Source organism: Camellia sinensis, chromosome 13, assembly GCF_055761805.1.
Source record: "Camellia sinensis isolate YWXY chromosome 13, ASM5576180v1, whole genome shotgun sequence".
In the NCBI taxonomy this organism is placed as follows: Eukaryota; Viridiplantae; Streptophyta; class Magnoliopsida; order Ericales; family Theaceae; genus Camellia; species Camellia sinensis.
The window spans coordinates 26577596-26638543 of record NC_138973.1 but is presented as its reverse complement, the minus strand read 5'-3'; the positions used below and the strand labels follow the sequence as shown (position 1 = coordinate 26638543).

The window sequence follows — 60948 nt, the reverse complement described above, 5'->3', positions numbered from 1 at the left end:
AAAGAGGAAGGGTAAGTAGACCTCTTAATAATAGCTAATTACCTTTTTACAAAGAGTTAAGTTTTTAATCAAATTATTCATATATGAAGGTTTTTTTCATTAACAATTTTAAAAGGAATTTCAGCATTATTTAAAAAATCCCAAGAAATGTGTCTCTTTAATTGTAAGAAACTGTAGAGAGGTGTGACTATAATACTTTCAAACAAAAAATTGATCTTCCCTTTTATTTATTTTTTAAAAAAGGGGTATATGGATTACTTTCTATTTGAAACGGATATGCTTCAATTGATTGGTTTCATTTTTTCACAAAATGAATAATAGTTCAATTTATATAGTATTACTTGATTATTAAACAAACAAAAAAAAATTCCAATCAAACAAACTTTCTCCCTTGAATTGTGTATTATTGACTACTTAAACCGTTTGATGTTGACAAGATTATAAGCACATGCTCGAAGTTTGGTTTAGATGTTAAATATACAGTTGACTAATGCTAGTAATAAAGAGTTTCAATTAGTGCTACAATTAAAATGATGTTACATCTTTTAATTTTGTCCTTTCAATTCCATTTTTAATGACGTGGCCCACCTCATGTATTACATCAGAATAGGCCACATTATTAAAAGTGAAATTTAGAGAGATAAAATTAAAAAAATGTAACACCACTCAATCTAATTAAAGCAGCCCTAAACTTGACAGCTTAAATGGTTACATTTGTCATATTATAATCACAAGGGCCCCATGTGGCTGTTGTATTATTATTATTATTAGATTCCATTTTTTTTTATCTTAGATTCCAATTGGTTGTTGTGTTTGATACTTATGCAACTGTTCATATTTAATTCTTAGATGCTTTGGTCAACATGAATTTGCTCCCAATCTGTTGTGTTGTGTTTGAATCCCAATTCTTAATTCTTGGATGCTTTGGTCAACATGAATTTGCTCCCAATCTCTTGTGTTGTGTTTGAATCCCCGATTCTTAGATTCTGAGAGAAATTTAAAGAGAACAATTAACAATTTTTGTTTAAAAAAAAATATTCTTTTATTTTATTTTTTATAAATTTAAAATTCAAATACAATATTATTAAAGCAAGAAAGAAAGCTATTATAACCATCCTAGTTTAACCAATAAGGCTAGTACATCGATCAGAACCCTTATATTTTATTTGTTTGGAGTTTCTCTTTTTCAATTTTTTTTTTAATATTATGTATTGTGCTTAATTTTTATTATGATTATAGTCCATTAAATTTCGTTGTAATGTCATATATCAATAAATAAAAATAGAGAGAGAGAGGGGGGGTGTATACTACCTTTGTTGGTTTATTTATTTATTAGGTTTCTTGTGTTCGGAAAGATCCGATCCAGCGTAATATGGGGTCCAGGGAGGACCAAAGAAGCAGAAATTTGTAATTAATAAAGTTTGGTACACCAACCACAATTCTTAAAAATAAGAATTACCAAAACTCTTGTTGGCATATGCTATAGTACATATCATTACAACATATATATATATACATATATATATATATATATATAGATCCGTAAAAAAAGATGATTTGTGGTGTTATTACCGCATATGTGGGTTTTAGTTTCGGAATAATCAATTGCCGGTCAGATTTAATTCAATATATAGGAAGAGATCTATTATTGAGACATCAATAGAACTCAGCCACATATCGAATAATTAATTGTCAGTCAGATTTAATCCAATCTATAAGAAGGGACTCACTACTGAAACACCAATAGAATGCAGTTATTAACTCAACTCATAAAAAGGGACCCATCACCGAGACATAGAACTCAACTACCCATCACAAAAGAACCTAAAACCCATAAAAAGAGACTCACTATTGAGACACCAATAGAACTCAACTACACGTTAGATTTAATCCAACCCAAAAGAAGGAATCTACCACCAAGATACTAATAGAATTCGGCTACACGCCACAAAACATTTAGGATTAATCGAAATACAGTATGAGATTTAAAAAAAAAAATCCACTGAAAAATCTTACAGAATTCAAACCTGAATCACTTCTCCACTAAGCCATCTAGTGATATCATTACAACATATATGGCTCCGTTTGGGAAGAAAAAAATCAGGCTTTTTTGGCTAAAATAGCCACAAAAAATAAAATAGGCTATTTTAGCCACAAAAAACAAAAACATCAAATTCAACTCATAATCATTACAATCCTCTCTCACAAAAAAAGCTAAAAAAGTCAAAAAATCAAAAAATTCTTCCCAAACCAAGCTAAAATAACTAAAAAATTAAAAAATCAATCCACTTTCCAAACGGAGACATATTCACTTACCATAAATTATACAATCTGTGATTAAAAACACCACTATGACATGATGGTCAAAATTTTCAATCTCAAGATATATAAAATTATTTCTTGAGACAACGACTAGGCACACACCGTTGTAACACGATGCCATCACAAATTTCAATCATATACATGATGCAATATTGTTATTCTATTTGTGTTATCAAAATAAGTTAGCCTCCGTTTGGCAAGGGCTTTTTCAGGTTTTTTTGGCTATTTTAGCCACAAAAAACAAAATAGGCTATTTTAGTCATAACAAACAAAACATCACATCCAACCCATAATCATTACATTCTTCTCTCACAAAAAAAGTCAAAAAAGCCAAAAAGCCAAAAAGTCTTTCCCAAACCAAGCTTTTTAGCCCAGGCTAAAATAGCCAAAAAAGCCAAAAAACCAAAAAGCCAACCCACTTCCCAAACGGAGGCTTAATATATTTATCTTGGACTTCGTAAATTAACCATTGAGGAATTAGATCTGAAGGATTCGGTTTGCCAAGATATTCATTAGAAGGTTAAAAATATATGACTAGAAAAATCTCAATCATCAGTATAAAAATGAAAAAAATTTAACTATTCCCTTTTTTATTTTATTATATATTATTGTTTAACTTCTCTCTTTAATAACGATCCCAACAATGATTCATCCCACTAAAAACATCATCACTAATAGCACTAATGCATTAAAAAAGTAAAAAAAAAAAAAAAAACACACAACTCCAAGACCAAAACATCACATCATTAATAGCGGGACCCACTGCCACCTAATTAGTGGAAACACCACTAATTAGTGCTCCCAAGTATTTTTTTTTTTTTTTTTTTTGACAAATTAAAGAGAGATTTTATTCACCAAAAATGTTTTAGAGCTCTAACATGCCTCTAAACAAGTGGTTCACACTTATGATGGTTGTGTGTGTCTTTATTTTGTTTTTTTATTTTGACTACCACATAATTAGAGTTCCATAATTATTAGCACTCACTATCATTATTGATACGACATGTTACAAAATGTGACTATGCAGATTCCACTTTCTAGTTATAGCAAATATTTTTTTTGCCTAATTAGAATTAGAAAAATATTTGAGGGTCATAATTTTTGTGACTCAAATGGCTCGAAATTGTTAAAACGACATCGTTTTAACAATTTTAAAATTATTTTATACTCAAAACGATATTATTTTGACAATTTCAAATCATTTAAATCACAAAAATTATGACCCTTTATGTTAGAATTATAGCAAAGAATTTGGAACAGTCAAAGAGTGGACCGTCCTTTTGTAATATAAACTCATGATCCTACGGTAATAAAAAAATTCTTTTTTTCTAAAATAATAGACAGAGAGAGTACAATGATTCGGCCCAAGTTTGGGAAGATTAAAAAAGTGCATTTTTTGTCTTTTTAGACTAAAAAATTGAGGTTGAAAATATGGATGTTTGGGTTAACTTTTTGACTTTTTATTAAAAATTGTGTAATAAAAAATTGTAAAAATTGATTTGTAGGGAAAAATTTGAATTGGGAGTTGTGCAGCCGTAATTGTTGACTTTTGGTGAATAGTGTTAACTTTTTAACTTTTTGAATAACTTTTTGACTTTTTAACTTTTTTTAAAGTCCCCAAACTTGGCCTCAATGTAGCAAAGATCCGAGAATCCTCCGATTTCTGATCAATGGGCCCCACTAGTTTCACATGCTAAATGAAAATACATCATCCATCCAATTTAGGAGTATTTTTTTTGAACACCGTTTAGGAGTATTTTGGAAAGTGTCTTTTTGACCTTTTTTTTTTTTCTTTTTTTTCTTTTTTTTCTTTTGATTTATTTTTGTTTTTATTGAATTTTTTAAAAACATTTTAATTTTTTAGATTCAATTTGACAAAGATGAACCAAAAAATTATAATTTTAAAAAAAAAAATCTTAAAAAATTCAAAAAAGATAAAAATATATATATATATATTTTTTTTTTTTTTTGCTTTTTTTCGTCTTTAGTAATTTTTTAATGATTTTTTTTAAAAAAAATACTTTTTAGATTCGTATCGGCAAGATGGATATAAAAAAAAATTTGATATAATTTTGAAAAAAATTACTAAAGACAAACAAATTTGAAAAAGTAGTTTTTTTTTAGTCAAAATAGGCTTTAGTCTCATCTGAATTGTTCAAATTTGTGGTTGCTTGACAAGTCATTTGGAATATCATTAGCTTAGATGTCAGTTGACATATCAGTTGACAAAGGTGATAGCCTTAATTGACAAGGGTGATGCTAATCATCCGGACGCGTCATTCGAACGAAATCGAACTCCCTCTATTTCTTTGAACCAAGTATTTTTCATGAAAAAAATTATTCATCATAAACTTTTATTTTAAAAATCATTTTAAATATGAAATATATACATCTAAAATTAATGGATTACGAATTACACTCAAAATAAAAATAGTATGTAAATATACTTGGAACAATTGCAATTTTTTTTAAGTTTTAACTTTATAATAAAATAAATTCTGAATTTTTAATTTTATCAATTTAAACATTAATCTTTGGGTAAATTACAAATACATCCCCTGAGGTTTACTTAAAGTACAAATTGCCTCATGTAGTTTAGAAAATTACAAATACATCATTGTTAGTATTTTTTTATTTAACAGAATTAACTAAAAAAATAAAATTCATAACTGTTCTCCTATACAATAATAAAATTACCTAAATTATTAATTGAAACATATTTATCATATCATTAAAAACTATTAATTGGCTTGATGATTTATTAATAAAATGGGTGATTTGGTATGAAATTAGAAACCTCAGGCGATGGAATGTAATTTTCAAAACTGCAGAGGGCGATTTGTATTTTAATCAAATCTCAGTGATGTATTTGTAATTTACCTTTAATTTTTTGATTTGTTTTCAATATAAAGCATTCGTTTATTTTTGTTAAGTAAAATCGATAAAAAAATATTATTTTTAGTCGTTAAATTCAATAAAATATTTAACATATGTATTTTTTTTTATCTCTTCTATTTAATGAGAATAAAAAAATAATTTAAATTAAAAATAAATTAAAATTTATTTTGTTACCATACTCAAATCTATTTTTTATTTTTTATAATTTCTTCAAAAACTTATTTACAGTCTATTCAAAAAATCACATAACTTTTTCACTTATAAAAAGTAAAAAAAAAAATTCACTCAACTATCTACGCATATCAAAATTTTAAAATTGTATAAATTAAAAAAAAAATAAAAAATGGGCAAGTAGTCATTAAAAATAAATTCACAATCAACTGTTACTCAAGTGTTAATCATTTTTTCTACAACAAAAATCACAATCAAAATCAGATCCAAGTGAGTCTCATTCATTCCTTCAAACCCTAACCCTAGATTTCTCACACACATCTACATTGTACGCTCATCTCTAATTATATGCATTGTGTAACTGTATATATATTTTTTTATTTATTTCTATATACAACAATCTACAGATAAAGTTTTTCTTTTTTTTTTGAACCTTGAAGTTTGTGAGGTGAGAGCTAGCGATAACCCAAATGTGTAAGAGAATCTGCCAACAATGAAGAATCTCTCGACAACAATTCCAAAATCTTCCAATTTTTTGGATCTTATTTGGAATTAAATTTTGAAATTGAATCGAAACCCAGTTTGATCCATTGAAATTCAATCCAATCTTGATTCAATGCCTTCCATACATTTATTTTCCTTTTCAATTTCATAGATTATTTCAGAGATTTGCTGCGTATACATACAAAAATGTCGTTTTTTACTCACTATAACGATTGGCTTGCAGGTCTCCAAGAGAAAGACCATGATATCCACGTAAGCTCATCCTGTCTCTTTTCACATTGGTGCGCAGTCTAGCTTAACCTACGCACTCTTCACCCTCCAACCCACCCCCACCAGATCTTGAAATTGATTGATTCATAATAGTTTATTTATATATATATATACATACATGTATGAAGAAAGTATATTATTATTATCACCAACCCACCACAGCCACTAGCTAAAGCAATAAGAAAAGTATAGACTTTTCAAATCTTGGGTCATTGTTTGGGTGGTTGGTTCATTGGGGGAATTGGGTTGGGGTGGTGGTTTTTTGAGTTCAACATTTGGGTTGAATTCAAAAACTTGTGATTTGTTTCTTTTGAAATTTTTTTGATTCATGGATCGTGCTCGGCGGCTCGCAAACCGGGCAATTCTCAGACGCCTGGTTTCTGAGTCTAAGCAGTACCGCCCAAATGAATCTCTGACGAGCTCTTCATCATCGCCGGTAATGTATTCGCCTTCGAGGTATGTTTCTTCATTGTCTGCCTATGTGTTTCATGGAAAAAGTAGTAGATCAGATTTGTTACTAGGGAGGAATGTGTCATACAATGTTGGGTCTCAGTTTCGATCAATATCGGTTGAAGCTTTGAAACCAAGTGATACTTTTCCCCGCCGCCATAACTCTGCAACCCCTGAAGAACAAACCAAAATGGCTGAGGTTTGTGGATTCAATAGTCTTGATTCGCTTATAGATGCGACGGTGCCTAAGTCGATTCGTTTAGATAAAATGAAGTTTTCTAAGTTTGATGAAGGTTTAACTGAGAGCCAAATGATTGAGCACATGAAAAATTTAGCTTCTAAGAATAAGGTTTACAAGTCTTTCATTGGGATGGGTTACTATAACACCTTTGTTCCACCTGTGATTTTGAGGAACATTATGGAAAATCCTGGTTGGTATACCCAGTACACTCCGTACCAGGCTGAGATTGCGCAGGGTCGTCTTGAGTCCCTGCTCAATTATCAGACCATGATTTCGGATCTTACTGGTCTCCCCATGTCAAATGCTTCCTTACTTGATGAAGGAACTGCTGCAGCTGAGGCAATGGCTATGTGTAATAATATTCTAAAGGGAAAGAAGAAAACTTTCATTATTGCCAGTAACTGTCACCCGCAGACAATTGATGTGTGTAAGACTAGAGCCGATGGTTTTGATCTTAAAGTAGTTGTTGCTGATCTCAAAGACCTTGATTACACATCAGGCGATGTTTGTGGGGTACTGGTACAGTATCCGGGAACAGAGGGTGAAGTTTTGGACTATGGGGAGTTCGTAAAGAATGCACATGCAAAAGGGGTTAAGGTTGTCATGGCAACTGATTTGTTGGCGTTGACAATGTTAAAGCCTCCTGGTGAATTTGGTGTAGATATTGTTGTTGGCTCGGCTCAAAGGTTTGGGGTTCCTTTGGGGTATGGTGGTCCTCATGCAGCCTTCCTTGCCACTTCCCAAGAGTACAAAAGGATGATGCCAGGAAGAATTATCGGTGTGAGTGTTGATTCTTCAGGAAAACCTGCTCTGCGCATGGCAATGCAGACGAGGGAACAACATATCCGGAGGGACAAGGCTACCAGCAACATCTGCACTGCTCAGGTAGGATATCGTTACCCATCTTTTCTATGTTATGTTTTTATTTATAAGTTCTGTAAATTGGCCCGTTCAAATTTGAACCTGGTTGAATTTATCTGGATGCTGCTTGTATGTAGAAAAAAGGGTCTGAGGATCTCCCTCTATTGAAAAGGAAAAAGTAGAGTAAAATATACATTCTGGGTGCACATCTCACTTTGGAACATCCACTCCTTTTAGGGTATTGTTTGCTTGGATTTGATTGAATGATTTTTGCCTTGTTATGTAGGCACTCCTTGCAAACATGGCTGCAATGTATGCTGTTTACCATGGTCCAGAGGGCCTTAAAACCATTGCCCAAAGGGTACATGGTCTTGCAGGGACATTTGCTGCTGGGCTGAAGAAACTCGGGGCAGTAGAGGTTCAGGGCCTTCCCTTCTTTGACACTGTGAAGGTTAAATGTGTTGACTCTAAGGCAATTGCAGATGATGCTTGCAAGAACCAGATGAATTTGCGGATAGTGGACCAGAATACTGTAAGTATGATTTAAAAGTGGTTAGTTTGATTGTAATTGAAGATGCTATGAGATTATTGAAGTGTCATTATCTTTCAGGTCACTGTTGCTTTTGACGAAACAACCACCTTAGAGGATGTGGACAAGCTATTTAAAATTTTTGCCTGTGGCAAGCCTGTAAGTATTGTTTATTTTGTCTCCAAACTGAATACTGGTAATAATTTAATTTTTTACCGCATCACTAAAAAACCTGTGTGTTAATTATCAGGTGACATTTACTGCTGCGTCTCTTGCACCAGAGGTTCGGAACATGATCCCTTCGGGCCTTGTAAGGCAGAGCCCGTATCTGACTCACCCAATCTTCAACTCGTATGACCATCTTTCTACTGAATTTGCCATCATCTTATAGTTTAAAACCAATCTGACTTTCATTTTTTTTTTTTCAGATACCATACGGAGCATGAGCTGCTTAGATACCTTCATAAACTACAATCAAAAGATCTTTCACTATGTCATAGCATGATTCCCCTGGGTTCGTGTACAATGAAGTTGAATGCAACAACAGAGATGATGCCTGTGACATGGCCTGGCTTTAGTGATATGCACCCTTTTGCGCCTAGTGAGCAGGCTGAAGGGTATCAGGTAATGGAAATGCTTTTTCTTTTTCTTTTCCTTCTTTTCTACTTTGAATTTCCAACTGTAATTTTCATGTATAAATAAGCAAAAACCAGCATTACAATACATAACTATGGCATTCTGTTTATCAGGAGATGTTCAAAGATTTAGGTGAACTATTGTGTACTATCACTGGATTTGACTCATTCTCTTTGCAACCCAATGCTGGTGCTGCTGGGGAGTACGCTGGTCTCATGGTCATCCGCGCATATCATAAGGTATGATGACATAAATTGCATCGATAGACTTCTTTTTATTTCCTGGGAACAATGGATTCGAGTCATAACAGAATGCTTGTGATATTTATTTGCGACGGTCACCTCTAGGCAGACCTCCAAAAGAACACCTTGCGATTTGATGTTTTGATGCTAGAATTTTATGATACCAAGTGCTCATGCACTCATCACAATTTCATTCTCACCTGAACTTGACCTGGGTACTTTATATGCTTCTGGAAACAAATAAGATGCCCGGTCAATCATACATGTTAATAAAAAAGAGGCTATTTTTCAGGGCATTAAGGAAATTTCAACATCTTCCGAGGCTGTATGCTATATCAATGATTTTTTAAGTAGAAGTTGCTTGGATGATGTAATAAGCTTCTTGTTGAAATGACTCTGCTAATCACCAGTTAATTGACACTGTAGGCAAGAGGAGACCATCACCGCAATGTTTGCATTATACCTGTCTCTGCACATGGGACAAATCCTGCTAGTGCTGCTATGTGCGGAATGAAAATTGTTGCTGTAGGAACTGATGCCAAGGGAAACATCAACATTGAAGAGTTAAGGAAGGCAGCTGAAGCAAATAGGGCAAATCTATCTGCCCTTATGGTATTGCAGTTCACATTGGGGAACAGTAATTTTATTTTATCACTTTTATCTATTGATTATTTTTTATAATTTTAAACTTCAGGTTACATATCCTTCAACACATGGTGTTTACGAAGAAGGCATTGATGAGATATGCAAGATAATACATGACAACGGAGGTCAAGTTTACATGGATGGTGCCAATATGAATGCACAGGTTTGTCTATCCTTCTTGTCTTCCTACAGACTTTGTCTCTTTTGATATGTCCATTATAGTTCTCAACAATCTAATTGGTAAAATTATGTGATTGTTTGTGGCAGGTTCGTTTACTCTTTTGTCATTTTCAATTCTTGCTATTTTTCCAGAGTGGGTTGGCATAGGTGGTTAGAATAGTAAACATGTAAAACTAAAGTGTGCTATGAGCACAGTATGACCTCAACTGAAAAATACTAGCAGTCCTAATAACCATGAGCACCTCTGCCAATTTTATTAGATTAGTAGAACTGTCAAGTCGGAATTTTTCAAATTGGTGGATTTTTTTTTTATTTTTTATTTTTAAATGGATTGGTTCAAAATTTTCTTCCAGATACCTTAAGAGATATCCAAAAGTTTCAGAAACATTTTTTAAGAGAACGCATCATGTTCACAAAAGTCTATCTTTGGAAGATAAAATTTCAGACGTCCCATCTGTTTTCAGTATTGGACTTACTTCCCTGCTAATGGGTTTTCTTTAGCCCTAGCAGTTAATAGGACTGGCTGTGGAAAAATAAAACTCTACATCATGACATAGGAGGAGTTAGTAGAATGACATTATTGTTCGTGTAATTGCTTGTGGCGCTTGACTTATACATCCTCTTGTTTCTTCTCTCTGTTTTAGGTGCCTATGTTGAGGATGCAATGTCTGCTTATTTATTTTTTTATTTTTTATTTTTTTATCTCTCCAATTTTTTAGTATTAATCAAGAGACACTTTATATTTTGATCCTGGCTGTGAATCTAGATTTCTTTTCCCTTTTTCATTCTTTTGGAAAATATGTTTAGAATTTTATGTCCATACTTGAAGAGAAATGATTTGCTTGGCAAATGAGACTTCATTTCAGTTTTTCATCTTTTCCGTTTTTAACAATTAATGGTTGTTTTCTTCTACTGGTGCTGGTGACATACTCATTTCATTCCTTTTCCATTTGTACAATGCATGGTTGTTTTACTTTCATGAGTAGAGCAGGCTGCACACAGTTTTTAATAATTCTATGTACTTACAGGTTGGTTTGACCAGCCCGGGTTTTATTGGTGCTGATGTTTGTCATCTCAATCTCCACAAAACATTCTGTATTCCACATGGTGGAGGCGGTCCTGGCATGGGTCCTATTGGTGTGAAGAAACATTTGGCACCTTTTCTGCCATCACATCCTGTGGTATGTGCTTATTCAATGCCAATTATTTTTAAAAATTATCCCTTTCTAACAGCTTAAGTTTTTCGATTAGTTTTGAACCTCACTGCCTACTCGATTATTATAGTATTTTGCCTTCTTATGGAGGAGAACTGGCCACACCTGAGAGGGGGCATGTGTTGAGGAAATAAACAATAAATTTACCCCTCTTTAGCAGATTAAAATTTTAGATGAGATGGTGGTTAACAATTTATCAATATCAAAACTTTGATTTTGCCACCGCCAGTTGAGGAATTGTGATACAGGCATATGTCATTGCCACTTTTTTTTATTATTATTTACTTTTCCTCCTAGATAGATGAGATGGTGGTTAACAATTTGTCAATATCAAACTTCTGCAACTGCCAGTTGAGGAATTGTGATACGGGCATATGTCATTGCCACATTTTTTTCCTATTTACTTTTCCTCCTAGGAAGAAGAAAAAGCCACTGCAGAATCATTCTAATGGAGAATTTTCCTTCTATTTGACCAGAGACTTACAAGATCGGTTGTCTGCTTTTAAGTTTGTCTTACAACTTGTACTGTATAAACGCTTAAAAGGTAGAGTTAAATGGAAATCATACCATTAGCACCATTGCTAATTTCTTCTGTTGGTGGTGATTGTTAAGCAACTAAAGTCAGTTCAATGAGTTTTTGAAGATTTGATTGGGTTTTGTAGGTGCTCATGCAATACATTCTGTTGCATTCTGAATCTTATTCATATTCAACTACTGCATATCTTTGTTGTCCATTTAATGATTCATTTGTTATCATAAACTGAAGGTATCTACAGGAGGTATACCATCCCCCGACAAGATGCAGCCACTTGGCACCATATCTGCTGCGCCTTGGGGCTCTGCACTTATTTTGCCAATATCTTACACCTACATTGCCATGATGGGGTCCAAGGGGCTCACAGAGGCATCAAAGATAGCTATCTTGAATGCAAACTACATGGCAAAACGATTGGAGGTCCCCCTCTTCTTCCTTGATTGTCTATTGCATTTTAGGCTTTTGAACACAGCAGCCATGAAAATTTATGAGAGTAAATTCATAGATTATTTTGTTTAATTGCCTACAAGAATTAATTTATTTAGCTTTGGGTTAGCAGAACCATTACCCAGTTCTTTTCCGTGGTGTCAATGGAACAGTCGCCCATGAATTCATCGTTGATTTGAGGGGCTTCAAGGTAGCTTTTACTATCATTCACCTTAAATACCCTTATTTTTGGTTCATTGGAATGATCATTCATCTTTGTGTCCATTCTCATGTTTGGTTCACTAAAAAAGTTTAGAAAAGTGCATGCAAATGGAATCATCGTTCATCATTGCAAGGGAATGGTCATTCCATAAGGATTTCATTCCAATCCCCTTTTATTCCAGTGAATCAAACACTACCTTATTTTTTATTCATGTGATTGATTCCAAGCCACTGTCCTCGTAGAATACTGCCGGAATAGAGGCTGAAGATGTTGCTAAACGTCTTATGGACTATGGATTTCATGGACCAACAATGTCATGGCCCGTTCCAGGCACACTGATGATTGAACCTACTGAAAGTGAGAGCAAGGTAAGCTCTAGAAAGGAGAAATTTCTCTTGCCCTGTCCTTTTTCGAGTTTCTCGAGTCCTGAAAGCGCTTTGTTTTGTCATACAGGCAGAGATGGACAGGTTTTGTGATTCTCTAATTTCCATCAGAGAAGAAATTGCACATATTGAGAAAGGAAAAGCTGATATTAACAACAATGTCCTCAAGGTAAATGGGGTTGTTTCTATGACTTTTTGATAACTATGAAATTTGACAATTGTGTTCTCTCAAAATTTTTTATGTCTTATGTTATGCATCTCTATGCTTGCAACTATGTTTTGAATTCACATAAATAAAAAAATAAAAATCAGAAAATTAACTAAAACGTGTAAGTGCAGGGAGCTCCTCATCCACCATCACTGCTGATGGCAGATACATGGTCAAAACCATACTCTCGGGAATATGCTGCCTTCCCTGCTTCTTGGCTCCGCTCAGCCAAGTTCTGGCCTACCACAGGTGTGTATCTCTCCAGATCTGGTCACCCATTTTCTTCCGAAAGTAACCTACTGTCAGGTTCTCTTTTAATATTTTTGTCTTATCATCTCTTGCTTTGCATCTTCTGCATGCCTGTATGAAGATGTAAAATGAGGAATTCCTCTGTACATATTTTAAGACTGTTTGGATTTAGGATTTGAATATAGACTTGTGGTGGAAAAAAATAAAGTAGGGAAATATGAATGAAATATAAGCTAAATTTGTTTTCCATTTTCTCACTTTTTTCTTTTTCTTTTCAAATCCCTACCCAAATCTATAATCCAAACACAGTTTCAAGAGAAAAAAAGAAACAGTTGAATCCAGTAATTCAAACAGCATTTGTGAAGATTGTAAAATCACAAACTATTTGTGAACAACAAATTCTCATTTTATTCTAATATGTGTTACTTTACCCACTCGAGTTAATTCATTTTCTGACATTGTTCTAAAATAGTTGCACTCAATTTATTTCTTGATTGTTGTGTTTTGAATGCTGCCTCATGTGTTTGTATCTGAACTTTGTGATGATGTGGCTGTGACAATCAGGACGTGTCGACAATGTGTATGGCGATCGCAACCTCATCTGCACCCTTCTCCCCGCATCCCAGGTTGCTGAAGAACAAGCCGCTGCTACTGCTTAAGCTTCGCTGTCACAACATGCAGAACATGAGGTTCCTTTATGGTCACGAAAAACTTTTTATTTTTCAGCCTCTTGTATATATATAAAAAAAAAAAAAAAAAAAAAAAAAAAAAAAAAAAAACGTCCATATTGATATGCTTCTTTATGATAGCTGACTTTCATCGTACGAAATTTTGATGATCAGCTGTTTCAATAACAATTGTTGCTAATTGCATCTCAAATGTTGTAATTATCAATGATTTTTCCTCTTTAGCTGTATTTGATTTTTACTAGCCGTCATAATCCTTGTCAAAGGAAGATGTTACATTCAGTTATTTTTCTAATCAAAATTCAAGTTATATGAAGGAAAAGAGTGCTCTATTGGATCTTTGGAAATTTCTGTGATTTAGGTTTTTTAACTTTTTACATATGCTGCGCCTGCCCGGGGCCCTAGGGAGCTGAGATAGGGTCGGATCTCAAACCTAGTCCGGGCTCAGACGGGTTTTTGTTGAGCCCTTGAGGCATGCTATATCTTTTTGAATTTTAAATTTTTTAAAATTTTAAAATTTGAATGAGATCGAGTTAGCTAAGGCTCTACCACAAAAACAGGTGACACGATAAGATTGGGCCGGGCTTCAAACCCTTCAGCCCAAGGCCTACCGGAGATGGCTGGCCCAATCCGAAATAAGAGTTGGTATGACAAATGGTTGGCCAATTTTGATTGAGTCCATGGATGTAAATTTTTAATGTTAATTGAGATTTTCAGACCGTATATAATGTATGTGATAGACATTGACCTAGTAATTTTATATTTACATTTTTCAGTTTATATTTATAATAATTTTTACAAATATAAGTAAAACTTATTTTATATTTATTTTATTTCTAAAGAATGTAAATAATTTACAGTATTACATCATATGTGTAGTAGACAATCAGATTTGAGTTGGCAATCAAACATTTTGAGTCATTGCCAGCCCAGAGTTTAATTGTGTCGTATGCATTCAAAATTTTGACCATCGAGTTGTGTTATTTAAAGGTTTTTTTTTTTTTTTTTAAATTTAATTTTTGGCAAATAGTAAGAGAAGCTTTAGCAATCAATGAAAATCAATCGTTACTAGATTACCCTATTGCAATTATATTAGAACGGTAATGTGTGTAATAATGAAAATTTTGAAATTTAAAATGGGATTTATTACAATAATATGATAAATGATATATTTATTAGTTAAAAATATTTGTAAAATTTATTTGTTTGTATATCATTACTAAAAAAAATTAACAGTTAATTGAGGATATGAAATGAAGTCATGCTTTGAGTCTAAAGCTACATGTGTGAATTAGTATATCAATTAGTGTATTAACGGATGATGTGATATAATTTTAGAGATTTTGAGTCTTTATAATTTGTATATAATAGGTGAAGTTCACAGTTTTGAAGTGATAATAGCATAACATATGTTGATATATTAATTAGTATACCAATTAGTGTGCGTAGTATTATGGCATACTTAAAAGACGTTGAGATTTTGTTATTAAAATTCATTTATGTCACTGAAATTTGTTTCATATACTTTAAAATTCCCAGCACTTAATACATAAGGCGCTGTTTGGGAAGTGCCTAAAGAGGCCATTATAGCCTAAAAAAATTTTTTAGCCAAAAAGCCACTTTTGCAAGCTTTTTCAAAAAAAAAAAAAAAAAAAAAAAGGACTGCACAGTTGGCAGTGGGCAGCCTAAAATGTTCCATCAATGAACATTTTACGATTTTACCCCTTCATAGTAATTTAAAAAAATATTTTTTTAGGGACAAATTTGTCATTTTAATTTCAAACATCATTTCAACACATTTTTTAATACAACAACTCAAATAAAATCAATCTCATCTTGCCAAACACAAAAACTAAAATAGCCTACTAAAATAGCCAAAAAGCCAAATAGCCTACTAAAATAGCCACTTCTCAAACGAGGCCTTAGTTTTAGATTCGTTCTCTTCAAATTTCACAAAACCCTTTAACTTAGTAGTCATGTAGCATTATTTTATAATGTGAGGTTATGGGTTAAAATCTTACAGAGTTAAGTTCAATATCCTTCGCGTTGTCATCATTCCCTTACTAACAACTAGCAAATGCTTAATACGTTATGAAAACTAGATTTTAAACTTAGTGATCATGTACTATTACTTTATAGTGTGAGGTTATCATGGATTAAAATCTTACAAAGTTGGGTTTACTATTCTGTGTTGTCATCATTTCCTTACTAACAACTAACAAATGCTTAATACGATATGAAAACTAGATTTTAAGTGCTTTTATGCTGATCAATTTTTTATCCCAAGTTTATTTACGTGTGATTGAGTTGTATGTGTAAGAGAGTGCTATAGACTTATCTAATATTGTCCTTTTAAACCACCCCATTAACAATTAATATGAAATTTACCATCAACATTATTAAAAATAAATTTAAGAGTGTTATTTTAAATAGTGGTTTGGATGGAAATGTTAGCAGTGGTCATTAATAGAGCTGAGTGTTTGGTGGCTAGGAAATCTAAACAAAAGATGTAGTGGAATCTCCGGCCTAATAACTGTAGCCTAATCTCTGGCCTATTATAGAGATGAGGGAGGGAGCTCACTAATCAACTAATTTAGGCAGATCAACTATGTGGAAAGACAATTTGTTGGTGGAGGCGTCTATAGTACTTTTTTTTTTCCTTCCCAATATTGAATTTGAAAATCCTTCAAATTTAACAATTATAATTATACATTTGAAAGGTGTCATCACTTGAACCATGTAAAATCAGCAAGGAAGCCCACTTTTTTTTGTTAATTAAATTTTTTTGACATCCCTGAAATACCATATTCTTACCCACCACTTGGCACCTTAGGGAGGAGAGTTACAATAATGTTATTAATGGTCAAACTCTCCCAAATCAGGTTATTTTTCAGGAAAATTTTCAATTGTGTGAAAGAGATTCTTGAATCTATCTCCATTCTCCAGGTCTAGAGGATGCAAGTAAACCTTAATTTGATTAACTTGCGTGCTTTCACCAATCAAGACCTTAAACCTTACCGATTATTTTGTAAAAAAGTATGCAAGACCAATAGGTATAAGATGACTTATTAGATAGTCTAGATAATTAAACTTGTTATAAGGGATGAGTTTGTTCATAGATCGAGTCAATTTGAATTTGTTGTTAGATCGTCACTCAACCTTATCATTGTTACTACTTGACTAATTTTTTGTTAAATTAATCAATTTGACCGAGTCATCTAATTTTTTTAATAACCCTAATATTGAGGAGAAGATCTCCACTACTAACATTTGAAAGCAAAGCTTAAAAGTATACACATGAATGATGTTATTGAAAAGACAAGTTGCACTTATGCTATGTTTGTTCCTACTTGATTACACAATATAAATTCATGTTTTCTATTTCAAGGGTGGGTAATTGGTCTTTTTCGTATAGACTTAAAAAATATAGAAGTAATAATAAAAAAAAGACTTTGCTTGGAAACTTGACCTATGTAAGGCTAATTGAAGCAATTAAAACCTAATGCAGAAAAGTAAATACATAGTTTGAAGTGTTTAATTTCTAGGGCAACAAAGTGAAACCTAATTTATAAAGTAGAAAAATGACCTAGTAGTTTAATTTCTACACAATCAAATTCACCAGCAACCAACTACCTATTAAAAAGTTTTTTCATAAATTACCAATAATGTTATTGGCTAAATTTGAATTGTTTAGTTGTCCATACCAACAAAGAAAAAACTATAAATTTGCCGTTTTAGTGACAATCACTTATTACGCAACTAATTCGTTTGAGATGTGATTTTTTAGCTTTTTGACCTTTTGGTTATTTTAGTTAAAAAGTCTCGTTTGGGATAGACTTTTTGATATTTTTGACTTTTGTGAAAGAAAAAATAAAATGATTATGGATTAAATATGATGTTTTGTCTTAGTAGGTTAAAACGTCTATTTTGTCTTTTTTGTGGCTTTTTTATGCCAAACGAGCTCTAAATTATCAAGATTAATGTGACCAGTGACTAGGATTGTTTTGAGAAGATGGCAAAAAGTTACTTTTTTGACTTTTTTTAAAAAAAAAATGTAAAAATTGTGAAAGATAATATGATCCAAAATGGATTAAAAGTTGAAAGATAACTTTTAACTCCCAAAATAGCCCTAAACTTATGCTAAAAAACATAAAAGAAGTAATCATAAAGTTACACACTTTCTTTGACTAGTGTGAAACTTTGTTAAGTATTTTTGTACGAATTTTCACTTGTTTAAAAAGAAAATTTAAGTGAATTAATGATTGAAATCGGCTAAAAGAATGTTTAAATTCAATATAAATAAATTTATATGTAAATAGTCATTTGTCGGAATAGTTGTGCATTAAAGAGTGACAATCTAATTAACAACTAATTGAATTTTGAACCATTTAATTAGAGATATCAACACAAATATACGTATGATATGCTCATTTGATGACTAGACATCTATCTAACAATCAATCGAATTTTGAGCCATTTGATTAGAGATATCAACACAAACATATGTGTGATATACTCATTTGATGATTAGATATCTATCTAAAGTTTTAGATTAGTCATTTTAAATATGTGGCAAGTCTAATTATTTCTCTCCTAATATCCTTTTTTCTTGTTCACAAGAAAATTTAATTAATTATTGAGGTTGACTAAATTTATGTGTGTTTAAATTTGATACATACAATTTTGCAAGCAATTAGCCACCATTTGAAAGAGTTACATTAATAAGTTATCAATTTTCAACCACATGATTAGAGATATCCAAAATAAATAAATAAATACAGTAGACATGATAAGTTGGTCTCATGATCATTATTAGTTGTAGTAAAATTTCAAGAATTTTTTTTAGACATAGTAAAATTACTCATATGGTTTTTATAAAATATTTAGAGATTATGATGTTTCATTTTTTAAATTATGTCACAAATTATAAGTATTTTTATTATTAAAAAAAAATCTAGGAATCAAAAAAAGGGAAAAAATTTACACTAATCTTTATAGTATCTCATAAATTTTTTGGAAACAAAAAAATAGATGCCATATAAGTTTTTTGTTTACACTTTTTAAAGCTTTTTTATAAACAAAATTATAAACATAAACATTATCAAACAAATTTATAGTGTCAAGACACTTGACATGATTGATTAATTAGAGAAATGAGTTTCAAGAAAAATAAAATTAATATTTATTAATCATGTTATTCTTGTCACATCCAAATTAACACATTTATGAAAAAGCCAAATTTAATATCAAAATACTTGACACAATTAATTAGATTATATTAAATTAGTATTAAAACACTTTTATACATATAACACACTCAAAATGTTGAGTACAAACATTTCCATGGTGATCAATGGATTAAGATTAAAATAAATAAATTCAGCACACCGATTTCTATGGTTCTAATAACTTGATTAAATTATTAAAAAATGAGATAAATAAAAGTAAATAAAGAAAATTTGATTTCTTTTATATTTCACATTTTAGAGAGATTGGGAGATTAAAAAAAAAAATTGAGATAATTAGTAATTTTATATAATACTAAAGTAGTCCATCTAAATACTAAACAAAATGTTATTTTACGAATATAATTCGCAAGAATTTATTTTATTTCCTTTTATACAATCTATCCAAATACAGTTAAACATAAATAACTATTATGTTCTTCCTTTTATATAATCTATCTAAATACAGTTAAACATAAATAACTATTATGTTCTTTTATCTCAAACTTAACCAAACAAAAAAAGAAAAAGAAAAAGAAATTGAAATTGCAAGATGATGCACCCCAACCCACACTAGCCCAACACATTTCACGTTGACTCACACTATAAAACAAGGGTAAGATTTCTCTCAATTGTTAGATTTCTCTCAAATTGAGGGACTCGTGGAATTTACTGTGGTCCTATTTTAATAATTTAAATTATTTATTTTATAAAAAATTTTTATATATTATTTATGAAAAAAATTAAATTTGATTCGATAACCGTAAAGTGATGGGTTTGAAATCATAAAAATTGATTTTAAAATGAGCTTATTAAATTCAAACGCTTTTTCAAATTAACATAGGCCAAGTTTGACAAGTTATCAAAAAATTAAAAAGTCAAAAAGTTACTCAAAAAATTACAAAGTTATCACTATTCACCAAAAATCAAAAATTACGGCTGCACAACTCTCAATTCTAATTTTTTCCTACACACTAATTTATACAATTTTTTAATACACATTTTTCCATAAAAAGTCAAAAAGTTAACCTAAACATCCATATTTTTTTCCTCAATTTTTTAGTCCAAAAAGACAAAAAGTACATTTATTTAAGATATCCCAAACAACCTCAACTTGAAATAAGCCAAACTCTTTTCATTATATGACGAATATTTTATTTATTTAATTTTTAAAAATAAATATGATAAAAAAAAAAAGCTTATAAATATTAAACCGATCTATTTTTTTATTTATTAACTTTTACCTTATCTTGCAATGGTTTTTTTTTTTTAACTAAAATAATCAATAAAAATAAAATAAGTTAAAATAGTTAATATAACAATATCATATTCAAATTATAATCATATCACCATTTTTTTTTCCACAACTATCAAATCAAACAAAAAAGATCCAACCAACTTCCTGAACATAAATTATTATTTTTTTGCTAGAAAAAAATAACTAAAAAAATTAATTATAATAGCCAATTTCTCAAAGAAAAATGCTTGGGAGCACTAATTAGTGCTCCCACTAATTAGGTGCCAGTGGGTCCCGCCATTAATGATGTGATGTTTTGGTCTTGGAGTTGTGTTTTTTTTTTTTTTTTTTACTTTTTTAATGCATTAGTGCTATTAGTGGTGATGTTTTTAGTGGGATGAATCATTGTTGTTTCTCAAAAACAAGCTCTTTATAAAGAAAAATGCTTGGGAGCACTAATTAGTGCTCCCACTAATTAGGTGGCAGTGGGTCCCGTCATTAATGATGTGATGTTTTGGTCTTGGAGTTGTATTTTTTTTTTTTACTTTTTTAATGCATTAGTGCTATTAGTGATGATATTTTTAGTGGGATGAATCATTGTTGCTTTATAAATCCGTTACAAATACACTTCTTGAGATTTATTTAAAGTACAAGTTGTCTCCTATGATTTGAAAAATTACAAATACCCCTTGTTAGAGATTTTTATTTAACAGAATTAACTAAAAAAAATGAAATTCACAATTAATCTCTTATAAATTAATAAAATTACTTAAATTATTAATTGAAACATATTTTTAAGGAAAACTTAGTGAAAACCCCTCCATTAAACCCTTATTTGGTGAAAAGAACAACCCAATTTATTTTTCTTCATAAACCCCCTAAACAAAAAACACATAATTGAGTAAGGACAAAGTAAAATATCTTTTTTTTTTTTTTTCCTTTCTTGAACAATATTGTCAGAGTAACATATTACTGTGTGACAGAGTAATATGTTATTGTCAAATAGAGTAATTTTCAAACAGAATAACATGTTATTGTTACTGTTTATATCAATTTCAACTGTAATAATTTTTTATTTTTTAAAAAATTTAATAGTCAACATGAATATTATTTGATAGATCTTGATGAAAGAATTCTAAAAATATTAATTTTATTAAAAACTGACATCTAATATTTTTTTAAAGTTTAATATTTTGATAATAGTGATATTTGTTAGACCTTTTAAGGAAAATTTTGCCCGTATATCCTTAATACGTTAAAATTTTATTATGATGAAATTTTGATCAAATCTCTTTATTTCTAATATTATTAAAAATTATTAATTAATTCGATAATTTATTAATAAAAAATTAATCCATTATAAAATTAAAAATCTCATTAAGGTCAAGTTTGGCAACTTTAAAATAATTCATCTTTTTATTTTTTTATCTTTTTTTCATCACATTACCTCTCTACTTTTCTGTACATCTTTTCGTAAAAAGATAAAAAGTACACTTATTTAGGTCATCCCAAACAAGCCCTAAGTGAATTATAATTTTTAAAATCACCAAAAACAATTCATATTCTAATCAAGGTTTAAAGGATGTTTTTGTAATTCATCCTAAACAAAAGTAGTAAGGTCAAGTTTGACATGATTGAAAAAAGACAAAAATTTAAAAAGTCACTATCCTATTTAAATCACATCATCTTATTTAAATCATATCACCTCTCTAACACATCACTTCAAACACAACCTAAACACAACTCATATTTCATAAAAAATCAAAAAATACACTTATTTAATCTTTCCAAACCAGGCCTTTTTGAAATTTATGGAAATCCATGGGTGGCAGCTTGACGAAGAAGGTGCCCAGATTAATAAATGAGAATCTCTACAATCTCCTTTCTGTGAAAGTAGGGGGTAGGTTCTTAAGCCCCCAGTAGAGAGAGAAAAAACACACATATAGACAGACAGATTGAGAACCCTAGAGAGAAAAAGCTAGCTAGAGAGAGAGAGAATTGTCTCCTTCTATGCGTGTGTTCTCGTCGATGCAACTCGATTAGCGATGTCCAAGATGAAGCATCTTTTCCGAAGACTCCACATAGGCAGTGGCTTCAACGACCACCACCACCACCACCACCACCACAGAAGACACCCTTCTCCGCCGCCCACGGCGCCGCCTCCCGCGCCGTCATTGGCGGATTCTTCTTCTTCTTCATCGTCGTCGGCGGCATTGGTGACGACCAGAGCTGTTGATTCGGTTGAGAAGTCCGTTGATGTAAGCTTCTTTGAAGAGGATTTCCAGGTGCAACTTGCCCTAGCGATGAGTGTTTCCGATCCCGATGCACGCGAAGATCCTGAAACAGCTCAGATCAAGGCCGCCAAGCAGATAAGCTTGGGCTGTGCTCCTTCTGAAACCCTCGTTGAGTTTCTCTCTCTTCGCTATTGGGTATGTTTCAATCCTGTTTTCTATTCATGCTTTCGTTGTATTTATTGACAAATTTGATCGAATTGGTGTAATTGTCATACTCAAGATCTCAATTTTGTTGATTGTGGATATAAATGAGGCTCATTTCAATTTTAATTAGATGATGTATATATGTTTATCATGTAGTTTTATGTGAATCATGGAAATTATGTTTGTATTTGTGGCTATGTGTTGATTTTGGCTTTGAAAGTTACTATCAAATTTTGGGAACTGTGTTGATTAATTAGTTGTACCTAGTGTTTATCATGTAGTTTTTATGTGGATTTGACTAAATGAGGAAAATCCTATCATTGGCATTTGCAGAGTTATAATTTTGTGAATTATGATGAGAAAGTGACCGATGGGTTTTACGATGTATATGGCATTACTTCAAATTCAGGCGTGCAAGGGAAGATCCCACTGCTGCTAGATCTCCAAGCAATTTCTGTTTCAGATAATGTCGATTATCAAGTTATTCTAGTGAACCGTGCCATTGATTCCGCCCTGCACCAGCTCGAGGAAAGAGTATATGCTGTTTCTCGGGACTACCAGCTTGTGTCACCGTCTCCATTTATGAATGGCATAATCCAGAAAATTGCTGATCTTGTTGTTGATAGGATGGGCGGTCCAGTTAGTGATGCAGATGAAATGTTGAAAAGATGGACTGTCAGGAGTTATGAATTGCATAATTCTCTGAACAGTGTCATTCTTCCCCTTGGTTGTCTCAATATTGGACTTTCACGCCACCGAGCCTTGCTCTTTAAGGTTGTAAAGCTTTGGCCTTCTAAATTAATACATGAATATTTGTGTTTTATCTCCCTGAGATATGCATCTTATTTCTTCTATAACACAGATGCTATGTGAATTCAATTTGTTCTTTTGCAATTCTGTTTCTGAATTGTGGCTAGAGGAACAACGCTGGTGAATGGTGATTTTATCAGAATGCAGTAGTTACCTTGTTCCCATCTTTCTAGACTTACATTGGCAATATCACTTGCATAGTAAGAGACATGGTTTCTTTTTTGTTTTTTTTGTTTAAGCTAGATAAGAGACAAAAGGTTGTGGAAATGCATCTAACTTGACTATATTCAAGGATCTAAAGTGTGCTTAAATTTAGATATGCATGTAAGTCTGCATTTTTTGTATCAGTTGTAAATGTTTCCTTCAAATTTGCTTTATTCTAATTTATAATTGTGATATGAAGAAAAGAATGAAGAAGAGCCTTTCGTATTTTATTTTATTTTTTTGTATAAAATTTATTTACAGTCCTAATAATCTAACACTGTTTAGTAGCAAAGTTATTCTGTTGCATGTGAAATATTTAACCCTGTTTTTTGTTTTTGGTGGAAGGAATAAACAAGAAGTGAATTTTTTAAAATTTTCTTTCCTTTCACTTTCCCTTGTTTGATTCTTAAAATGAGTAGAAAAGAAGAAGAGAGGGGGCAAAAAAAAAAAAGGAAAAAAAGTCGGGTTGAAAATTTTCTTTCCCTCATATTCAATTTTTCTTATCTCCTTATTATATTCTCTTTCCTTCTCTTTCCTTTTCTCTAAATGATGTTGAATTTTGAAAGTGATGCCTTGGAATCTAAAACATATGCTACATCAGGCAAATAGGAATGTATAGCCGTTTATTACAAATTTGCAGTCAAATTGTTCCACGAATATGTTAGGAAATCATCTCTTCTTAACTAGAATCGGTGAGACACAAAATAGAAAACAAGAAAACTAAAACAAATCGAAGAAATCACACACAAAAAAACACAAAGATTTATATGATTCACCCTAGAATAGGTCTACGTCCATGGCTGCTACAATTTTCATTATGTTGAATCTGATAAAACTCTCTACAAGTATAGAATTAGGGTGACGCAGAAGTAACCCGGATCTCCCATCCCTTGGGGGGAGGCTCCCCAAACCCTTATTGGACGTAGGGCTTAGTATACAGTACTTATTAGGGTCCTGGGTCCACAAGATCCAATGCGATATGCCAATAAATAGTATATATGAAGTCCTTTTCATTCGAATCATCACCACATTATGGCAAACAAATAGTATCGTGTTGGTCATGTTAGTCCCCTGTCATATTGGGTTTGTGCCAGAATTCTCTCAACATTAAACTAATTTGTTTAACTAATCATTTGAAGTATCCTACCCCCCCAACTGTTTATAAACGTGTCAACCTAATTATGCTTGACACTATTAATAATAAATACTTAGGCCTCGTTTGGGAACAGGCTAATTTAGTAACTTTTTGGCTATTTGGCTAAAAAGGTAGGTAAAAAAAACTTGTATGTTTGGGATGACTTTTTGGCTAATTACGAAAAGATGTGCAAAAAGTAGAGAGAAAAGAGAATCTTTGACTTTTTGGTATGGGTTGTTGGCTTTTTGGCTAATTTAGTAACTTTTTGACTAATTGACTAAAATAGCCTCTTGCCAAACGAGGCCTTATTTTCATCTACATCTACAATGACAATATTCATGAAAATGACTCAAAATCCATAAGTAATCTGCAAAAATATAAGTTGAAAAAACCACACATAACTTGACTAACAAAAAAAAGGTAAAATCATATCCAAATTAAAAAAACCACTATCACATAAAACAAGTCATAACTGACTCCAAGAACTACTACACTAGCACCTTCAATTGGTTTAGCTGTGTCAAATTTGAGTTGTGTTGGTTTGACACTAACTGACCTTCTTATTTTTTTGTGTTTTTGTGTTTTTGTGTCAAGTTGCTTTCAAGTTTGTGTTGATAAATAGTCAACCCTAACCTTCCAACTTGGTGTCTGTTTCATGTCATGTTAAAAATTCTCACCCCTACAATTTCAGAAGTTTCATGCTTTTATTAGAATGTTAACTTTTGTCATTGTTCAATCCAAGAAAGTCATATTTTGAAAATTTATTTGGGACTTCTAGTTTTGAGACATCTAAAATTGAGCAAATGTTTGCTACCTTTTTCTCTTTTAACTAATTTTTTATTTATTTTTTATCACTTAAGTGGTACTGGTATACTATATTATTTTTGTATCAGGTCAAATTTTATGTCCCTCTTCTCCATGTCTCCATCTGCTGGGGCTTCCAACATGCTCTTTGCACAGTTTTGCTCTTTGAATTGCAATCGTAATTGACATCAGCACCGTAAACCTTAAAGTTGCCAGAGTTTGTCTAAGTTAAACAGGCTCCAATATTCCTCCCTCGCCTCTTTCTTATGTTTGAAGTTCTACTATTCATGTTCTGAAATAGTCAAGCAGTAGAAAACTGGCAAGCCACAAACAATACATTAGTCTGATAATGTAATTTACAAGTCATTTGTTTTTCCATTAATTTCACTCGTGTTTTTCTGCAAGTCTCATTTCTTATAGGTTGCTTTGGACAAGCACAAAATGTGGCTTCAAAGTTCTTATTCTGTAACATCAGTGTGTTAGGAATTTAAGTGGGGATAGTGTAATATATGGAAGGATGTAGGTGGTACTAATGTCCCAGTATCATGATTTACACTTTACACTTCATTCGACTTGAATGAATTCCTTTTCTATAAAAATAAAGTATTGCTAGATTCAACATTTTGGTGCCTTTTGACTTCTAGTTATTGAAGTTTAAAGTTTAAAATGTTTCTCAATTCGATAAATTCATATTTTCATTGGGTTAATACACTTCATTTTTTTCTTTTTTCTGATCAATATGTTCATTTGTTTATACTTTTCCATATAATATTATCAAGATTCAAAAATTATAGAATGGCTAAATCTCAAAAAATGTTATTTGTTGTTGAAGAATTGCATAATTTCCACTTTTCCTAGTGGTGAAATGAAACCTGTCGTTTTACCTCATATCTTAGGATAATTTTTCCCTTATATTTACATATTATGTTCTCCCAAGAAATCTTGGATGAAGCATGTGAACATCTCATACTTTGGGTGCTAGGTACTTGCTGATCGGATTGACCTTCCTTGTATGCTGGTTAAAGGGAGCTACTATACTGGCACAGATGAAGGAGCTGTGAACCTGATCAAATTTGATAATGGAAGGTAATGACTTCCAACTCTTATCTATTTAAGAATGCTGATACAAACTCTTACGAAAATTGGATATGCAGGTTCAATTTTGTGATATGGGTAATTTGATTGGAAGTTACCTCATTTATGCATTTCAATTATTTAATTCATAATAGATAAAAGGGGAAATAGTTCTTATTGATGCATTCAGTTTCCCATCTTGTTTTGTCTTGTCTTGATATTTTGGGATTAGGAAATGACTATTACCATCAGATACTCTGCCAGTATTTGGAAAATCATATACACGCACAAATTTTCTCTACAAGTTGTAGGATTCAGCATTAGCTGCCGCTAACAAGTTCATTATTTTCAAATGATAGTCACTCACAGATTTGCAAATAATAAAGATTTATTCTGTGAGCTGTGAAAGCTCTTCCATAGCATGAATTATATTTGAATTGCGAATCTAAAGTCATTATAGCCTTATTTGCAGCTGCTACACTATATATATGATATTTTTCAAACAGATTTACAAATGACAACAATTTCCTCTGTGGGACTGTTATAATTCTTTCAGAGCAGCGTGTATGCAGTCAAGTCATTTATTGTCAGATATATGTTGTTCTTTAGTAGCTGGATTTTTATTTAGAAATGGAGTTGATCTTCATGGTGAATGCTGTGTGTTTTTTGCTCTTTCATCTTTCCTTCAATTTGTTTTCAGTGTCTTACAGAAAGAATTGTTATGGCTTTAAATGTTTTGAACAGAACACTTAGTAATGATATGGCTGATTATTGATTTGATGCAGTGAATACATTATTGATCTAATGGGTGCTCCGGGCACGCTAATTCCTGCTGAGGTTCCCAGTGATCATCTTCAAAATTCTGGTTTAGATATGAGGAGCACTGCAGATTATGCTGAAACTGTCAACAATTTCTGTCCGATGCTTGAAGAAGGAACTGGGACGGTGGCAGTTTCACCTGATCTTGGTGGACTAGTCAAAGGTGGCAGTTCAGATTCAGTAGAAGCATCTACTTTAGGCATTCAGCCAAAACGTGGTGAAGGGAATCTTAATGAAGAAAATCAAACCCAGATGTTTGAGAATGAGTTTGGGAAGCTTCTTCCTGCACTATGTAGATCACGTGCAGAATTGTCGGGCACTAGTGGGAAGGGGTCACAAGCACAAAAGATGAAAGTTAAAGATGTTTCCAAGTACATCATCAGTGCAGCTAAAAACCCAGAATTTGCTCAGAAACTTCATGCAGTTTTGTTGGAGAGTGGTGCATCACAACCTCCAGATTTTCTTCTGGATATGAATCCTCATGATCTCAGAGAAGTGGAAATGCATGAAAAAATAAGTCTGTTAAATGGGGAAAAAGTGGGTTATGGGGCTCAAGATTATCCAGATATGTTCTTGTCAAACAATAAACTGTTGATTATACCCTCAACTGGAGTGGAGTCCTTTAATGGTGCTCATTATGACAGCAAACAAAAGCACTCTGTTGAGGATTTGACGGCAGAACGACTGGAGTTGGGTTCTACAGTCATTAATACGACACATCCATTACTTTCTGATGTTACAAGTGAAGGATCTGTTTTGCTTGTTAATTGTGGAACTCACGCAATTAACCATACTGATGATGATGCTTCTGTGCCTTCTGCAACCGGCAATTACGAAGGACAAGCTAAAAGGGCCCTCATTTGTGATGGTGGATGGTTTGTTAAAGATAAAGTAAGAAATGTACTTGATAATGTTGAAACTGTGAGATTGATGGAAATGGCCAATAGTAGCCTGCCTAGTGCTTGCAGTATTCAGGATGAGAAGATTAACCCAGTGCTTGGTGAAGTTGCGGAGTGGGAAATTCCATGGGAGGATCTTCAAATTGGAGAACGCATTGGCATTGGTAAGAATTGATGTTACATAAATTTGTGCACTCATCCAAGAACTAAAATCTGTTCCCAACTTAAACACTTGGCTTGTTAGTATATGATTAAGAAAGGGCTCTTATTGTCTTGTGCTTCTCACCTTTTTATACTACTTTGATATTTATTTTACTGTAGGTTTACGTTATGCTGGATCTTGAGTTTTACATGTGGATTGTGTTTTCCCAGCTTTATAGTGAATGGGTTTAGAATCTTTAACATGGGAACAAGATTTTATAACATCTTATTGGTTTGATTGTATAATTGGACACCACTGTTAGAAAGGGTAGCTTGGCCCAATGGATTTGCACACCTCTGTTGCCTCTAAATTTTCTGAATTACACAAATGCTTTTTATCCACTGTATGCCCTAATATTTTTTTGTGCTGTAGTCTGAGTTGGGGAATCCTTGCAGTACATGTTTCAAGTTTTTGTTATGTGTATTGTTTAAAGTTCCTGGATTTCATAACACCACATTCCATATTAGCCGACATTTATTTTCCAAAGAAAAGTACACATGTAATATTCAAACTCCTATGGTTTACTGTGTGTGTTTGTTTTGGGGGGGGGGGGGGGGGTGTTGTGGGGGAGGTTGGGAATTAGAAGAAAAGATGCAGCCAAATTGATAAATGGGGGTATTGTCTTTAATTTTTATTGGCATTGGCTCAATTCAGGCATCCATATTGAATTCAAGTTTATCCTACTGGTCACTTGTATCCTCCGGACATAGATTTCAATCATTATTCATGTTGGAAGTTAACTACGATGGAACTGATCTTTTGGATGCAGTTAGACTTAGATCTATGTATTGGTTTCTTTTTATTTTCCAGAATATAAGAGAATCTATGCATTGGGAGAGTTTGATATTTGCTTGAATATTGAATTGCTGCAATTTCCTACCTTGCAGGTTCATATGGTGAGGTTTATCATGCAGATTGGAATGGCACTGTAAGTTATATTTTAGATGCATTAGTGAATTTGATCGAACTTTTGTCAATAGTTGCTTACAGAAATTATAGTTTACGACTCTCTTAACGGTTTATCTGGTGTAAAATGTGATTCCATGACAGGAAGTTGCTGTGAAGAAGTTCATGGACCAAGATATATCAGGCGATGCACTTGTTCAATTCAAATGCGAAGTACCAAATCTGACATCTTGCATCATGTGCTGTTATTAACAACAATGATTTAGACCACTAAAAAATGCATCACTAATAGCACTAATACATTGGAAATGACAAAAAAAAAAATAATAAAAAAATAAAAACAAGGCATAGAAAGTGGGTGGAGCCTACTGCCACATCATTAGTGCTCCTTTTAGTGATCCCCTTTTAGTGCTCCCAAACATTTTTCTGTTATTAATGATCCAAGTGGTTTTCTTTTTAAGAATTGAACTGGACAACTGCTTGTTTGCTTTGTGCAGGTTGAAATCATGTTGAGGTTGAGACATCCTAATGTTGTTCTTTTCATGGGAGCAGTCACTCATCCACCAAATCTTTCTATACTGACAGAGTATCTTCCAAGGTTGATGTTTACTTTAAAGTCTTGTTAGAACTTATTGTTTCAAGAATTGATGCTTTTGTTCCGTTTTCATCAAATGTTTGCCTTCATATTTTTAATGGTAACATAGTTTCAGACTATCATTCTTACGTAATAATAAGAAATGACAACTGGGTATAAATATTGCCAAGCTTTTATGTCTAAAGAAGAAAATAATTTATTTTAATTTAAGTTTTTTGGGTTGATTTTTAGAAGAAGATATTTCACCTGAAAATTTTCAGTTGTTAATTTTATCATTGTCCATGCAGGAAAATAGAATTTGATTTCAGACTCAATTAACTATTTGTTTGTTCAATTTGGTGTTTCTCAGCCCTGTTTATTTGTATGCAGGGGAAGTTTATACAAGCTGCTGCATCGACCAAATAATCAACCCGATGAAAAGAAGCGACTGCGGATGGCTCTTGATGTGGTATGAGTTGGAGAATGTTGAATGTTGTTGCCTTCCGTTTCTGCTATCTAGTTTGGTTGGTTTAAGTAAGTTTACTAATTGCTTGCAGGCCAAGGGGATGAATTATTTGCACACAAGCCATCCTATTATTGTGCATCGAGATCTTAAGACTCCAAACCTTCTTGTTGATAAAAACTGGGTTGTTAAGGTTTGCTGAAATTAGAACTTGGCATTTGAAATCTCCCATTCCTTCCTTGATTATCCAATTGTTGCTGTATTTAATGTAATCTAGAAAATGCATAGTTAACAATGCCGTGACTCACCATGGACTTCGTCTCTTTTACTAAGATCTAGACTTTTTCATGCTTAAGGATGTTTTTTTGAAACTTCTCTAATTTATTGTTGTCTCTACAGGTTTGTGATTTTGGCTTATCACGAATGAAGCACAATACTTTCCTGTCTTCAAAATCTACTGCTGGAACGGTAATTGATGTCAGGATAGAATGTTATAGAATGTTATATTATATCAATTATACTGAAGCTGTGCCATTGAACTGCAGGCGGAATGGATGGCCCCTGAGGTTTTGAAGAATGAACCATCCAATGAGAAGTAGGTTTATTTTATGTATTAGACTTGAAAGCCATGCTAGAGAGTTTACTTCTTTTTTTAATGTTTCATTCAAGTCTTGCTGATAAAATAATTGCGGACCGGTTTGCAGGTCCGATGTGTACAGCTTTGGCGTGATATTGTGGGAGTTGGCAACTTTACGTGTGCCATGGACTGGGATGAACTCAATGCAGGTTGTTGGAGCTGTTGGATTTCAAAATAGACACCTTGACATTACAGAGGAGATTGATCCAATGGTTGCGGAGATAATAACAGATTGTTGGCATTGGTAAGTTGTCAGTTTTGTAATTATCTGTTTTGTTACTGGTACATTGGACTATAATCTTTCTCAGCATTAGAGGATTTGTGCACAATTACGAGTTTGTATGAACCCTAAAATTTTATTAGCTTATATTTCCACACGGAAAACACTCAGTGCACATCATCTCTCAATGTACACACTAATTGATTTTGAAACTTGACTTTTTGCTCAGTACACAACTTATCACGTCAAGAATACCCTCACTTCTTTAACCTTAAAACCTAACCCTAGCCATTAGTTGCCACCACCTCCAAACCCTAACCCTCAACACATCACAGATTCACAGCGCCTTTCCTAGCCTCCACCACCGTGACCCAGCCCCCTCCCCCACCCTCATGCCACCTTCCTCCACCCTCGCAGCACCTTGAAACCCTAGACCTAGGAAGAAGACTGTATCCCCACCGCACCTTGAAACCATAGATCTAGGAAGAAGAAGAATGGGAAGGGGTGGCGAAGGAGGGGAGGAGGCTAGGGGGGAGGCAATGAGAGGTGGCGTTGGCGATGGAGGGTGTGGTGGCTAATGGTTTCAGGATTAGGGTTTGGGATAGAGAAGATAAGGGTATTATGGTAGTTATATTTTAGGATAAATGTAATTAAAAAGAAAATGATTAATAGGTCTGTGAACTGCAGGAAAAGTGTGTGTGGATATGGAAGCTTTGTAAAATTTCATATAATTAAAGACCGTGGCAATAGTCTTTATTCAATTCATCAGTATATTTCATGATGGACTTCTTCAGTGGCCGGAATTTCTTGCTATCCATTTTAATGACTTTTGGTTTTGTCTCTTATGCAGCGATCCACAATCACGCCCCTCTTTTAGACAGCTCATCTCACGTCTCAGGCCCCTCGAGTGCCTTCAGCGTCCAGTTGTTCAGGGAAGCCAGACTCATTCAAATTATTAGACAACAATAAAAGAAGACGACTTGTATTAGTAGCTGAGAGATTGTTCGAGTGCTCGAAGAGCCTGAGCAGTGGAAATTTTTAGTTGGAGGAGCCTTTTCAATTTCAGATGCAAAGAAACATAAAGAAGTGAATGGTGGGTTGGGAAGTGTTGGTTCATTCAAAGGGGAGGGGTCAACACAGCCAATTCGTAATTGGACTGAACATCCCCCAAATAAGTGAGTTGGGGTAAATACCATTTGCTGGGAACTTTTGGTAGTCAAAGTAGATAATCTATCCACCAAAAAAATAAAAATAATTATTACAAAATCCAAGAGAAATGGTCTGTGTTTATGTGGTATATTGTTATGTGTATGTGTAAGGGAGTCCCATAAAGGAAAAGAGGAATCTATATTGGCGTGTGTATTGACTGTGGAGGTCATTGTGGAAGCATTTGAGCTTTCTTAATTGTAAACATTTGATCTCTGCAGGTTTGTGTTGGGTGAAATAAAACAACAAAGAAAAAATAGAACAAAAATTTACATGTATTCTCTCTAGTTGAAGCTTTCAGGAATATTTATTACATACTTGGTTAGAAGTTTGTTTCATGAAGCATTAGTCCTCTCTGTACTTGAAGCTTGCTGAATTACAGTTGGTATGGGGAGTGCATTTACAATCATGGAATTTGTATGAGTTTGTTTAGATTTGACTTTTTTGAGGTTGGTGACTTTTTTAGTCACAAAAAAATAAAATAAATTAAAAAAATTAATAAGATAAAATATCATATTTAAATTATGATTATTTTATTTTATTTTTTATAAAAATTAAAAAAGTCAACTCAAACGAACGTTTTAGGCAGGATTAATTGTTGAAAAGTCAATCTAATCTAATTTTTCAAACGAAGCCTATGGGTTTTTGTTAGCTCCTAGGAAGACAAAATCTGAGAGACAAATCTAAAAATAATAGCAAAAACTTGTTTGAGAATAGTAGAATTTGTAGATTTCACTCTTAGGTTGTGTGGTTGTTTTTGGGTAATTGTTTTGTAGAAAATAAGATAGTTTTTTATATTTAAATTCCTTATCCAAACATAAATTAGGTGTGGAATAATTTGTGTTTCTAACTTGTATAGGCAATATATTTGTCTAGAGTTTTTTAGAAGTAAATTCTGACGTTTTGGACGGTTATTTTGAATTTTTAAAAAGTTTTTTTTTTGTATAAAAATAATAAAATAAAAATGGGCTTAGGAAATAAAAATACCACTAAATTGGCTTTAATTAATCAAATGATAGAAAAGGGTTTAGGAACAAGTGACTCATATCTAACCTTCAAAAATTGTGTCAAATAGCTGCAAATTGTGAAATATGAATTTTGTAAATTAATCAAAGCAAAAACAAAAATATTATAGGAAAACAAAAATTGTACTATCACTAGTTGGTTGGATAGAGAGAGAAATAGAGAGAGAGAGAGAGAGCTTTATAACAGAAAATCAAAATTCACCAGCCATGGCCACCGCACTCCTCCTCCCACCACCACCACCACCACCACCACCAACCCTCTTCTCTCCTTCCATCACCACCTTCCCTCCACCACTCATTTCAATCACAAACCCTAAAACCCACCACCACCACCACAGATCTATTCCCAAAATACCCTTCTCATCATCTTCACCATCACCATCACCATCACCATCCTTCAGAAATGAAACAGAGTGCCCTGTTCCGCTCGATCAGCAACCCATGAACGAGTACCAGTCCTTGTCCTCCTCCTTCCCCTTCTCCTGGGCCTCCGGCGACTTGGTCGAGTACTGTTCTCGCTTGTTCGTCACCGGCGCTTCCTTTGCTCTCTTCGTCGGCCTCCCTGTGTCCTGGTTCGGCTCCGCTGGTGCTCAATCGGAGCCGCTCAAGCCGGCTTTAGCCGCCGTTTCGAGTGGACTCTTTGTGGTTACTCTCGCCGTTGTTAGGATGTATCTGGGTTGGGCTTATGTGGGCAATCGATTGCTCAGTGCCACTGTTGAATGTGCTCTCTCTCTCTCTCTCTGAGTTGGTTTTTGTTTGATTATTGTGTTTTTGAGTTTTGGGTTTTTGATTGAGTGGGTGAATTATCTCTGTGTTTCTGTTCTTGCAGATGAAGAGACTGGGTGGTATGATGGTCAGGTAATTCCATCTTTCAGGAAGCTTCAATGGATTCACATCGGTTTTTTTTAATTTTTTATGTCTCATACTTTGTTGATTGTTATAGTTGTCTTGCTTATTTTGGTTGATTTTTGGCTAGTAAGGTTGTGTTTGGATTCCAAATTTAACGAGGGAAAGGTAAATAGAATTATTAATATTAGGAATTATGAAATGCATCGTGAAGATTTCTCATCCTTTGATTAGAGTGTGGTGTTTTATTGTACGTGTAATCCAAAAGTAAAAAATCTTTTATGATCATCTTCATCATATTTTTTTCATAATCTCTAACATTAGTCAAATAGAATTATTTTTCATGTCTATTCCCAAATTTCCCTATTCCCTATACCTATGCATCTCCAACCATTGGATCATATCGCGACAGTTAATTTGTTACTTCAGGAGAATCAATGGTTGGGCAACTAAATGATCTAATGGTTGGAGATTCATTGGAGCAGTGGAATAGAAGATCCTTGGTTGAATTACTTATACATACCCATTTTTTATAACTAAACAAAAGTTAAATTTTTTGACAAACATATATTCATTTTCTTTCCATTTTTCTAAAAAAAATTATTGTGGTTCATTTTTTTCTTGCCTTTTTCCTTTTCTTTTCTTTTACCCAAGCCAAGATCCAAACACAATCTAAAGAATGGACTACATTCAGTTAGTGTGATTGTCATTCCAAATACATACATACATATATATATATATATATATGTATATATGTATATATTTTTTTATCAGAATCATTCCAAATATATTTGAAGTGTGTATTTTCCAAACAACAATGCTAGGTATCATGAAAAGTCTTTCATGAAAATGATCATGAAAGATTTGTAACCTTTAGATTATACTTAGAATTAAACACCACCCACTAATCAAGATAATTTAAGGGTCACAAATCTTTCATGATCATTTTCATGAAAGACTTTTCATGATCCCTAACATTTCTCTTTTCCAAATTGTAGGAGGCCATTTGTTAGGCAGTTTGTTGTATAGGCAAATTTTTATGGATATGATGCTAGTGTGAAGCATTCTGCATCACTATTTACACAGTCCATTATTAATATGGTTTATTGTTAGTGACAAATGACAATTTTGAGGATTTGGTAGCTAGTGTTAGGAAATTGATACCTTCGGGGCCGAATTTGAGAGGAAAAAATTTCTTTCATTTCGGTCTCTGAACCAAGATTTTCCCAGGTTGCCAGAGAGTATTGATCTAGGATGAGCACTTTCATTTGTTTTCCATTTGTTCAGCGTTTAATAGAGATTTTTTTATGATTTGGCAGGCTACATTTGCAACTGAGTAAATTTTTGTTATTAAACTGTAGTACATGAGGAAAACAACGTACAAACATCAAAATAGTTCTGTATAATTTGGTTACTATATTATATGACATTTGAAATTTTATCATGGTGAATGCTTACAGATATCTAAGAGTATCTCCAACGGTATATCAAAATATTCATCAAATTTGAGTAAAAATTTGAGTAAAAGCTTTCTTTGATATCAAGTGCTTCAACGGAGTGTTTTGGAGTTTCATCAGACCACCAGTCGACTGGGCGGACGACCGGCCGGTCGACTAGCCAGCGTATATTTTTCTGTGTTTTTTGCCTTGAGGTGGTCATCCGGGGGGTCAACCAGACAATGTAATATTTTCACAAATTCTTGCCTTTAAGTGGTCATCCGAGAGTACATCTAGGGGGACGTCCAGCAACTGCAATGAACAGTGATTTAATGAAAGAAAAGTTCGTCCTCAATTTGATAAAAGAAAAGTAAAATCCTGAATTTGATACCTATTTGATGAAACCGTTGGAGTAGGAGTCTTTTTTCATAAAATTCAAATTTGATGATCAATCTAAAGTAATCATTGGAGATGCCTAACATGCAATCTTTTATGCATGTTTATTTTGTCATCTGCTTGCTTTAGTATTCATTAATGTCTACTCCTTGAGAACCATATGGAGTGTCAAATCTAATTTTGAGTTGTGTCATACCATGTACTTGCCAAAAAAGAAAAGTTGTGTCAATACTCTCATACCATGTAAAACTACTAGTCATGCATTTATAATAGCTGCTAATGGAGATGGACAATATTGGAATCTAAGCTGGATTTCCTCAACAGATATGGGTGAAGACTGCTGAAGTTTTGGCACGTGACCGGCTTCTAGGTTCATTTTCTGTAAGTTTCTGTGTATTTCTTGAACCAATGATTCATTGCTTGGCATGTTAGCTTTTTGGCTAAAGTAGCCAAAACACCCCAATCGCATCCCTTTCTCTTATTTTTTGAACGCGTTTTCGTAAAAAGTTTAAAAGCCAACTAAAATAGTCAATTCACAAATGTGCAACATGCAACATATGAGAGAAGGATGAACTGTGTCAGTCATTTGTGTATTCTTCTTCTTTTTCTGAAAGAAGGAAAACGAGGAATATGATGATTTCCGAATTGACCTGTTTTGACTAACTTGAAATTGCCTGAGAAATATGACTTCCTGTTGATTAACATGGGAATTAAAAGCATCAATATTCTCTATTAAAGCTGAATCACTCAATTTGAATTTGTACTCCTTGGTTTCTTTGAAGGAAGTGCGAGTCCACTGAACAAACTCACGAGGGCGTTCAATTACATATATCTATGCAGCAGAACTGCATTAGGGCACCTTCTGTACTAGTCCTCCAATTTCTTGAATATTTTAGATGATAATCTATTCGTTCTTAACTCAAAAAAACTGGGATACTCTTCAAGATCATGATACAATAATTACTTCAAATTCAATTTGTTGAACGAGCAGTGCAATTTTATTCTTCAGTGAAACTGCCTTGGCAAAATTTTATTTCAACACCTCAAGTTCATCTTCCGTTTATCTGACAGGTCAAGCCGGTGCTGAGCAGGTTGAAGAACACACTTGTAGGTTTAGCAGCATCATTGTTTGTATGTGCCGTGCTCTTAATCAACCTCGAGGGCAGCCAAAAGGATTCCTACCTATCATCCAGAGAAGCCAGAGGCAGAGCTGTACCTGGGGTTTACAATGATGAATCTGCAAGATCATTTGAACCTGATGCGTTTTGTGGCCAATCTGATCTTGAATAAATCTCAATCATTAAACATCTGTATTATATATAATGAAATCACTGCTTTTTGTACAGATTTTGTATCGCCAAGAAGGAGCATTGTACTCAGTAAAAACAATATTTTTTTTTTTTTTTTTTTCCAGTTCTTGATATATAATGTAAATATATATATCTATATATATATATTATAAGTTTTAGCAAAATATAGCAATTGGAGTGTTATATAGGAAGTGGGGAAAAACTCTTTATATAGCCTGGTTTAAAATCCTTGTTAAATGACGTCAAGCTGCTTGCTAAGCAACAGTTTGAGAGAAAAAATGATTTTATCATTTTTTTATATTAAAATATATGTTTATCTTTATTTATTTCAGTATATATCTATCATGAAAAATGTTTGGGGGCCCTAATTCTGTGGCTCAAATATGGCTCAAATGGTCAAAACGACGTCGTTTTGGCCATTTTGATGTTGTTTTGTACTCAAAACGACGTCGTTTTGGCCATTTGAGCCACATTTGAGTCACAAAATTTGGGCCCTCTACCATTGCTCATCTATCATTAGCATTAGTTTTGATAGATTTAATCATACTAAAAAGAAAGTTAGTGTAATTATATCAAAAATGTGAATTAATTGTATTTTATCCAAACCTTAAGGGAGACGAGTGTAATTTATCCTAAATTTTTTCTTTAAGAGTTAGTAAAGGACTAACTACTGATCAAAAATAGGAGAAATTAATCTAAGGCCTCTGTCCCATTTTTAGTAATGAAGGAGATTCATAATATTATTTTTTGATGTCTAAAGTCTCTAAACCCACACCCATATATCATATCAGAGAAATTTCACTCTCTCTCTCTCTCTCTCTCTCTGATGTTCATTTTATCCAAACCAAACCCTCTCTCTTTGTGCACACCCCGATCTTCACCTTCACCTCTGCCTCTACCATGCCGTTGTCGGAATGCTGCGATCTAAGTTGAACCACTACGATTTGAGCTGCGAAGGTTCGTGAATATTGCACTTTTTACTATTCCACCGATGAGTCAGTTCGAGGTGACTCCAAACTCCAATCGTGGTGGACAAAGCTCCGAAATGAAGGCCATCATGACAAGAAAGACGAGCCGTGGTGGCCAAAGATCCAGACACGATATGACGTCATCAAAACATGCACCATTGTTATATGGGTGGCTTTCATGCAATAGTTTTGTAAGCTTCCCTGATTACATTAAGGACAATTATAATCTTTGGAGTTTTAGAAAGAAAAATGATCAAGTGCCTTCAATTAAATTCCATATGTCTTCAATGTAATAAATATGCTATGAATGAGTTACACACAATTCACATCTTTCCAAATTGTGAATGTTGCTTTCAATTCATGGATTTCTTACCCTCAAAATAATTTTGTTATATTTTTTCCAAATTTGAACAAATAATTATATTTCATCAAAGAAAATACTTTGCTTTTGATTCTGCACAAGCTTGGTTTGAAAATATGTAAAATATGCACAGAGGTAGGGACATGGATTTAGCAAAGAAGGTGTTTGATGAAATGCCAAGGAGAGAATGTCTAAGGTCTCTCAGATCAATCCAGAGAAATTTTAATCCAAACCAAAAAATTTCTCTTGATCAAACTAGAGAAAATTCAGTCCAAACCAAAGAATTTCTCTGGACCAACCCAGAGAAAATTGAGTTCAACCTAGAGAAAATTCAATCCAAACCAGAGAATTTCTCTAGACCAACCCAATTTTCTCTAAAACAGAGCACTAGTCCTCATTGTTATTTAAAGAAATTTGGAATTTTCTCTGTGATGTGTCTAGGGAAATTTGGAATTTTCTCTATGATATGTCTAGAGAAATTTAGAATTTTCTCTGTAATTTGTCCAGAGAAATTCTCTGAATCGATGTTAAGGGACCTTAAATATTATGAAAATATTAAATGTCATTTATGCTGGGACCTTAAAAAAATCCCCTTAAAAATATGCATACAAAAAAAATTTAATATTAAAAAAATTAGCCATTTTTTAAATATTTTTTAACTTTTTAAATAATTTTTTAGAATGGTTAAATTAAATTTTTTGATACAAAATAGGAGTACCAACTAAGATAAGATTGGATTTGGGATGGTTGCTGTGTGGGGTGTACAACAATCACTGTTATGCAGTTAAATGGGTTCATTTCGAAACCTATTTTGATAATCTGAACCGTTCATATTTTAGAATATATCGAATAGAACATATCTGTAAAAAATCAAATTAATCGGATATCGTTTACCTTTTTATCCACTTACATTTGTATCTATAAAAATAAATAATAATTGTGATTTAAAGTATTAAAATAAATACAAATATAAGCCGATGAAAAGGTAGATGATATCCGATTAATTTAATTATTTACATATATATTATGCTTGATTTATTTTAAAATATAAACGATTTAAATTATCAAAATAAATCTTAAAATGAATCTATTTGAACTGTACAAACTGTGCACCCGCACACCACCCCAAATCCGATAAGATTTCTTCTAGTAGTAAAGTACCATTTTTTTGAGTCAATACACTCCATTTTACTTTTGGGTTGAACATGTTGAGGGGCGGGCCGTCCTCAGCAGCCAATCCATTATACCTTTTGAGTTTTTGGAATATGCTTTTGAATTTTTTTTATAAATTAATTTCATAAAATAAAAATTAAAAATTATTATTATATAATTTTTTCTTTCTTTATATCAAAATAAAATTTTAAAATTCAGAAAAACAAACAAGCTTTTCATTTTTTTTAAAAAAATCAAAAATTAATTGTGAAAACTTAAAAATAGAACATTTCTCTTTGGATTCATTTGGAATATGGATTGACTTTTAACTATTTCAGTTTGGAGCTAAAAAATCTCGTTTAGGATAAATTTTTTTAATTTTTTTAATTTTATGAAAAAAAATAAAATAATTATAATTTAAATATAATATTTTATTTTATTATTTTATAACTAAAATAACCTTCTAGCCCAAAATTTACATGCCAAACGAGTGTTTTTGTAACTGGTACATGCCTGCCCCATTAATTAATTGGTAGCTTTATTTGAGATGAAGTGGTAACATGTGTATCACGTAATAATAAAAATAATTTAATTTTTTTATATGACAGTACAAGTCCTTTGCGTATATAGTGCACGTTTGGAATGTTTTATCGGGGTTAAAATAGTTATATGAGATAAAATAAGTTATTTTAATTAAATAAGATAAAATGACACATCTAACTTATAATTATTTTATTTTTTTTCTTGTAAAAGTTAAAAAAACTAAAAATTCTATCATAAACAAGACTTTTTAACACTAAATTAAAGTAGTCAAAAAACCAACTTGCATCCCAAACGAACCCATAATATAAGGCCAAGTTTGGGAACACCCCAAAAAGCTAAAAAGTCAAAAAGTTACTCAAAAAGTTAAAAAGTTATCACTATTCATCAAAAGTCAACAATTACGGCTGCACAACTCCCAATTCTAATTTTCTCCTACAAATCAATTTTTATAATTTTTTATTACACATTTTTTCATAAAAAGTCAAAAAGTTAACCCAAACATTCATATTTTCAACCTCAACTTTTTAGTCTAAAAAGACAAAAAGTGCACTTATTTAGTCTTTCCAAACTTGGCCTAAATTTATTCACCTGTTTTGTGCAAATCTTTCTTATGTGTTAAGGTTGTATCCAATTTTTTTTTTTTTTTAAATTTGTCTCTGTAATAACTATTCCTTCGATCTCAAAATAATAGTTCTTTTTAAAAAATCTAATTTTTTTTTATAATATAATTATTGTACTTTAAAAAAATTAATTTTTCAAAATTATCTTTGGATAGTATATTTTTAAAAAAATACCAATTTGTACTTTTTGTGTTGTTAATGAATTTAAAAGAATGGCAAAATAAGAAATTCATATTATTTTAGTCTTTGATTTTTAAAAAGTGACTAATATTTTTAGACAATAAAAAATGTAATAAGAGACTAATATTTTTATACGGAGAAAGTAAGGTAAATTTGGTTATTGCTTTGGAGAAGTACTGTTGGGCCTTGTGGGCTCACTTTTGGACCACATTTTGATAGTTTCAACCGTTCACATTTTAAAATTTATTGAGTATGTCACCACTGAAAAAAATTAAGTACATCAGATAACAAAAATCATGTGTTTGGATCAGTTTTGTATGAAACAAAAATAGACAGTGAAAAAATTAACGGTTCATATAAAATTGATTCAAACATGTAGTTTTTGTTATCTGATTAATTTGATTTTTTACAGAAACAATGTACTCGACGAACTTTAAAATATGAATAATTCGAATCATCGAAATAGGACTCAAAAGTAGGTTCATTAGGCCAGACTGGACTGTCCAATCCAGTTATGAACTGAAGACTGTCCAATCCTATTTTATTGTGATTGTCTTATATTTGGCTATTTTTTTGCTCAGACACTAATAAAATTAATTTACGTTTAAAATTAGAGAAAAGTTTCGTATCAATTGCTACATGACACAAACGATATACTAAGGGTGGGCGCGGGTCGGTTGCGGCCACAGAATCTCCAATCCGTCATCCGTCCGCCAATCTGGCGGATGTGGATTGAGCGGATTGGCGGATTGATGCAAATCGGTTTGACGGTTTAAAATTTTATAAATTTTCAACATAATTCAACTTCTACACTTCCTAAAAAAAAAAGTATTACAGTTAAAGACTTAAAAAATATTACAATCACTGCATGTATGCCTCTGTATTGTTATATATATATATATATATATCTATTTTTAAAAATAAAAACCAACCAACATATATCTTTTTTATTTATTATTTTTAGAGTTAGATTTAAAAATAAAAAAATATAGATAAATAATACATTTATTTTTTCAATTCAAAAAATATATTCAACTTGAAAATTTTTTTTCAACAAAATATTTAAACTTTATTTCAATTGAAAACACAAATAGAATATCTAAACAAATTGAAAACACAAAGTTTTACCAATTACTAGGGGTGCTCGCGGTTTTGCGGTTCAGTAGTTCGGTTGCGGCTAAAGAAATCTCAAATCCGCCATCAGTCCAAAACTAGGCAGATTGAAAAAAATCAATCCGCAATCGTCCGCTCGTCATTACGCATCTGTTCAAAATGCGGCGGATTGGATCGGTTCAATCCGGTTCGATCGGTTTAGATGGATCAGTATATCCGCTATTCACCCCTACGATACCCTATTATATTGAAGGGAAACACTACGCAAGTTATGTTATTTGCAAGTTTAACTATCACAAACAACATAATTTAATACTATGAGAGTCGCAACTTAAAAAAAAAAGTTATAACTTATAATTAAACAATTGTTGGATCATAATCAAAATTTTATCATAATCATCACAATATGTCATAATCACTGATTCAAACATCGTAACAAAATGTGTGTATGATACACACTCATAAAATTTCCTTACATTGAGATTTCAATTTGTGTCAGAGATATGTATATAATAAAATATTTTTATAACGCGTGGTTGTTAATATATTATTTTTTATTTAATTTTAGTTATAAATTAATTTTTTAAGTAAATTAAAAAAAATTTAAAAATAAAAAAGCTAAGGTAGTGAATTTTTTTTTTTATGAACCAAATAAAAAAATAGTCATATTACATCCCACAAAAATATCTTTTCATAAATTTTGAATCATATTTCATCCCACAAAAATATCCTTTCATAAATTTTGAGTGATAAAAATCTCCTGCCTGTCCGGCCAAACTCTTTACTTATCAAAGTCTATGAATGATATTTTTTGAAGGTGGATCATTTTTCATTAAAAAAATATAAAACCAAAGAAAGCGTAATTTATAGTATTAAAAATAGTGGGGTCCACCATGGATGTAGAAACTTGGGAACTTTGGGAGGGAGGTTCATGCACCTTCCCATATTTCTGTCTCTCTCCTCTCCATTCCCAAAGAAGCAATCAAAGTAGGAAAATAAAAAGATGGAAAAATCTCTCACTTGAAACAAGAAAAAATAAATTATTCTTTGGAAAAATGTGGTGTTGTTGTTATTGTCCCAATAAATCAGACCATTTTGCCGTTTTGGATTCGATTTCTTCTTCACACCACCATGTGCGAAGCTTCTTCTTTGAGATCTCTGGCACCGACCCATTTAATCTTCTTCACAATCGTCGATTCTCTCAGGTCTGTATCGCACAATCATCACTTAATGTCTTTTTGTATTTCATGTAAAATGCATTGCATCTTGTTCAGATTGTTATTGGGTCTGTTTGGTTTCCTGGAAAGTTGAGGGGAAATGAAACTGGAAGTGAAATTTTTAGTTTTTAAGCCTTGCATTTTCTGGGTTTGTGGTAATTGTAGGATCCTTAGGTGGGTATTTTTTTAAAAAAAATTCTTTTCATTTTTATTAAAGTGGGAGTTTTGGGATTTCTATTAGTTGTGTTTTTCCTTCGATTTCTCAGAAACCAAACAAGTTCACTTTCGTGTCTGATCTTTTTTACTGAGTAAATCTTACATTGAAGATTACAGTTTTGTGTTGTTTTCCGAAAACATACATATGAAAGGCTTTGGTTGTTGTCCCAATTTTGTGTATAAATGCATGGTCAATATTGATCATTAGCTCAGCAATAGAATAAGACCTTTGTTTGGATTGATGGTTTAGGAGGGAAAGTGAAGGATTTTGATTGTCCAGATTGGATATAAAGGTTTGAAGAGGATATGTAATAGCTAAGGATAATATGTTATAGGGTATGAGATGCATTATATACACTTAGATTTTGTTTCGTTAAGTTAGTACATACGATGGGATAAGGGAAGAGTCATTATTTTTGACCTTTGGATGAAAGATGAGCCATATCCAACCGTAGGGGATATTCAATACCATGGAGGTATTACATATTCCTTTTGTATCATATACTATTTGGACTTTCTATATCCAGACCAACCAAACATGGGATATAGGGAGAAAAAAACATATGGGATTCACATCATATTATATCTGGCTCTACCCTCATATCCGGCCCTTATTTATGGTAAACAAACAGGGTTTCTTCGAAAAGCCAAGTTGAGTTTAGTGAATAAGCAAGGCAAAATGTGGAAATTAAATCTTATTTCAATTCATTCCTTTCTTTACAGTGAGGGTATTCACTATCCTATTTCTGCTAAATGTCATGAGAAGTTGGTAATGGCATAATAATGGTTTTATTTTTGGGTTTTGTTGTCATCTAGAAAAGCCCTTGATTACAAAATCATAGACAAGTTGGTAATGAGTATATTCAAAGATCATTAAACAATAAAAAACTGGGCAAAAATCTAGCATAGATTGTGTAGATATTTTTCTTTTCCCGTAGATATTGTTTAGTCACCAATTCTCCCAAAAGTTTAAGCTGTTAGGAAATGAGTCCAACAATGTGTACAACCTATCCAATACCCTTTCTTACGTGCAACCTCATCTTGCACGTGGAGAGCCAAAAAGAGAAGAAGAAACCAAATTGGGAGAATGTTGTTGAGGGGACTATAATGAATCCTACCTGTGAGCATTTCTCCAATTCATTCTAGTTAACATGACTGCTTAACAATGAATTACTTTATTTATGCATGAGTATATATATATTAATTATATGCATACAGAGATGTAAACTTTCAAACTAGCAAACAGGGCTGTTGTGGATATGTGACTGGGATTTACTGTTATTCCTTGCACTCATTACAATTTACTGTATATCTGTCCTTGGACCCGAATTTTGATTTGTGGTCTTAACACCATCCACACTTGTGTTATTTTGTTTTGTAATTGTCTTTTTTTCTAAAAGCCCTAAACAATAATGTGTTTGCAAAGAAACTCTACCACTTAGGCTAACAGGTGATATGAATTCTTGCCTTGATCATTTTGTTAGAAGTAAAGTCGTCATTTTGGAAATGGAGGGCATATTTTGACAGGAACATGTTTGGCAACGCAAGATTGTATGAAGCAATATGTCTCCTGGAAGACTTTCTATAATGGAGCTAAAACCAACTTATGATATTGAAAATGCAAATTCTGAGCTGTGGCCACTGGGTGAAATTGATCCGAAGAAAGCAAAGTTTCCTTGTTGTTTAGTTTGGACTCCCCTCCCAGTTGTCTCGTGGTTGGCTCCATTCATTGGACATGTTGGCATTTGCAGGGAGGATGGTGCTGTTTTAGATTTCTCGGGATCCAATTTTGTGAATGTTGATGAATTTGCATATGGTATGGTTGCCAGATACCTTCAACTTGACAGAGAGCAGGTACATCTCCATGGCTTAAGTTTGCACTCCTCCCCCCCCCCCCCCCCCTCTTCTCTCTCTCTCTCTCATATACATTGATAATTAGTGCATTGATTATTTTATACTGTGATTTAATTTGAAATGTCCAAACAGTGTTGCTTTCCTCCAAACCTCGTGGGACACACCTGCAAACATCGCTACAAGCATGCGGAGTATGGAACTGCAATCACTTGGGACGATGCCCTCCAATCAAGTATGCGCCACTTTGAGCACAAAACTTATAACCTCTTCACCTGCAACTGCCACTCATTTGTTGCTAATTGTCTGAACCGACTCTGTTGTGGCGGAACAATGGGTTGGAACATGATGAATGTAGCGGCTCTTGTACTGTTCAAGGGACATTGGGTTGACACCGTGTCAATCTTAAGATCATTTTTGCCTTTCACATTAGTGCTATGCTTGGGTATTTTCGTGGTTGGGTGGCCTTTCTTGATTGGGCTGCTATCTTTCTCTCTCCTCCTCCTCGGATGGTTTCTATTGGGTACGTACTGTATCAAAAATCTGTTAGATTGCTAGATGCTTGTGCAATTAATGCTGATATGTGTTTGATGAGGAATGGTTGCTAGGGTTTTGTTTGTGTACCCAAAAACAGTTGTGCTGATCTGATCAATAACATTGCCATAGATCTGTGTAGGTTTAGAAAAGAAAGTTGTAACGGTTGTATTAATGTTTTGATATGGGTTTTGTTGAAGCAAAATGATCATAGATTTTTGTTTTCATAGTGATAGTTCAGACCTTGTTTCCGCGTCTCGTTCTCATGCTGTAAATACAAGGATCTGAAATAATTCTGGGTAATTATACTGCCTTAGCTTGAGGTTTATTATAATATAACATAAACATTTCTCGAGATTTTTAAAATCACACCAACCTCCTTACTCGGTTGTTGACACTTAACAAATGTCTCCCTTCTGTACAAATACCAATAGAGAACATAACAAAAATGTCTGGGTTCACCAGTTTAGTATTTTTTGAATGTCATTTTTGCCCTCCCATCTTTACATAAGATCAATACTTCAAAAAAAAAAAAAAAATTAAAAAAAAAAGAAGATAAAATGAGATTTAGAATCAAGTGATGCTGCCATTTGGGACTTGCTTGGACAGGAAGTACCTTCACCATTCCTGACATGGTTGGAAGTGTTGGAAAAAATGGTTTTTTTTTTATGACTTTAATGTGAAATTAAAGTAGGTCTCAACTCAACCATTGGTTGAGATGGGATTAAAAGGGTTTAGATTCTTTGTAACAAAATCTTTACACCACAAAAAGAATGATTAAAAACCATTAAGAATTGAATGAGAAATTGTCTCATAAAGTTGGTCTTATAAATGAGATATTGAGAATTGTGTATAACTATCAATCCCACATTAATTGTAGAATAAAGTTTTGATGGGTATTTAAACTTCAAAATTATGAGAAGGGCATGAGCCCTTTGAGGCATTCAAATTTTCCGAAGGAAGGGAGGCATGAATGCTTCAAGAATGTTCTTGGGCCAAGACTATAATCCAAGTTGGTTATGGCAAAATTGCCACATGCGCGCGTCACCCGGACTGGGCTGGGTCCGTGGATCTTGGATTTGGGGACTTGGGCTTGAGAGAATGGGCTGGGTCGGATTGGTGATCCACCAACCTATTTTTTTTAGGTCAAGTCTGTTGCAGGCCCAAATCTATTGCAGAAATGTATATACACATATGTGTATATTGTGTATAACTCACACTTTGAATTCCCATCAATTTTGTGCATTACTCCAGCAGTTTTGCAGGAGTAATGGCCTACATTAGTGGCCAGACTTGATGGCTGGAGGCTTTTCCTTTCTCCTCCATTATGTATAAGAGGAGACCTATCTTCCTTGGTTTGGTATAGAATTTTTTACCTTCCAATCATATAGTCAGTTTGCTTACTATTACAATATTCTTCCTGTATGAGAGAGAGTGCTGCCTTGTCAGTTCGCCAAGCTAACAGAATGTGCTTCTGCGTTAACCGGTCTAAACCATCTTATGTTGGGAGACAGAAGTTGACGTTCCTCCAACACCCACGGTGAGGCGGTTAATCTGTTTTAAGGACACTGTGATATCACACAGAATTTGATTTGATTTCTTATTTTCAATATTTCAATTTAATATGTATTTCTGTTAATCTTGTTTCATGTTTCATACTCCAGAATGGAAATTTATCAAATACAATTTTATTTGATGTTCTATTATTTAATTTAATAAATATTGATCTTGTTTAATTACACAATTTGTACAACAATCTTAAAACAGATTATTTATTTATATTTCCCATGAAATTGTACAAATAGAATTCATGATTAGGATGTATAGTTTACATGTTGTTTGCTACAGGTTGTGGAAAATCAAAATTGTTCAAAATGTATATCGACTTCAATTGCATGATAACGACTACAGTATATATTGTTTCTTGTACACAAGTTTCCTGGCTAGACATGCAACTTCATATATCTAATAGTGCACTATTTTCCACATGGAATTCATTAGTCCTTTAATATATATATATATATATATATATATATATACTAGCCTATTACTCGTACTATGCACAGGATAATTATAGATATTTATATTTGTTTTAATTTTTTTAATATATAAATCATATTTTTTAAAAAAATTTATAAAAATAATTTAACAATCTTAACACTAACCATAGTGTACAGGAGAAATTAAAAAGGCTACTGCAGTAACTATGCACGGACTATATCTATAATTATTTATATGAGGGGATTTTAAATGCTAATAAGAGATTTTGACCATATTAATAAATGTTAGTATGTGAATTGGAAAAAGTTAATAAACGCTGATCGGAAGATTTTGACCAAATCAATAAATGCTGAGGTTTTTTTTTTTTAAATCAAAAATTTTAAAAATTAAAATTGAAAGTGTGAGGACATAATTTTTGAATGACAACACGTGACCGAGGTGTCATTGAAGTGCCAGCCGAAGTGTCACCGAAGTGCCAGCCGAGGTGCCACGTGTTCTGGTTATGACGCCGAGGTAATCTCGACTAGGCCGAGGTTATCTGCGAGAATACCGGAATCCTAGATAAGCGGATAAGGGACAAGAGTCCTAAAATGGGAGAAGACTTCAGTTTGGGTAAAGATGAGACTCTTAGAGAGTTTATCCTAATTCTACTGGGAGTCCAAGATTAGCAGTAATTCTAAGTCTATTAGAGCTAGGTTTCTATTGGGACTAGGATTGTGTTGGCTATAAAAGGGAGGCACCCACATGGGTCTAAGGTATGCTTTTGATATTCTGTCTAGTGAGTTAAGCACTGTTGGTTATCTTTGAGATATATTGAGTACTGACTTGATCGTCGGAGTGCCCCCGGGTGGACGAGCCACCGTCGGAAACTCTTTTTTCTGTTGCAGGTCGTTCGGGCTTAATCTATTCTGTCGATGCTCTCCAGCTGGGTACCTGTTTGGCAGTGTGGTCGGAAAATCACCAACACAATTTGGCGTCGTCTGTGGGAAAGAAAGGAGAATAGATGGCCAACGACGGGCAGAAAGAGAAGTTTGGGTCAACACCCCTACTAAGAATGGGAAACATATTGACTCTGACGTCGAAGAAGTCAACTGCAACGAAAAGACTCGTGATAAGAATCACGAAGGAAAGGACGTCGGCCAGGAGAGCGATGAACCCAAGAAAACGGACCGAAGTGGGTATTACAACGAGAACGACCTCCAGGTATGGAAGGATAGATGCCTGCGGAGAGACGACGAGATTAGGGGTGAGCATGGTTCGGATTGGACCAGATTGGAGTAAAACCAGAACCAATCCGTTATCTACAGATCTTGAAAAATTGGAACCAATCCAATCTGTTTAAATCGTGGAACCAATCCGAACCAATCTATTTAAATACAGATTAGATCGGTTTAGGACCACGGATTTATATAATTAAATAACAAAAATATATATATAACACTTTATTTTCATAAAAATATAAATATAGCACCATATTAGTTTCACAATAGCAATATGTCTTTTCATAATAGCGACAAACTGTTCTAGAATTTAAACAACCATAAAGAAACTAGTTCCACCATAAGTATTTAGACCATTACAAATTAACACTAAAAACTAGCAAATAAAAGTAATAAAAGAAGATACTATACAAGTTTAGGTTTGGATTTAAGTTTATATGAAATAAGAGAAGATACTATGCAGGAGGGTATATAATAAAAATATAGACTATTTGTATACGGTCCGGATCGGTTCCAATCCGGAACCGTGGGATTCAATCCGGAACCAATCCGTGAACTACGAATTTTTAATTTTTCAATCCGGAACCGAACCACGGATTCAAAAAATCAATCCAAACCTACTGGATTGGACTGGATTGGATCGGATTACGGATTTCACGGATTCCTTGCTCAGCCCTAGACGAGATAAAGGGAATGGCGGACAAATTGGCAGACCTGTAACCGGTCGTCAATTTCCTGATGCAAAACAACGTCGTGCAGCCACTATTCTCACTACAAGATATGCCAATTCTAGCGGCCAAGAAAGACGCCCAGAAAAGGAGACAGAAAACGATTCCTGCAGTCCCTCAGCATGGCGAGACCAAGAGACATTCTCACCGGTCTTCGCGGGAGGTCGGCCATGGAGAATCCCAGAAGACACAATCTCGGCCAAGATGATTAGGTCCGAGAAAAGAAGAGCTCAGTCTAAAAGTGAGCAGATCCCAGATTCCAGAAGGCAAGATCTCGGCCTAGATGATTAAGTCCGAGAAAAGAAGAGCTCAGTCTAAAGTGAGCAGATCCCAGATTCCAAAAGGCAAGATCTCGGCCCAAACGATTAAATCCAAGAAAAGAAAAGCACAGCATGAGTTAAAGACTTTTTTTCATAAGGAGTAGGTGGAAGCCATGTAGAGGGCTGGAGAATGATGCTTGGGAGTTGGAATTTTCAAGCCGAGATTATGTTTAACACTTGTTGAAACTTGAGAAAAGTTTACAAGTTGAAGTTAAACCGAGATGATGTTTAAACACTTGTTGAAACTTGAGAAAAATTTACAAGTTGAAGTTAAACCGAGATGATGTTTAATACCTGTTGAAACTTAAAAAGTTTACAAGTTGAAGTTAAACCGAGATTATGTTTAACGCTTGTTGAAACTTGAGAAAAGTTTACAAGTTGAAGTTAAACCGAGATTATGTTTAACACTTGTTGAAACTTAAAAAGTTTACAAGTTGAAGTTAAACCGAGATTATGTTTAACACTTGTTAAAACTTAAAAAGTTTACAAGTTGAAGTTAAATCGAGATTATGTTTAACACTTGTTGAAACTCGAGAAAAGTTTACAAGTTGAAGTTAAACCGAGATCACGTTCAACACTTGTTGAAATTTTGAGAAAATTTACAAATTGAAGTTAAAACCGAGGTCATGTTATAAGAAGACTAGTTTAAACACTTGTTGAAATTTTGAAAAAATTTACAAGTTGAGATTAAGCCAGGATTATGAGTGAAAAAAGTATCTATGCACGATTACCATGTGGCCAAGACTTGGAAGATAATGGAAGACAGAAGTCTTAAGAAATAAAAAAGTGGCGAGTTTCTAGCAAACACTTGAGAAAACATTTGTTACAATGTTTTCAAGTGTTAAGCCAAGGCCGAGATAAACAAGACTAGAAGTTGTGTCCGAGGTATTTTACCCCGAAGAGATTACACAGTGAAGGTGTACCTTGAAGACGTGCAAATTATTTTAAGTATAGAATACATTCAGAAAAGGAAAGAAGGCACTTCGGCCTAAACATTGAAGAATGATTGTACAGATTACAAAAGTGGCACGTCGGCCAAATTAAAGCTTACACTGTTTCAAAAGTAAGAAAAGAGTACTAAGTACAAAGAAAAAAAAATCATAAACGAAACTACTCGGCGTTGGCAACGGACTATGTGTCACGACCCAAACCCGCCCTTATGGGTTTAGCACCGTAACCGGCCAGTAATCCGAGATTACCGAAGGCCTGCTTAACAGTAATACAGTAATACAGAGGACAGGGGCTGGCGGAAGCCAATACAGTAATTAAACAATGTCCGATGAGTTGTGATAAACTGTATGCAAAAAGACTTTTCATTCAAATGTATACAGTCGAACAGAAACAGTATGTACATATATACAATCATCCAGTTCAGGGACCTAGTCCCTATTAAACAGTACAGTACAGTAATCAAAACAGTTACAGAGACGGGAGGGGAAATTAAAAACACCCCTAAGCCACAACTTGACAGGCTCGGAACCTCACATTGAGGCACGTAGGTTGGCTTGACAAAACTGGAGTTTACCCCGACGCTTCTAGCTGCGGTCTGGTGCCTGGACACCTACATATATATATGAGCAGTGAGCTAAAGCCCAGTGAATAACACAATGCGTAAAGGGGTTAAGAATGAATGCCCTTACAATAATGAAAACAGTTCGTTAATTCAGTATTTCGGTCGTTCAGTCGATACAGTCATATGTGGTACATCCATTAGCATAAGAGTACAGTAAACAGTAGGTCTTAAAAGACCGAACAGTAAATGATGGCCATCAATCAGTAACAGTAGTGGTTCCAACAAGGGAACCGACAGAGATCTCTGTAACAGTAACAGTAAACAGTAGTTGCTAAGGATGCCACAATATAGTTCAGAATATAGGACATACATTTATTCAATTTACAGTATCAGTTCAGAAAGAAGTACAGTTCAATTGTTCAGAAGATAATCATTTTGAACATATCTTTACACAGTTGTTACTCACAGAGTTCTGGGCTACGGTAAAGCTAGAGCGCGTCCCCAGTCGCCAACCCTACACAGTTACAGATTGAACACACACTAAGCTACACAGTTGGGAAAGATAATAACTTAATCCCTAATTTGCCTCGGTGGTTCTACATCTATATCCTCATTAAGATGTCTTAAACTAGGCCTAAGAATGCCTAGGATGGGATGAGGATGCAAAGATTAGGGGTGTGCATAATACCGCCGAAACCGCCAAAACCGCACCGAACCGCACCGCCAAGGCAAATTCATTATTATTTGTCAATCGAACCGCCGGTTTTTGGTAAGAAAAATGGCAAATTCTAATGACACTTTTATCAATCCGCCGGTTTCTATTTTTCTTCCAAACCGCACCGACCCGCACTGCTATTAAATCATGTTTTATAGGATTCTAAAAATTCTTTTTTACTTAAGTTTGCTTATTGTTCTATACCTTAAAATATAGTATTACATTACTGCTCGAGGGGAATTTTATGTATTGTATTTGATCATTGTAGCTTCCACAGATGCTTGTAATGAACTGATGGTATAGTCGTTGATATTATCATGTTGTTGCTATACTTGCTGCATCAGAAGAAAGCTTCACAAGATGCTTAACATTACGATATCTCTCGTCTTTTTTTTACTCTTTGATTTAAGTTTTGTAATTTGAATTATATTTTTTATAAACCGCCAATCCGCCCGAACCGCCAAGGCAAATCCGCCCGAACCGCCAAGGCAAATCCGCCATTATTTGCCAACCGAACCGCCGGTTTTCGATAAGGAAAATGGCAAATTCTAGTGACACTTTTATCAATCCGCCACCCGCCATACGGTTTCTATTTTTCTCTCAAACCGCACCGACCCGCACCGCGCACACCCCTAGCAAAGATGCACTTTAAAAGCATTTTCAGAATTTTTAGAAAACAGGGGTCACGCTCGAGCGTAGGTTACTCCGCTCGAGTGGACATGCAGACAAAGGTTTCCGGTCAAGCGTAGACTTACCCGCTCGAGCGTTCTGCAAAACAGTTAAAAGTGCTGGATAGGTGAAAATCACACTCGATTAGGCGCTCGACACCCGCTCGAGCATGAGACACAATGTCCTGCTCGAGCGTCAATTCTTCCGCTCGAGCGGACTTCAAAACAGAACAGAAATGCTGGGAGCACGATTTCCCCGCTCAAGCGCCAGTCACCCCGCTCAAGCGTGAGTCCAAATTCTGGAAATTCCAGATTTGAACCTCAAGTTCAAAACCAAGTTTTAAACCATAAATTTCGATCCTCTTGGGCCAATTTTTCAGAAAACACATCAAAACTCATACTTCAACATGATTCAAAGCTCAATTTGTCAAATCGAGGCCCAAGGGTGTTTCAAATAAATCCAATTCAAACCAATTTCCATGAATATGAAGAATGTGCAAACATGCATGAATTAAAACCATTTCAAAGTTTCAATTTGATGCTTTAAGGAGCCAATTGTTCCAAAAACAAGATGAAAACATGGACTTAACATAACCATAAGCATGCATGTGACAATTCTCCATGGAATCAACTCAAAATTCAACAATTCAAACATGCATGCATGAAATGAGCTCCAATTCAATATTAATAAACCAATTCTTGACTTAACTCTTTAAACTACCATGGAAGGGACTTAAATACACAATAAGAAGGATGAAATTCATATCTAGGTTCCTCAATTACAAGTCTAGAGGCTCAATTAGGCAAGTCTCCTACAAATTCTCTAAGTCTCCAAGCTAGACTCTCACTTGAACTCAATTCCCTCACTCTCACTCTCTTGGTCGGTTGTGTGCAAGAAATGGAAAAAGAAATGTTTTGTTTACAAGTATACAAGCCTCCAAGTATGTTGCCTAAGTGACCCACTAGGGATGGCAAGGTTGTAATTAAGCCAACTATTGCAATTCAACCATTTTAATCCAAATTAATCATACCTAACCAGTTTTCAGATATATATGCCATAAAATCCTATAAATTCTAACTAACACAGAACATCAATCAATTTCAGATTCGGCCGCCGATAAGGGCTTCAATTCGCAATTTAACCATAAAAACACGAACAGATAATCAAATAACCAAACAGATAGAATTATAATTAAACAGGTATACTCAGTCAATTCAGTTTCAATTTTAGTCAGTCAGTTCAGTAGTTTATTCAGTTCAGTTATCATTCATAATCAGTTTCAGTTTAACGGTAATCAGTGGTTATTCGGTAAACAGTGACGAGGGTTGTTACACTATGTCTCACCCCCAGAAGACAGCTGGGAAGACTTCCCGGCAACCTTCTCGGCCTCGAGCTCAGCGTCAGTCTCTTGTAGAGTCTGGTCGATGCTCTTCTTGGCGATAGACGCGTCAGATGTGGTCTTCTCAGGGATAGCGTCTTTGAGACCACATCCCCTTCATCCTGAGTCAAGTCGAAGACTTGCTCATTCAGAGTTGAAAACTTGGCCTCATCAGCTTCTTCATTTCTTCTCGGCCTCAGTCTGATCCTCGGACTCAGCTTCGTCTTCAGACTGGCTTGGAGATGGAGGGAATGACAGGACGAGGTTGCTAGCATTCTTGAGAGGAGAATCCTTAAGGACGAGAGCAGACGGATATGTTCAAACATGGAAAATAAGCAGAGACAACAAGGTATGAAACTAAAGAGGGGAAAAAAGGAATAACTCACCGAAGAAAATGAAGCCGGTGTTCAGTATGCCGGAGTCAGATGACGGCAGCAATTGGAAAGGATCAGCAAAAGCTTCACCGGAGGAGAAGAATGGAAGTGGTTATAGAGCTTGAGAGCTTGAAACATGGCAGATTTGGGAGAATAAAAAGAAAGAGAGTCTAGGGACACAGAAAGAAATGAAATGGTTTCGTTGGAATTAGAAATCCTGACCTGCCCGCGCTGACGTCAGACAGCGGGGGACAGAACTGATGCGACACAATGGGGGCGTGATTTTCCAAATCTGATGATGATCTCTGATGATAGTGTGATCTCTGTTGAGATGTTGAACCTGGATGAGAAAGAACATGATGACTCTTGATTCTTAATTCTTGATGAGTGGACATATGAGTCCTAAATTCTTGGCGCCAACAAGCCATGAACTCGGCCAAAGGAGTACATGTATAGGTTCCATCACCTCAGGATTCCGAGGTAATAGAATCTAGGAGGCAGTTGTGGGGACATAATTTTTGAATGACAACACGTGGCCAAGGTGTCACCGAAGTGCCAGCTGAGGTGCCACGTGTCCTGGTCATGACGCCGAGGTAATCTCGGCTAGGCCGAGGTTATCTGCGAGAATACCGAAATCCGAGATAAGCGGATAAGGGACAAGAGTCCTAGAATGGGAGAAGACTTCAGTTTGGGTAAAGATGAGACTCTTAGAGAGTTTATCCTAATTCTACTGAGAGTCCAAGATTAGCAGTAATCCTAAGTCCATTAGAGCTAGGCTTCAATTGGGACTAAGATTGTGTTGGCTATAAAAGGGAGGCACCCCCATGGGTCTAAGGTATGCTTTTGATATTCTGTCTAGTGAGTTAAGCACTATTGGTTATCTTTGAAATATATTGAGTACTGACTTGATCGTCGGAGTGCCCCCAGGTGGACGAGCCACCGTCGGAAACTCTTCTTTCTATTGCAGGTCGTTCGGGCTTAATCTATTCTGCCGGTGCTCTCCAGCTGGGTACCTGTTTGGCAGTGTGGTCGGAAAATCACTCACACAGAAAGATTTGAGCTCCCACAACGCTTGGGGTTTAGAAACCCCATTTTTCTTAATATATTTACAATTATCTATATATGTGAATTGCGATTTTTAAATTTTTTTTTTCCTTTTTTTTAAATGTCTTCTTTTTTTCCCTTTTTATATTATATTAAAGTTTAATATTTTGATAATAATCATATGTGTTGGACTTTTCAAGAAATTAAATGTTTTCTTTTTTTTATTATATTATATTAAAGTTTAATATTTTGATAATAATCATATGTGTTGGACTTTTCAAGAAATTTTTTTTCTGTTTGTTCTTAATGCATTAAAGTGTTATTATGAGCGATAATAATCATATTTGTTGGGACTTTTCAAGAAATTCATGTGTTGGATTTGAAAGAATTTTTTTATGCTTGTTCTTAATGCATTAAAATGTTATTATGAGGGTAAGACTTGAGGGTTGAGAGAAGTTAATAAATGCTAAGGTTTTTTTTTTTTTTTAAATCAAAAAATCAAGAAATTTAGATTGGGAGATTGAAACTCTCACAAGGCTTGGGGTTAAAAACCTCCTTTTTGCTTAATATATAATATAAATAAATATATATATATATATAGATATATATGTTTATGTCCCTTCATTTTCCTATTAGCTCTCTACTACAATTAGCTTTGTAAAACATAAATAAATAAATAAACCTGTTTTTTTTTTTTAAATCAAAACTGTTTTATTTTCAAGGTGATTCAATTGATATTTATTTAATTAAATAGATATATATTTATTCTGTATATAATATTGTTACATCCCTTAGCCCACTGTAAGTAGTTGTATGCAATATTTAGGCCTGTTTGGTAGAGCTTATAAGCTGTTTATTTAAGCTTTTAGCTTAATTTAAGCTAAAATATTGTGTTTGGTGTAACTTAAGTTAACCAGCTTATAACTTAAATCAAGCTATTTCTCAGCTTATCTCAAAAGCTGGTCAGGGGGTGCTTAAATTTTTGACTTAAGCGCGCAGCTGGTGTGGGGGGCTAAAATTACGTAAATGCTCTCGTCAATATCCAAATATTAATATTAATTAAAAAATAAAAAATTGTATATTTCTGAAGAAAAATAAAAAAATCAATATTAATTGGAAAATAAATATTAATTGGTATTAATTATTAATAAATTCATATTGTATATTTTTATATTAATTAAAAAATAAAAAATTGTATATTTATGAAGAAAAAGAAAAAAATCAATATTAATTAAAAAAATAATATTAATTGGTATTAATTATTAATAAATTATTATTGTATACTTTTGTAATGAATTAATTATTAATTGATACTAATTAATAACAATTGTTGATTATTAATATTAATTGATACTAATAAAAATTAAATATTAATATTAATTTATACTAATTAATAATTTTAAAATTAATTGAGACTAATTAAGCCATTAATTGATACTAATTAATAATTTTAGTATTAATTGATACTAATTAAGCAATTAATTGATACTAATTAATTTATAATTGAAAATAATTATGATAAATATATCAATTTTTATATTAATTGATACTAATTAATACTAATTATATTAACTTTTATTAATGAAATATTTTTTTTTAAAATTAAAACTGAAAAAATGACAAAATAATCATTTTTATACCATATAAGGACAGAAAGGACAATTATACAGTAAAAAGTTATTTTACAGCTTATTAACCAGACACTACTCTGCTACTTAAACTCATAATCCCACAGTTGCACCAAACAGGTTAACAGTTTATGTTCACAGCTATAAGTCATAATCTGTTAAGGTATAATTTATAATTACTTTTTCACAGTTCTACCAAACGAGGCTTCCAGTTTAACAAAATGTGCATGATTGCTAGTGTATTATTTTTAAATCCTTACCATGATTTGCTTGTATTTTAGTTTTATTATTTTACATGCTTATGGTTGTTGCAATTTTGTAGTCAATATTGACATGCTAAGTAGTTACTACTTTTCTAAGATAATATACATGTTAGTTATTTTCTAGATTTTGGTAGAATTATTTACATGTTTATTATAAATTAAATTCATTTACAACTCATGGCAATTACTTTTAATTCAATTTTGGATTTTTAGTGTTGGGCAAATTATACTAATAGTCCCTATAGTTTGGGGCTTATGTCACTTTAGTCCATGACTTTTCAATTGTGACATATTTGACCCTGAATTTTGAATCTTGTTTGAAATAAGGATAATTAAACAAACCATTGCTTAATTTCAATGGCAAAATCGTTAATTTGATAAAATATAAACTAATTTGACAAAAATAAATGTCAAAAAAATATTTTAAAATTTTTAAAAATTATTTCCATCCACCAAAGATAAAATTAATAAAAATTACATGATTAATTTTTAAAAATTAATTTTACATGATCATCATCCAAATACATAATAAAAATTAATTTGATAAAGAAATAAATAAATGTCTAAAAGATCTATCAATTTTATATAATTTTATCTTTAGTAAGTAGAAATAATTTTTAAAAATTCAAAAATAATTTTTTAACATTTATTTTTGTCAAATTAATTTATATTTTATCAAATTGACGAATTTGCCTTTAGAAAATCCAATAGTATCTTCAATTGTCCTTATTTGGAATAAGATTCAAAATTCATGGTCAAATGTGTCACAATTGAAAAGTCAGGGACCAAAGTGACACAAACCCCAAACTACATGGATCGTTGGTGTAATTCACCCTTTAGTGTTATATGTAACTCTTGCATATTTAATTTTAGAGTGCTGCTATTAGCACCTACCAAAATTCTTTGGACCCTCATTTCTTTGGACCCCAACCTTAAACTCTAAATTTTAATAATATTTTTTTAGATACCCCACTTATTACCAAATCTATCCATATTCATAATATTTTCACAATAAAATGCACACCCACCTAATTTTTTATCCCTCTCCTTCCCTGACTATTGGTCTACTGTATTTATCTTCTCCACATCGATTGAATCCATTTTGCTGCTGAAGTGCTTCAACACTTTTGAATCAAGTGCTTCAAGGTGTAGCCAAAGACTAGCATTCGAGAACCCGGATCGGACAGCTGCCCGGTTGGCCACGACGGGGCTGAAGAGGGATGCGATGAGTCAGATTCCAGTGGTGGTTTATAAGTTCGGGCTGGACACTCCGACAACCGACTGTCCGATTTGACTAGGAGAATTTGTGGAGGGAGAGAAGGTACGAATTTTGCCCAAATGCAACCATGGTTTTCATATAAAATGCATAGACACTTGGTTAGTGTCACACTCTTCATGTCCAACTTGTAGACAATTGTTGTCTGAAAATCCTACTAGTTCTAATGTGGTGAAAGGGGATGGTAGCGTTTAGTTTTGGTTCGGATTTTTTTTTTTTGTCTTGTGAAAAATCGACTTATTTTTGTGTTATTATGATATATATATATATATATATATATATATTTTCAAATTTGATTAGAGGTTTGTAAATATTGATGGGAATTCAGAATATGCAGGACATGAATGCAGAGGTTAAGTTTTGTTTATGGATGATTTTGGGTGGATCAAATTAAACTATACTAATGCATAGTTTGGTTTCTTTTTCTGAATTTAAAAAAAAAAATGTACAGTTTGGTTTATATCTCATTAATTTTAGTTGGGGTTAATTGTCCTTTGCATCTATCAATTTTACAACGCTTAAAAACATGCACCTTCTGTGTCCTAAGCATGACTTACCATACTCATAATGCTGCAAGCCTCTGTTGGTTTTGACAAATGATTTGATTAATGTTTTTGATTCTTTTATAAGGGTTTATCAGTTAGCAGCAAGACTTCTATTCTATTATATACTTCAGTGGTTCCCTGAGGAGATGTAGTCTATAACATGTAAAGAATTACATTTATGAACAATTGTATTTTTTCTATGTATAGCTTGTCCCCGAATGAGGCTTAAATCATAACTACAATTCATATAAAAATGCAAAGCTTTAAGCATTCAGATTCAGGTCATAACATGTATCTTCCTGTTACAGTATGCTAAAAAATTAAAAAAATAAATAAAATACTGTGGTCTGTTTATTGTATTAAAAGAAGGAAAATAAGAATTGGTCATGATACACCTATTTAAGATAGGCTTCAACGACACATCTAATTGTACTTGGTGGACAACTATGGTGGAAACTGCTCGAGATCACCCAACAGCGTCTAGGAGATGTAATGTTGTACTTTCTCAAAAAGTGGTTAAGAGACCTCGACGCACTCGTAAGACTAAGGATCAAGGTAGTGGAGTTAATGAACATGACATGAATGACATCAGTGCTGCTTTAGCAAAAATGGTTGAGGTTGAAAATGATGGGGGCAATCAATTGAATGTGAGTGACATATGTGATGATTTGGGTGATGAACCAATAGATATGGGTGATAAACCAACACACATAGGTGATGATCTGGGTGATGAACCAACAGACATGGGTGACTATGAAGACCAAACAACAGATACAGCTG

The 60948-nt window shown here is 33.3% G+C and overlaps 4 protein-coding genes across 5 annotated transcripts; all 4 read left to right on the top strand.

The window, feature by feature from the left end:
- The first annotated feature begins 5558 nt into the window (after positions 1 to 5558).
- On the top strand, positions 5559 to 14195 carry LOC114319217 (glycine dehydrogenase (decarboxylating), mitochondrial). The gene is made up of 16 exons (XM_028266225.2): positions 5559 to 5661; positions 6119 to 7741; positions 8004 to 8249; positions 8328 to 8405; positions 8497 to 8597; positions 8675 to 8870; positions 8996 to 9121; positions 9551 to 9736; positions 9819 to 9932; positions 10978 to 11130; positions 11930 to 12118; positions 12258 to 12335; positions 12590 to 12715; positions 12801 to 12899; positions 13070 to 13187; positions 13752 to 14195. Exons 2-16 carry the CDS (start codon positions 6494 to 6496, stop codon positions 13844 to 13846), a joined length of 3153 nt encoding a protein of 1050 aa, XP_028122026.2. The 5' UTR covers positions 5559 to 5661; positions 6119 to 6493; the 3' UTR covers positions 13847 to 14195.
- A 7936-nt stretch (positions 14196 to 22131) lies between these two features.
- Positions 22132 to 33001, top strand: LOC114319218 (putative serine/threonine-protein kinase SIS8). Its single transcript, XM_082901783.1, has 13 exons — positions 22132 to 22764; positions 23107 to 23547; positions 26709 to 26812; positions 27586 to 28682; positions 29608 to 29648; positions 29771 to 29839; positions 30124 to 30224; positions 30591 to 30669; positions 30758 to 30856; positions 31063 to 31131; positions 31209 to 31258; positions 31368 to 31544; positions 32371 to 33001. Exons 1-13 carry the CDS (start codon positions 22381 to 22383, stop codon positions 32477 to 32479), a joined length of 2820 nt encoding a protein of 939 aa, XP_082757909.1. The 5' UTR covers positions 22132 to 22380; the 3' UTR covers positions 32480 to 33001.
- An 845-nt stretch (positions 33002 to 33846) lies between these two features.
- On the top strand, positions 33847 to 37842 carry LOC114319219 (YCF36, putative (DUF1230)). Its single transcript, XM_082901784.1, has 4 exons — positions 33847 to 34472; positions 34581 to 34609; positions 36754 to 36810; positions 37501 to 37842. Exons 1-4 carry the CDS (start codon positions 33959 to 33961, stop codon positions 37717 to 37719), a joined length of 819 nt encoding a protein of 272 aa, XP_082757910.1. The 5' UTR covers positions 33847 to 33958; the 3' UTR covers positions 37720 to 37842.
- Positions 37843 to 43571: 5729 nt separating this feature from the next.
- On the top strand, positions 43572 to 46723 carry LOC114319220 (protein REVERSION-TO-ETHYLENE SENSITIVITY1). 2 transcript variants are annotated; one of them, XM_028266228.2, is made up of 3 exons: positions 43572 to 43881; positions 45594 to 45963; positions 46096 to 46723. In XM_028266228.2, the coding sequence occupies exons 2-3, from the start codon at positions 45673 to 45675 to the stop codon at positions 46516 to 46518; spliced, it is 714 nt and encodes a 237-aa protein (XP_028122029.2). In that variant the 5' UTR covers positions 43572 to 43881; positions 45594 to 45672; the 3' UTR covers positions 46519 to 46723. The 2 variants fall into 2 exon arrangements, with proteins under 2 accessions (XP_028122029.2, XP_028122030.2); XM_028266229.2 differs by lacking the exon at positions 43572 to 43881 and having other exon boundaries at positions 45533 to 45963.
- The last annotated feature ends 14225 nt before the right edge of the window (positions 46724 to 60948 follow it).

Coding starts and splice junctions, on each gene's coding strand:
- LOC114319217 (XM_028266225.2), top strand. CDS start 6,494: ATGGATCGTGCTCGGCGGCTCGCAAACCGGGCAATTCTCAGACGCCTG. Junction 7,742..8,003: donor GCAACATCTGCACTGCTCAG/GTAGGATATCGT, acceptor CTTGTTATGTAG/GCACTCCTTGCAAACATGGC. Junction 12,900..13,069: donor TTAACAACAATGTCCTCAAG/GTAAATGGGGTT, acceptor GTGTAAGTGCAG/GGAGCTCCTCATCCACCATC.
- LOC114319218 (XM_082901783.1), top strand. CDS start 22,381: ATGTCCAAGATGAAGCATCTTTTCCGAAGACTCCACATAGGCAGTGGC. Junction 26,813..27,585: donor ATCAAATTTGATAATGGAAG/GTAATGACTTCC, acceptor GATTTGATGCAG/TGAATACATTATTGATCTAA. Junction 30,670..30,757: donor TGCGGATGGCTCTTGATGTG/GTATGAGTTGGA, acceptor AATTGCTTGCAG/GCCAAGGGGATGAATTATTT.
- LOC114319219 (XM_082901784.1), top strand. CDS start 33,959: ATGGCCACCGCACTCCTCCTCCCACCACCACCACCACCACCACCACCA. Junction 34,473..34,580: donor GCTCAGTGCCACTGTTGAAT/GTGCTCTCTCTC, acceptor CTGTTCTTGCAG/ATGAAGAGACTGGGTGGTAT. Junction 34,610..36,753: donor CTGGGTGGTATGATGGTCAG/GTAATTCCATCT, acceptor TTTCCTCAACAG/ATATGGGTGAAGACTGCTGA.
- LOC114319220 (XM_028266228.2), top strand. CDS start 45,673: ATGTCTCCTGGAAGACTTTCTATAATGGAGCTAAAACCAACTTATGAT. Junction 45,964..46,095: donor TTCAACTTGACAGAGAGCAG/GTACATCTCCAT, acceptor ATGTCCAAACAG/TGTTGCTTTCCTCCAAACCT.